At 20.9% G+C, this 72089-nt stretch overlaps 6 protein-coding genes across 9 annotated transcripts in view; 1 reads left to right on the top strand and 5 right to left on the bottom strand.

Moving 5' to 3' along the window:
* LOC105368020 (alpha-tocopherol transfer protein-like) overlaps nt 1-27874 on the top strand; it is a 58643-nt gene extending 30769 nt beyond the window's left edge. For all 3 annotated transcript variants that reach the window (XM_011506905.1, XM_011506907.1, XM_011506906.1), the window contains exons 2-6: nt 17885-18058; nt 18924-19216; nt 26464-26724; nt 26833-26983; nt 27216-27874. In XM_011506905.1, coding sequence (XP_011505207.1) covers nt 17890-18058; nt 18924-19216; nt 26464-26724; nt 26833-26983; nt 27216-27247 — 906 coding nt within the window. In that variant the 5' untranslated portion in view covers nt 17885-17889 and the 3' untranslated portion in view covers nt 27248-27874. The remainder of the gene's footprint in view (nt 1-17884; nt 18059-18923; nt 19217-26463; nt 26725-26832; nt 26984-27215) is intronic.
* Nucleotides 3289-6748, bottom strand: LOC105368417 (chymotrypsin-2-like). Its single transcript, XM_011507427.1, has 5 exons — nt 6745-6748; nt 6160-6500; nt 5434-5679; nt 5191-5277; nt 3289-3303 (listed from the first exon to the last, which is right to left on the bottom strand). The coding sequence occupies exons 1-5, from the start codon at nt 6746-6748 to the stop codon at nt 3289-3291; spliced, it is 693 nt and encodes a 230-aa protein (XP_011505729.1).
* A 678-nt stretch (nt 27875-28552) lies between the features above and the next one.
* Nucleotides 28553-33101, bottom strand: LOC105368017 (alpha-tocopherol transfer protein-like). Of its 2 annotated transcripts, none has more exons than XM_011506902.1 (6): nt 32903-33101; nt 31798-31889; nt 30223-30468; nt 29224-29418; nt 28811-28982; nt 28553-28729 (listed from the first exon to the last, which is right to left on the bottom strand). In XM_011506902.1, exons 1-6 carry the CDS (start codon nt 33090-33092, stop codon nt 28695-28697), a joined length of 930 nt encoding a protein of 309 aa, XP_011505204.1. In that variant the 5' UTR covers nt 33093-33101; the 3' UTR covers nt 28553-28694. The 2 variants fall into 2 exon arrangements, with proteins under 2 accessions (XP_011505204.1, XP_011505205.1); XM_011506903.1 differs by having other exon boundaries at nt 29254-29418.
* Nucleotides 33102-37652: 4551 nt separating this feature from the next.
* LOC105368016 (alpha-tocopherol transfer protein-like) lies at nt 37653-42662 on the bottom strand. The gene is made up of 6 exons (XM_011506901.1): nt 42406-42662; nt 41628-41719; nt 40385-40627; nt 39927-40121; nt 38353-38524; nt 37653-37728 (listed from the first exon to the last, which is right to left on the bottom strand). The coding sequence occupies exons 1-6, from the start codon at nt 42617-42619 to the stop codon at nt 37694-37696; spliced, it is 951 nt and encodes a 316-aa protein (XP_011505203.1). The 5' UTR covers nt 42620-42662; the 3' UTR covers nt 37653-37693.
* A 6039-nt stretch (nt 42663-48701) lies between these two features.
* LOC105368015 (clavesin-1) lies at nt 48702-63330 on the bottom strand. Its single transcript, XM_011506900.1, has 5 exons — nt 62988-63330; nt 54494-54834; nt 53022-53150; nt 52704-52938; nt 48702-48912 (listed from the first exon to the last, which is right to left on the bottom strand). The coding sequence occupies exons 1-5, from the start codon at nt 63112-63114 to the stop codon at nt 48878-48880; spliced, it is 867 nt and encodes a 288-aa protein (XP_011505202.1). The 5' UTR covers nt 63115-63330; the 3' UTR covers nt 48702-48877.
* A 5125-nt stretch (nt 63331-68455) lies between these two features.
* Nucleotides 68456-69370, bottom strand: LOC105368014 (chitotriosidase-1-like). The gene is made up of 2 exons (XM_011506899.1): nt 69086-69370; nt 68456-68643 (listed from the first exon to the last, which is right to left on the bottom strand). Exons 1-2 carry the CDS (start codon nt 69155-69157, stop codon nt 68479-68481), a joined length of 237 nt encoding a protein of 78 aa, XP_011505201.1. The 5' UTR covers nt 69158-69370; the 3' UTR covers nt 68456-68478.
* Nucleotides 69371-72089: the final 2719 nt, after the last annotated feature.

Here is a 72089-nt window from a genome sequence, read left to right as displayed (position 1 = left end):
TTAAATCAAATTCTTAAATGTATTTCTATTGCTACCCAAACATAATTGTGTTATGACATAAGATGCTATAAATTAACAAATTTGAACAGCCTTATTATTTTAAAAACTACGTTTACGTGATACAAGAGTTTCTATCATTTAAATCTAAGAAGATTAAATATTCAATTGTAAAGAATTACAAATAATTCAAACTTGAAAATTCGAACTCATATAAAAGAAACCGTCTTAATATACGTTAATATGAGAATAATTCCATTATGTATAATTATTAAATAATATTAAATTGTATTCACAAGATAGCTAAGCCATCATATTTTTGGTAATTCATAAAAATTTATTACTTTAATATTAATACATTAAAATGTATTCGAAAAATAAAATAACTTTAATAATGTAATTTCATAAAAATTTAAAATATTTAAACAGCTATTAAAATTCCATAGAAAATAATTAATCACTAACGTAATTAAATTTAATCTATACAATATTATGAAATATTAATAATATATTCATTATTTGATCATAATATGAAAAACGGTATTGTTATAATTCATCGTTCGATATGAAAATAAAAACTGCTCATGTATATTTTTGATATTTGCCATATTTTTTTAATTAATTTACTACTTTATCATTAATGGACTTTAAATTATATAAAAGTATAAAGCAACAAATTATTTTTAGAATTCCATATGTAAAATGTTTAATGTTAAAACTTATAAAATTTATTTTCAAAAAAATCGAATGAAATTTAATATTATATACAATAATTTCTTCTTCTTTTTTTTTTAATATTTTAATCCATTGTATTTTATAGTATTGTATGGAATGATTATCGAATTTTAGCAAAATTTTTGTTTAAATAAAATATTTATTTTTTATTTACATATATACAAATATGAGCAGTGAGTCTTTAATATAATTGAATATAAAAATCATTTGTCATTAAAATTGTTTCTTGAAAACAAATATAATATGTAAAATATAATAAGTATCGATAATGTCGTATTAATATATTTTAATTTTGAACCAGTGTAAATATATTTACAAAAATATTTTTTAAAAAGTACGACTTCTAATGACTTAAAGGATTAATACCGTAGAAATTATTTACGTTACTAACTTACCAATAGTATAATTACAAATGATCATAAAAATAAAGAATTTTCGTCTTATTTTTACATAGAATTTTTATTATACAAAATTTATACAAATATTTGAAGAAGAAATATATATTCGCAATTATTAGATGTTAAGAACATTCTTAGTAAATTTGAGGCAAGTTTGAAAATGGAAAATAATTTAATTAAATACTCACAGTTAAAATAATTATATGCCATAATGTAATTAAATTAACATAATGTATGAAATTAATATTAATATATTAAATTGTATGCTTAATAACAAGAATGTATTTTTCTACTAATCTGGAAAGCAGAAACTATAAAAATCCGAAATAATAAGGATTTACATAAAAAAAAATTGTGAAAGCACTTACGCATTATATCAACAATAACGCATTATTGCACAATAAAATGTTTCAATTTTTCCATATAAAATTATCAACGAAAGTCTTGATTTATATATATATATTAATAGAAACATTAATAAATATTTAAATTAAAATTAGATCTACTTCATTTACTTTAAAAGAATTATGATTATTAATATTTTATCTTTAATTTATAATACTAAGAGTAAACAAATATCCTATAGTGACATATTATTATCAACTTAATAATAATAATAATAAAATAATTGATATATGAATAATGATAGATACATGAAGTGTAAATATGTTTTATGTCATTCATTAAATAAAGTTGATTTATTGTAGGTAAGTCTCTTAATTTGTGAAAAATTTATGTACATTTTAATTGACTACTACAGATTTTAGTTTGTTTATATATTCTAGTACAATTATTAGTAAATTCAAATTCTTTAATTATTATTTGAAAATTATTATTTATTATTATTTTAATTTATTATAATTAATTATTATTAACCACTTTGCGAATAAATAAATACATTCATTACTTATTTACATATTTTATTTGATTTGAAAAAATTTCTTTTTTAAATATATTGAATCTGTAACTTTTCTCTGAACAAGGCTGGCTCAAAGCGATTCCGAATCATTAATCTTAAATATAACAATCAAAATTAAACAGTAATATATAAATATTTATCTTGATTTAAATTCAGAAAAATAACAACTTCTATTCATTCAAATAATAGTATTTACATACTCCATCAATATATAAATTATAGCATTTCGTATAATCCTTCAGACGTAACTCATAACATTTACATAATATGTAGTACGTCATAACGTCATTCAACGTTATTAAAATTATGCATAAATGGCTGACATATCGAATCATCTTCAATTTCTTATATAAAATAACTTGCAAATCTTTTAGCTTTATCTAGTTAATATAACCTACTTAGATAACATAGCCATGGAGTTTCTAACAAGATAAACTAATTCACCCTTTACAAGTTCAATTTCGTTAACGCAGTCAAAAAAATGATTTTGACGAAGAAAAATACATATTTTTCATGGACATCAGATGCTAGCGTAGGCTAGCTCGCAACTTTCTCGACTCGTTTACGTTATATATTATTGTACGATTAATAGAGCAAAATTTGTTTTTTGTAATGGATCATTGAAGTTATCTGAGTTGACTATATTTAAATTTTATAAATCTTGATTATATTATTGTAACCTTAACTATTTAATAATTCATGAAACTAAGTAGAGTTACGTCATCTTGAATGTAGATTTTATATATTTGTACTTTATATATTTATACAATGAATTAATTAATTATTTAATGATATCGTATTTCTTGTCAGTTACACCATCACTTTTCGAAATCCACTGAAATATAGTTCATTACAAAATGATGCTTCTGTTTACTTCGTAATTTTTAAATTGCTTCAATGCCTCCTTCTACGATAAAACTGGATCGAGTAAATAATATAATTTTTTATTCTGTTCCTAAAAGATTCTTATATTATAATTTTAAAGCCTCAAACGTAGCATACATTTAATTATAAACTTTTTAACCTATAAAATGTAATAGCTAAATAATGTATAAAAAATAAGTGTATAATATTTATAAATATATCATCTTGATGCACATAGGCTATATATATATTTATATATATGTTAAATAAAGAATTATACAATCAGTTATTTTCTCCTTTTAAGCTCCAATATTTATAGAAACTACGTTGATTTAAAATGTTTAAATATTTTAGACATTTGGTTACAAAATCAAACTAACACAAACAATTCTGAAAAATATTATATGAGGCATTAGTTGTTAATCATTGGTTAATCAAATATAACTCTCCTGTACAGAACTTATATTCAATTTTATTTGCATTATCCATAAAAAATTGTCAAAATATCATTGTATAATAATGTTTTTTTTTCTCTAATTTTACACTAAACCTAAATGACGTATTAGTTAAAACATTGATTTTCAGCCTTTTTCACTATTAAAAAATGAAAAAGTCATAAATCCTAGTCTAACATTTTATTTATTACTTAAAAAAATTCAAATAATAAAAATGAAAATCATGTGAAGATTATTTTAACCAACAAGCTATTATAATCTTAGAAATACTTGATAATGTAAACATTACTAAAAATTTTCTTTCAATATACGAAAACCTTTTATGGTAAATTAAAAATTATACGATTTTAGTCTAAGTATATTTAGTTAAGAATTACCGGTGAGAAAACAACTAATGTATGAATGCGAAGGAGTTCAATTGAACATTGCATTACGAATAAATATTTTGATGTGATTTGTATATTGAGCAACTTCTAGCTTCTGTTATTGAAGATTATAGCAATTCTGTTTCAATTAGTCATTCGTATCTTATCCAAGTTCAGCATAATTTATGCTGCTCTTTCGGCATCGTATTCCTTACAACCAGATTATTCGAATGTCTCCTTGAAATTACACATTGATGCAATCATTATTATGTCGCTCAAATTTATCGCAACTAATATAAACAATTTTGATGAACAGTCAACTATTCAACTAGATTTATTAAACACTTTACATGAAGCAGTTTATGATTTTTAGAACACCATTTATTATTACCAATAGCAGAGGTTAGTTGAAAAATATAATTGTAATCGTTTTTTAACAAATTAATATAACACTTAGACATTAATTAAATAGCAAATGTTAAATAATTACCGTATTCTAATATAATGGAATAAAAATTAAAAAATAATATATTTATAATTATAATTGATATAAATTCATGTAAGGTAGACATAAGAATCTTACAATGTTCATCTTTACCGTACTACAACAGTATCTAACATAGAAACTAGAATAAAATTATTATCATCTCAGAAACAATAAAAATTATATTTACAAGTGCTTGTAATTTTTTAATTTAATTTTTTGTTTAATATTCCGAGCTAATAATATCAGCAATATAAACTTATGTAGAAAAAAATAATTTAGAAAACTTATGATAAAAATTAAAAAACACTTTATTTACTTTTTTAAAATGTGACGTATAAAAATATGAGATAAAATTAAAATATAAAAATAACATAAATGTTAAATTATATCAAAAGTTCAATTTTCAAATCCATCTTTTCTTGTATTCATCAATATATATCTTAAAATAATATGAAATTCATATATACTCGTTAAAAGCATTTTCAAAATTATGTGAAATAAAAAACTCATTACAAATATATGAAAATAACCTATATTATTTATTTATATATATACTTTATTTATCTGTATTCTTATATTATATATCATTAAATTCTCGATATGGACGATAATTATCTGATTAAGATATAAGCTACTATATAGTCGTTACTATAATAAAAATAATATTAATAAAAACATGTATTATTCTAAATTTTATTGAATTATTTTTAAAAAAATATAAATAAAAAATTTTCATTTAATAATGATAGTTCCGCCTACTAAAATATATAATAAAATCTTTTCTAATTTTTTTTCTTTGTCATACTTATAAGAAGCTTATGTTAAAGTTTTATTTTTTGTCATATACTTGTTTTCTTTAATTAAAAAAAAAAAAAAATTGTTATTTCAGAACTCAATATAATAACAAATAAATTTATGTTTGTGTTATAAATTTAATAAAGTTTTTATAAGGATAAATTCTGATAAATACATCAGGTTGGCCTAAAGCACATGGTAGTACAAACGAAGAAATTCCAACAAGTTTTCCATTTATGACCAGTGGGCTACCACTATCACCCTGTAACATTTTTAACACATTAAAAATAAATTATATTTAAAGCACTTTAATTTTAATGAATGAATAGAGCTATTTTTTATATTAATATAAACTATATATTAATCGAAGAATTTATATTATAATGATCTTATGCTACATTATTTTGCAAAAACTTACAATACATGCGCCAATTCCTTTACGTTTGAATGCACATACTTGCTCATAGTGAACGACAAAGCCAACTCTCTGGGAACACTTATTATTGTCAAGAATTCTCATGGTTGTCTTTTGTAAAATGTCCGCAAAATCATTATTCGGATAAGAAATTGATCCCCAACCGCTTAGCAAGACAAGATCGTTTTCACGAATCTCTTGATTTTCAAGCTCAACTTTGTTTTGAGCTTCGTTAAAAATAATTGTTTCTTTAACCTAAAATAAAAAAACGTTTCTTTGTTTAAAATTCGTCGGCAGACATTTATAATAATTTCTCATAAATTGCATATAAAAATATCTTTTAAAATTTGCTATTTAAAATAAAGGCGTACAAGAATAATATCAGCTAATAATATAAAAATAGGGCCAATGCAAATTTACTTCAATGTTATAATTAATAATATACAAATTCAATAATATATTAAACAAGCTGATAACTAGAATTTTACAAAACATATGTTCTCAATTATCTGGTTATTTGAGTTACATGGCAATAATCATTTAATTAAATTTATTATGCTACGAATTTTTGTTAAAATAACATTCTATACATTTATTATAATATACCATATACAAACTTTCTTAAAATCATAAAATTGCGACTATTTTAAATACATATAGATGTGTTTTAAATAAATGAAGTACCAAAATATTATTATTTAAAGCATCTTAAAAAATAATTTTGATTACTTTAACAATAGAAAAGTCGTGCCGGTTCATTTGTTCAACATTAGTTATCGATGAGTATTCGGGATCAACGTGGATGTTACGAATTGTAAGCATCGTTCCAGAAGTATTTTTATTACTAACTCCCACATAAATTGCTACATCGCGCTTTTTTTTATGTAAGTCAGAAACACAGTGGGCCGCTGTAACAATATAACGTTGGCTCACAATAGCACCACCACAAAAATGAATATTAGATGAGATCCAACGAAATGATGCAAAGTATGGAAATTCATGGAGACCTGCGTTTTCACCTCCAATAATCCTAAAATGTCTTGCAAAAATCGCTGAAAAATATTGCAATCCTCAGATATAAAAATTCTTCGACAAGTTTTATATAAAATAGAAAATTTTTTCAATAAATGTACTAATAAATTTAAATCATGTAATGAAAAGAAGAATATTTTAAGATAGAAATAAATAATTTATAAAATTATTAGACATCTGTGCTTTCAAAATAGGCACTTCCAATATTAAGAATACGGCTATTGAAAATTATAAATATTTGTATAACATATAAATATTAAAACAACAAAATTTTAAATATACTCATAGCAACACCTACAAATGCTGTAAAACTTTAATATATCTCTATGATAAAATTCATATGTATATTATTAATATTATATTCCAAAAATTTTATAAATTACATTATTATTAAATATTTTTCACATGTTTTCAATATTAATGAATTACTATTTCACGTTTATATAGGATTTTTAAATGTCTTCATTGATTGCCAAATTTTTAATTTGTTATGCTAATATACATTATTCTAATATAAAAAAAAAAATAATTTTTACATTACAATTTTTTAACATTGCCCATATGAAGTTTACATTATTCTATTTACAAAAATTATAAAAGTAATAGTAAAAAAAAAAAAATGTCAATACCCGTTGTTGCGTAATAAGTTAAAAAAAAACTCAATATAGAAGAATATGTATCAGATATTAAGAATCATTAAGAATTGAAATGTGAATGATAAAATGGTAACTATGATAAATTTGACTTATCTATTAAAAATTAATATGACATTATAAAATTAAATAAATAAGAAAAAAACATAAAATTAATAATAACATCAATACAAAAATCTATTAAAAAAGAAAATGTGTTTTGCAATATGTAAACTATTATAATCTCTTACTGTAGAGCGATAAAAATTCAGGTCTTCGAAATAGAGATATTAAATAAAAACAGAAGAGTAACAAGTTTAAAAATTGATATCAAAGATAAGAAAATTTAGGGAAAATTTTTTAAAAATTTATCTAAATTTTAAGCAGTTACGAAACTGAAAATTATCGAAAACAATTTTTTTAAATTTAACAAAATATATTATTTTCAAACAATTTTTTTAAATTTAACAAAATATATTATTTTCTTATCAAAAAAAAAAAAAAAAAAAAAAAACAGAAAAACATAAAATTCAAAAGGATAAATAGGATAACAATTAAAAACTCATCAATGCAAATTAAAATTAAATGAAATATAAAATTGATAAATAGAAATAAAATTAAACGTAAGAAAAAGTAAAATTTCAATACGCAAAAAATGTAAAAATATATTTAAAAACTTTTAATATTTACAAAGATAATTAAAAAAAAAAAAAAAAAAATATATATATATATATATATAAGAATATTTAAAGCACAGAATAAATTAAATTTCACTAAATACTAAACTAAAAAAATCGTATAAATAAATTTTACAAAACGTTATAAATTCAACAACCTTAGAATAAGAAGAAATAAGTGACCAAACATATTCTTTTTTTGTTCATTTAATAAGGCAAAGAAAAATTAAAAGGTAATTTTAAACAAATTCTTTAACGTAAAAAAATAATATTAAAAAAGTATAGAAAAATTTCAAATACAATAAAAAAATATAAATTAAAATATAAATTAAACTTAAAACAAGAAAGAAGAAAATTAATAAACAAAATAGTAAAATAAAAATTTGTTAAATACGTGAAAGTTCATAATTAAACGCAATAATACAAATTGCAACAACTAAAAAACTGAGTTTCATTGTATAAGTTCGGCAATTGGTGGCACTAAAAAGAAAAACTAAAAATTTGAGAAGTTAATACGCTGAGTAATTGAATAACAAAATTATGTTTGAATTTAATAAATGGTGTTATCATCGACTAAGCTAATGTCATCCATTTATGTTATTACAAAATACACTATTTAAAGATAAATATTTCTGAATAATTCAGGTGTAAGTAAGAACACCGTATTCAAAAATATCCGATAAATAAATAAATTATTCTATAATAATGTGAGTTAATATTTAAGTACATTTGCATTTATATACATTTAAAAGCGATAAAAAGAATTAAAATTAAAATAATATAAAATTAAAAATTCTACTGCTCCTATTGAAATCTATAATAAAAATTGTATTATTTTAAGACTAGTTATTAGAACCCAATCAAGCTCTTGATGATAATGATTTTAAATAATTGTTATTTATTTTATGCTTAATTTATGTGTTAAATATTTTTAGCGATAACACAAAATAATGCTATGGGCAGTGAAATATAAAAATTATTATTTATAATTTCGTATTACTTAAACAAATTTTGAATCGTTCCTTTATAATTTATTCGTCAGTATATTTCAATATATTAGAGATATTGTACACATACAGTTTTTCTCTGATAAATCGCTAACATAATGAAATGAATTAATTACAAAAATAAGTATGGGTTTAATATTCACTAAATTTATACGTTATGAACTCTAATGATATTCAATATTTCTTTATATAAAAGAATCGTTCCATCTATCAAAAATATTATGTATTATTAAATTATATGCATAGATATATATTTATATGATCAATTACATTTTATTTTCGTATAGTTCTTCTCCTTTATTTGTTTCTCTTTTGCAAATTTAACTGTTCTTTTTATAAATTTGCTATTTGATTATGTTGATCTATGAATTTACATTATAATATATAATTTAAAGTAGTTATTTCCTGAATTTTCATATTATGTTAAAAAAAAAAAAACTTCTTATTATTAATTAAAGCTTGAAGGCCTCATTTTTTTCTATCACTTATTTTATTTATAGTTTTCTCCGTGACTTTTATATGTTTGTTTCATCGATTTTGCATTATTCATAATTCTTTTTTTTTTTTTTTTTTTTTTTTTTCAAAATCTGTACGTGTATTTTTTTATGTTTATCCGACAACTTTTTATAATGTATTTAATTTCGTCGAATTTTCAATATATCTTTATTTTTTAATTTTATATCCATATTTAATTTTTTTGAACATTAAATATTTCTATAAGATATTGTACTCTATTTAATTGAGTCTAAGTAGTTGATATTGATACATATAATTATTCAATTATTTTGTAATTTTATATTCGTTTTATCTTTTAACTACAATATTTAATATCATATTGAATTTAAAATTTTTATAACACTTTCTTTTGAACTGGTATAATAAACGTATATATGCAATAGATATAATAAAATCAATTATTTTTGAAATATTGAATTATTATTTACTCTTTTTTAACCCATTATAGTAAAACTTTTTCTTCGTTATCAATTATATACTAATATACAATAATTATTATATTTTTATGTTCGACTATAATAAATAACTTTTGTGAAATTTACAAAGGAATTTTAATTTCTCATTCTATGATAGATCCTAAATTATTTACACTATACGAAACTGTTAATTACAATCTACTTAAACAGTCATTTATCTACAGTATAATTAGTAGAATAAATGATAATGGATGAAATTCTTATCTTAGTATCTTTGCTCTATTCGTCTAAATACACAAAAACTTAATATTTTATTGAACACTTTAAAATTTAGTATTAATTTAAAATTCTAACTAATAAAATGTTTCAATATACCAAATAGAATTTGACTTAAAGTAATTAGATACATATCAACTTTTTTGTAAATACTTATAATAATATTTAAAATTAAAAAAAAAATTGATCAAAATTATTAATCTTAAATATTCAGTTTCTTCAAAAGAACTTATTTTATAGATTATATTTTTCAACGATATAGATTTAAAAATGTACAATAACTCGAATTGAAATCAAATATATGAAAAGCTCTCATGTTTACATCAACAGTACATCAACAGCGCATTGTAATATAAATGAAGTATTATCAAGGAGTTTTCCATTACTGACTAATGGATTACCGTTTCTCCCTAAAAAAAATTATAAAGAAAATATATTTAAAATGAATTTATTAATGTACAAAATACATGAAAAGCTATTATTTGCATTATATAATATAAGCTTGTATTTTTGAGTAATAAATATTTGGATTTTCATCGTGACGAGAATATTGCAATATCAATACATAATTGTAATTAACAAAATGACATTTCAGAAAATAAAACGTTTTATTCAAAATAAATTGATTGCAAAGTAAAATTTTTGTTTTACTACAATATAGTATTAAATTAATCATGAACATTTTTTTTTTGTACAATTGACTTAACTTTAATTTATTTATATACTCGCATAGTAAATGAAAATCAAAATAAAATCTTATGAATTTATACTTATAATTAAATTATTTGCCAAAAACTTACGTTATATGCAACAATTCCTTGTCTATTAAAGACGCGCATTTGCTCAGATTACATAATAAATGGAAACATATTTGACATAGAGTATTATCGAGAATATTCCTAGAAACTTTTTGCAATATATCAGATCTCGTGTTTGCTTGAAATGTAATTACTTCCCAACTGCTGTCAATACCAATTTCATTTTCATGTGCATCTTCATTTGGAACTCTATTTACTTTTGAAATTCATTACATTCGGCGATCTCATTAAACTGTCAAAATAATATTACCTTTATAAAAATTTTCTTAAAATTAGTTTATTTAAATGTACTTCAATTTTTCAGAAAAATAAATTCGAATTTTTTAATAAATTTAGTCATTATTTACGATTTCATGAATCAATATACACTTTTGTGATGATAAATGATAAATTAGTTTAGTTATTGAAATTAATATAGTATAAATAATTTTATTATTTTAATAACACGATAAAAAAAAAAAAAAAAGAAAAGAAGACTAACTCATAAAAGAAAGTAAAATCTAATAAATGTAATAAAAATTCATTTTATCCATTGATATTTATTAACATTGAAATTTCTTATCAATGTCTAAAAATTGTAATTCATATAAATTCTTATAAAATATAAATCTATAATTAAATGATCCAGTCCATTTTTCGATTTATAACCATGAAATATAAAAATAATAAACATTTTCTAATAAAATGAATTGTTTAAATTAAAAATAATTTTTAAGCAAAGCTTAAATACAATTTGTATTAGTCATATAATTACAATGCGTTATGAATTTACACTTAATATAATAATATTACAATAACTCTAAATATAAAATAGTAATTAATATTTAATCCAAGTGACAATACGTAATAGGAGAAAAAAATATATTATAAAATTTTTAATTAAGAAAAATATTTGTATTTAATACGCAAAATGTATGAATATAATTAAGTCTTTTGAAATTAAATTTTAAAATAAAAATATAAAAATATATTCTTAGAACAATATACATGATTTTTTAATTGCTTTTTAATTTTGCTTTATATTAAGCAGCATTGTAATTAATATATAACATACTTTAATAATACTAATATAGTGTTTCATACATTCCTTCTTTATCTAATTTTCCCATCTATCGGGATGAATATGACTAGAATTATTCATATGTATGGACGCTGTGCTGCTACGCATGCTGGAGGGTTCCAAACGAACACCTACTTAATGTTAACAATTTTACATACGTTTTAAACAATGAACGAACCGAAAAATGTCATACTCACTCAGAATTACACTAAAACACAAATAAATATTTATAATGCATCATCTTAACGATGAGCTTTATGAAAAATGATATACGTGAGCGTCTACTCCACCAATGATCTTTTATCTATAAAAATATCTAATTTAGAATTGAAATATACAACATATATTTGTATAATCTAATTATTCAAATAACATTTTTGTTTTGACTTTTGAATATATAATCAATTTATTTTGTGTAATATCTATGTATAAACAAAACTGTTATTTTTATCTTATATTTCCATAATTTACTTTATTATGTTATTAATAGTATAATCTGTATTATTAATAGATTATGTATAATTTTATGATACATATAATAAAATTATTTATAATGTAGTGTTAATTTCATTTCACACAAGTTAATTAAATTTAAAATTATTTAATTACCAAAATTACTTGATAAATTAGAATTTTTATTTTAAAGATATGATTTATTATAAAGTTTTTTTGTTTGTATTTAATTTTTCATTATTTTAAATTCAGCATTTTATAATTTTCTGGTAAACTATAATATTTGTATTAGATTATCTAAATTAAATAATGACATATTATTTTTAAAGTATGATAATCCGAAATTAATTAATAAACTTCTTTTATAAAAAATTCTATTCTTAATAAATAAGTCTCTTTAACTTACTAACGATTAAATTTTATTTATATTAATGATTTAATGTACATTTGAAAATTGTTAAATAAATGATAGAAAAATGATTAACATTTACATTAATTTATAGAGAAATCGAGTGATTAACTGATAGTGTACATGTTTCCTAATATCCGTTTCTATAAAATGTATTAATTAACAAATATAAATATTCATCTTCAACTACATAATTGTTTGGAATATTGCGTGACATTTATCATAAACCATATTGCTACTTTTATTTAACTAGTTTTATTGAATTTTTAATTATATTTGTGTAGGCTAATCAGTGGCTATCAAAATTAATTTTGAAAAGAATATTCAAAACAAAAAAATAAAATTGAAAAACAACGAAAAATATTTCAATAATAATAACCATAGAATATGGATTTATGTTTCATTAATTACATTTTTATAAAAAAATAATTGTACAATATAGTTAATAGAGTAACTTTTATTTTTGTGGTATTAAAAATTGGTTTATCAATGTAATACGATTTCAAATTATTTTTTGAGGAAATAGAAGTAATATTGCAACGGTTGTATAAGAAAATTTTTTATACATATTTTATTTTTAATGTATATTTAATATATATTTAATTATATATTTATATAACCTTAAATATAATAGGATAAATTATGAAAAATTAAAATAACTAAAAAATACAAATTCCTATGAAAAATAATAACGAATAAATAGTTACATAGAATACTAGAATAAATTTTTATTTCATCCATTAATTACTAATTTTTTATAGACATTGATTTCCTTAAAATTACTTGTATTATTATAAATTCACTTATTACAGGTTTGCAATGTATAAGTATATTTTCTTTTGTTAAATGAATATAAAAAATTAATTTTATATGAAATTAAGAAACTTACATAATGAAAATAGTAAATTACTATGCAAATACACATCATTAAACACAATTCTTAATGTAGAGAAGAAATTATACAATTGCTGATTTAATAATCTTATGAAGCCTTTACAAATAGCTAGACAATTTTTAATGCTTCATAATTAAACATGAATGATAAATCACAATCTTGTCAAATATTCAAATATCTTGAATTATAGTTTTATTAAAATAGAATGAACCGTTCCCTTTATGTAAATATAAGACGTTAACTTGTTACTTCGACCAATATTATTTTGGAATCTAAACCCGAATCTGAAACTTATAATTTTTTAAAAGTTTTAAAATTTGCTTTACATTGAACATCAAACATCAAATCTTCGATTCAGCAATTGAAGAGTAAATTACTTCTTACTCAAGAAAATCCTACCATTAAAACAATGAAGGTTAAAATTAAAATAGCTCAAATGAATTTTCCTGGATAACATTACATCACATCAACTATACTCAACGGGGTTATAAGAAAGTTTATCACCATTAAAATTACATTATTTAATTATTGCTAATTTACCGATACAAATGGAAAAGTGTTCATTTTAAAAATAAAGAATAATAAAGTGAGAGCCATTTTTTAGATAATACGTGTTACTAATTTAGTAAACAAATTCAGTTGATTGATTTTTATAAATCCTTTTTACTATTGCAGATAAAACTTAATCATAAATAAAAATCTTATAACATATATATATATATATATATATATATATATATATATATCTTTTTTTTAAATATTTTGTTTAACGTACGTATAATTTTATTTAAACAATTATTATCGACTTTTAGGACTTTAATTCTTTGACTATAAATTATTACAATAAATTATTTCTTAATCTTTTAAGGGCTACGAAATCACGATTATTAAATTATTATATTAATTAAAATGAATTATATTAAGCATATTTCTTAATGTTATACAAAAAGACGTAAATGAAATTTGTCATATTATATCAAAATTAAATTAATTTAAGAAAATCGCTAAAATGCATGTAATTTATATTAAAATTTATTATAATACATTGAAATTTTTATGAATATATCTATTTAGAATAAGTCTTATTTATATAATTCAATAAAATTTTATTTTCATTCAAATTTATAGATTAATGTTAATTAATAATTTTTAAATGCGTACAAATTATTTCGTTTTACTATTGTGAACATTCAACGCTTTTGTATCTCAATATATATAAATTATAAAAATGTAGAAGTATATATATAACTAAAATTTTATATAAAATATTTCACAATTAACATATAAATATCATTCTAGTTATATATAGTTAATATAATTTGTAATATATTTTGTGCAATCAGTGTTGTGCGTGTGTGTGTGTGTGTGCGCGCGCGCTCGAGCGTGCGTGTTTGTGAAAATATATTTGAAAATTTAATTACTATATATATTACTATATAGTTATTATTATTATAAAATATAGTTATTATAAAATCATATTAAAACGTATAGTTATTATAAAGAAATTAATTTCATATATTTCACATAAATTGAATACTTTGTAGAAAGAAATATGTGGTAATATTAATTAAAGTAATTCATATGATAGCAAAGTGATGTTGTAGAAACTATTCTTGACATTGTCAATTTTTTACCAAAGATAATAAATGCATTATCAAGTAGTTAATAATAACTACTTATACACACACAAGCAAATAGATATAGTTTTCTTTCGCCTAAATACATATTAAGTATAATTTATATATATAATATTACTGTTTTACTCAATTCATTCATTTTGCCATATTTCATGATGTCCTTTTAATCTAGAAGTTTATTAAGTATGTCCTGAACTTAAAAAATAAAAAGAAAAAATAAAGACACATTAATTTATAAAATAATAAAATATAAATGTTTAATGAATTATTTATGATTTATATCTATTATTTAATAGTAAAACATAATACTAAAACATAATATTAAATTTCTTATTACTAAAAACAACGGTAAATATATTTGAATTATAAATTTATTGAACAATTGAATCTGTACATATTACTGTATGAACTTTTTAATATTAATTATAATATTGAACTTCAACATTATAATTAATTTTAATATTCAAAAATAATGAAATTTCAAAGTGACCAAAATAAGCTGGCAGGATTTTTATCTTCTTTGAAGCTAAATGTTCTATATCAAACATAATAAAATTCGATTTCCCTTATCTATCGGAAAATTTATTTATTGCAGCCGTATTATATGAGTGGAAGATAATATTTAGTAATTGAACAGTGTTGGTATTTAAAAGATTCGATAAGTTGAAAACTTAAATGTCACTCTGTTGTAAACTGCAGACGAGTTACTACTTTGGTTTATTATTGTGGATACGTTGTCTTTCATATATATCAGCAAGGAAGAAATAATTTAGAAAAGCATTCCCTTACATTTTCATAGAAAATTTTGCCACTCAGTTATGGAATTCAAATAGAAACAATAAAATCCATAAATAATTAGAATAATTGGAATAATTTTAAATTTTAAGAAGAATATTATGAATTTCATATTGTTGGATGGTTTTATTTTTATCACGAGAAAGGTAAAATCTATACTATTCAAATTAAAAGTATTGAATTTCAGTGTACAATATTATGTTATATATTATAATATTATATGATTAAAATAATGCAATTTAAAAATATGAATATGAAGATGGTACAATATAAGTAGAACATATATCTATTTTTTTTTATTGTTTCTTTATATTCGATAATTTATTTGTATGTACATCACTTTAATTTGGTATTTAAAAAGCAACACAAACTTTTAAACTATTAAATTTAATATTGCTATTATCTTTTTAATAAAATGCTGTCAATTCCTAATGATGTCGGAATAAACGGAATCAATTAAATTAATTTTAATGTCACACTTTAAAAAAACAATGAAACATAGTTTTCATTACTTATAAAGATAGAAAATAAATTTATAAGTACTTTGTAAGATCCTTAGCTGTATAGTTAAACAATTGTATAGTCATCCTTTTATAGTCATCCATATATACCTTATTATATTATTTATATATTATTGATTAATCTTTATTTATAAAATATTGATAATATTCCAAATAGGTTACTAATAAGATAATTTTGAATTATTTATTTATATTATTTAGTTTATATATTATTTAGTTTTTTTTATTATTGAAATTATGTATATAAAAGATAAATAGTAGAAAAAATCTATCCAATAAGTATACTAATTTTTAATAAAAAAAAATAAGACTAATTTATGTAAAAGAAATTACAACAAAATTTACTTTTTCCATAAATACAATTTTATAAATCCTTTATTAACCCAGAATTTAGATTACTTTTAATATTACTCTTACAGACATAATTTTACTAATAGCTATGAAAATCCTTCCGAAACTAGTCTGACGTAATTGCTTCACGTTGTTCATTCTTGCATAATATACGCCTTGTCAATTTTATCAATTTTTTCTTATATAAAATCTACTTTGCATCTTTATACAATATTAAGTATTACTAAGGGTTACATCATTTTTATATTTATTTAAATTAGATGTCTTTTTACTGTTTTTTTGATTTTTGAATTTTTAACATACTATAACAAACAATATTTATTACCTTTTTATTTCATACTTTACTGACTTTGTTTAAACATAATTGTTTCTTTTAAATACGAATCGAATAATTTAAGTATTTACTGAAAAAAACCACTAGACAAAAAAAAATGGCAGATAAATATTATAGTAAATTTCTATTATTATTCTGGGATTCGGGAAATATGATCAAATTATATAGAAATAAATAATGATAAATTACTGTAAATTTGTCTTAATCACGGGATCATCCTTAATTTTAGCAATTCTAATTTTTCCAACGAATATTCAAAATTATCATAACTTTGGAAACAATAGACAAATTATAAATAAAAATTTTCATATATAAAACGGATTGTGAGTAATAACTGTAAAAATCGATATTGTACGAAACAATTCACGTGAAAAAATTTATAAAAAGAATATAATTAAATCTGTGAATTATGAATTAGATATTATTCATATCTTATTAAATTATTATTGATTGTACGATGTAATTATTATTTTAACACTATTACGATAAAAAATATTAACAAATTTTATATGCTTAGGTATATTTTTATAAATTTATTCAATTGATTTTAGAGTAAATCATATTTATGCCATATATTGTATAATTTAAAGTGAGGAAAATATAATCTATAGGTAAATTATTTCAGACACAATGTTAAGCGTAATGAATCAATTACCTTCCATCAAACTGGGTGATTTAACCCTGGAAATCGAACTTGGAGCACCAAGTACCGAAATCCAGGAAGTTGCCATAAAAGAACTTCGTGAATCATCGGAACTTCAAAAACAAGCTGTAGAACATCTCAAAGAACTTCTGAAAAGTACGTATTAAAATAATATTTTAAAATGTAATTTTATAATTAATAAATGTTAATATAGATTTAATTTATTTACAAAAATAGCTAGAAAATGTATATAGTAAATTAGTTCGTAAATATATTTTTTTACACGTATACATTTACTCATAAGTCAATAGTAAATAGCAAATTCTAAAGTTTAACTTATATTTTTCCTTAAAACTGAAATATTATATATTTCCTATATATAAAAAACAACAATGAGTATTATAAAAAATTCTAAACATATTATATTCAGTAATTATTGTATATTTTAAAAGCACTTTGTGTTAGAAAGTAAAAAAAGCAGATAAAACAATAATGATAAGCTGAATATAAAAGATAAAAGAAATGGCATTTTTAAACGCAAATTAAATATAAAAGTATACGGAACTTTCCGTGACATTTTCTATATCTAACCTAACCTAGATCTAAAATATCGATTGAATTGAAAAATTATAAGTTATAAATTATATGAATAAGTTATATTTCTTAAGTTTAATATATATTCATAAAAATATCGGAATTTGAAGATAAGTAATGAGATTAAATTAGTATTTCGATATATTGAAAATAAAACTATATATATATATATATATATATATTGTACATGACGAATTTCAAAACAGATAAATTAAAAATTTAATTGAAATTGAAAATTTAATTATAACTGAAAAATTGAAAAACAATTCGCTGTGTACTAAAATAAATATTTACATAATTGCACTTCAATTAATTTGTAATATTTATTAATTCGATGTGGCATTCGATTAAATTACGAATTCTAAGAATATAATATAAAATTATTCGCAGAAAAAGGATATAAAATTAAAAAAAAATTATGTTTCAGATGAACCTGACCTGAAATGCCCCCTAGATAATGAAGCTTGGATAATTCGATTCCTTCGACCGTGCAAATATTATCCTGAATCATCTCAAAAACTTGTTAAAAATTATTATAATTTCAAAGTAAAACACTCAAATGTGTATGATGGTCTTAAACCAAGTAATGAACGAAATATTTTTGAACAAAATATTCTCACAGTCTTACCAAATCGTGATCAATACGGACGACGAATTCTCATAATTGAACTTGGAAAAAAATGGAAACATAATGAAGTCACTCTTGATGAAGTATTTAAGGTATTTGAAAAATATAATTCATATAACGTACGCAATAATTATTTACTTAAATTAATGATAATATATATTTACAATTTCCACCTGTTACACTTATATCCAATTTTATAACATTTTAAATTAATAATGTTTAAATCCTTATTATTGTAAATCCTTGCGTCCAAACATACATTAATATAATATATATATATATATATATATATATATATATATATTCGAATGTTTCAATTCCAAATATATTTAGTATTGTATTACATTTCTTTTGAATAGTTAATATTTATTCAGTTTATATTATACATACAATTTATATAAAATTGTTTTCGATATACTTCAATTCATTGAAACCGTTAACATTTTGACTTCTATTTTATAACGGCTATTTACTCAAAATTTTTAAATATTAGTAAGTATTAAACTAAAATCAAGCAGTGCAAATATGATATATACCATATAATCTTTTCAATTTTTTATTAAGTCTTGTTTAATACTTAAAAAAATAGGAAATTATTAGATTTATTTTTCATTAATTCATATATAACTAACGTTATTAATTTATCATGTAATACAATTTCAATTTTTACATTAAATTTCAAAATGAAGATGTTTTGAAATGAAGAATAAATTTAAAAATAAAAATAAAAAAAAATATATATATATATATATATATTTTAATTGTTTTTCTACTTCTGATAATTTTATATTCTTTTATATTTTTATTTTTATTTTGAAAATAACTTATGTATTTCCATATATAAAAATATTTCTATCTCAAATTCCAATAAATTATTACCTTAAATATTTTAATTATGAATAATAATAATGACCAAGCATAAATAATTATCAAAGTGCATATTTTGTTCAAATAGAAGATAATCATTATTACTTTAGAGATTTTCTATTAATTATTATTATATGAAAATTAAACAATTCAAAATTTTTTTACATTAAACTTATAAAAAATCTATCCAAATTTATCTATCTAAACTTATATAAAATTATCCAAACCTATTTATTCTGAAATTTTCGAAAAAATTAAAAATTTATTATAAAATCGTATTGATGATTGTTAAACTATTTTATGTCCTCCTATCCTAATATATTAAAACCGACAAACATTATATATCTCCCATATATACGAGAACATTAATAAATTAGATTTTCATGAAATATTCATAGCTTGAAAGAGCGTAGTTTAAATATTATTTAAACCATTATATTTTTGTAATTAAGACGCTATCGGTGAGCTAACACTATGGATATTAGAAAACTCATACATCAATCAATTTTAATAGCAAATACGAATTTGTATCTATATATTTTATAAAAAATTTACTTTTGAAAACACTAATTTCTCTTTTTAACTAAAAAAATCTTTTTCCTTTATATTATATAAAATTATTATTAATCACATATAATGTTAATTGCAATTCCATACTCAATATATGCATATGAAAAATTCATGAATAAAATAAAATATTACATAAAATTAAATTTTGTAAATTGATATAGTAAATGAATAAAAAAAAAATGATTAATTAGAATTTATTTTAACTGTGAGTTCTGATACTATACACTGATAGATTAAGAATGTAAATACCGCGTGTATAAATACATTAACATCCATAATGAGTATTTTCGAATTCAAATTATTTCCACGAATCATGCTCGTAATGTAGGGTCTACTATTGCCTTTTCATCGCTAATCTAATGAATTTGTGTGCCGTGTGTGCGCGCGCGCGCGCACACGCTAGTTCACATAAGCGTGTGCGTATTTATTATGTTTTATTATCTCGTTATATATTATTACAATAATCATTAACTTTAATTTATTACATTTTTATTGAAAATTTATGCGATGAAATATAATAGTATAATATAATGTTAACACATATTAAACGATAAAAAATCTATTCTCTTCTCTTGCCCTTAATGAATACTACACTAGAAGAGGCTCTTTTTAAATATGTGTTAAATAATTATGGATTAAGAATGTCTAACAATAATGATATGTTTTTTTAAAAATATGATTCTTCTTAATAATTAACAATAAGTAACAAGTACATCATTATATTTTTAATTAAAGGAAGTTTTCTCCTGATTGAATTTGATTTAAAATCACATATAACTAACATTGAAACTTTCATTTATAATAAAAATCATATTATAAGTACATGAAATCAATAAATAAGTATAAAATGTTATTGGCCATTATCATTTTACCTTATACGCAATCCTTTTAATACAGAAATGTACTATTGAAAAAAATCCACATTAAATAGTAGTTGGTGATAATATTCTTTATTATATTACGATATGTAATATAAACTGTAGTTATCAGTAAGTTTAACTAATTTTAAAATGCTTATTTTTATTTTTATTTTTATAAAATAATTATCAATTATTTTAAGTTTAATTTTATTGTTTCATATTCATTAAAATGAATGTAAAATCGCGCGGTACTTTTTATATATTAATATAATATAATAATTTCTTAATAGATTTATTCAATAAAAGTATTGCAATACCTAAGAAAAACTACGAATATAATCATGTTCTTATATTTATTACTTAAATATATGCAAATGATATCATAATATTTAATTTTTAAATTTCTAATTAGTCTATCACAAATGACTGGGTACATGCAAATGAATCTTCTTAGTGTTCTTGAATGAAAAATACTTAAATAAAAAGCCAAATATATCAGCTTTTGAAGAATTATTTGAAATTAGTTTCAAAATTTTATTTCTAATAGCGAAGTAATTATGAAATCTTAACAATTGGTATTTAAAAATATATATTTTTTTTAATTGACCAAATAAATTTAGAAAAAAATTAAAAATGAATATTTAATTATCTACATTGCCCCAATCGATGACCTCTAGAAGGACAGATGTCTCGTGTCGATTTATCTTTTCCAATGAATGTCTAAAAATCCTGTAATATCTTATAACTCGTTCTTACAGTTGGCCTGAAAAACAAAAAAAAAAAACAAAAAAAAAACAAAAAAAAACAAAAAAAACATAGATTCTTAAAGAAATATTCTGCCTGACAATAATGATTTTTAATAGTGAAATTGTTGTTTATAATTAAAAATAGAGCTATTAATATTCTTTGACTGTTAGGATAATGCGATGTTCATAACGAAAGCATAGCGGGGGATCTGATGTGGCTCAATCAAACTTATCAAACAAAGCAAGAACATGTTCGTGAAGCGCGGTATCCCTGTCTTCTCTGGGTTTTTCCACATATCTGGCCGTTTCAAAAAGTAAAGTGCTTTGATTTTCTTGTGACATTTCTACGTTGGCTCAAAATATAGTCATTATCTTATTTCTCTCTCTCGCTCTCTCACTCTCTCTCTCTCTCATTTACTCTTACGTCCTTGTTTTCTTATTCTCTTTCTCTTTGGCGCGTCGCTGCGCCTCTTATTCGCCACATGATCAAACTCAAGACGTCTCACTCTCGCAGTATCTGCTTCTCTATGTCGTCGTTACGTCATTGCGCCTTTAACACACTTCGCAAATAAATACCTCATTGATTGCATAAAATCATATGTTACAGTATTATGCGATATCTCGAAAGAAATCTACCATAGGCAATGCTTAGTCATCATGACGTATATGATTAAATTTTTCTTTAATATTACCACGATTCGTTAGATACTTATTGAATATTTATTACATTGTATAAATTAATACAATATATATTTAATTTATTTACTAATTTTTTAATATAATAGTAATTGTTTATAAACTATACAATAGATCCGCCGTGTATTTTAATGTCACATGAAAAGTATTCTGTACGATAAGAAAATTACGGAATTAATTATTATTAAATAACATAATTTCTAATAATTTAATAATATTATAATCAAATAGATAGTATCTGATAAGAAAATTCAATGATAAGTTTCTTAAAACATTAGTTCTTTGACTGATTAACTCATTCAATGGATGATTAAACCACTAATTGGGAAACATACTGAATCAATTATTTGATGAACTAAAATAAATTTATTAGATCGCAAATAATATCAAGTTATGCCTAATTTCCAAAACAAAAAATGAATGTTTCATTATTTTATGAATAATTATTAAGAGTTCATAATAATATCATTGTCTTTCATAATAATATCATTTCATATCAGTTCATAATAATATCATTGTCTTATATAAGAATTATTAGTTTATTAACGAAGAAGAATTTTAATTTATCCAACGTTATTATTAATTCTAAACATTTTTTATATAAGCAATATTTGTTTTTCTTATTACTTAAAACTTTTAATTCGTTAAGTTTTTCAATTTTGTCATTGCGTTTAATTACATTATAATAGGCTGCGAATGTATGAGTTACGTATGCAATCGTAATAACTATATGTTTTTTGTAATATTTAGGATTTTGTTTTTCAAAATTCCACATTTAATTTCGGTAATGTGAGGTTGATTTTCTTATTCCGTTTTGAGCAATTTATTTAATATTGGAATATTATCTATTTAATAATTTATATTTAATAATTTTAACTATATATAATTATTTAATACTATTTATAAATATTTTAAACAATTTTTGTTACTTGTACCCAGTGTTTTCAAATAAATTTTGGCATTTTTTATCATAAATTATTATGATATTAATACTATTTTTATACAGTTGATCAATAATGACGTTTAATTGAACTATCAAAACTTTTGAGCTTATAAAATAAATTAGATATGTATTTTTATTGAATACTAATTGAATAATTTAAATAATTTAGTTTATTATAAATTATTTTCTTATCCTCATATTTATGTACATTCAATAGTTTTTAGAATTTTTTTCTACTTAAAATTGTTAACCCACGTACATTCTTTTTAATCATTTTATTCCAGTACATTTTTCTATTAGATTTATTATTATTTTTGCTTTAATATACTATGAACATAATTCATATTCATTGTCGAGACTATTTTTTTTTTTTGTTTTTTTAGAAAATTTAAATATCATTTAATATAATTACTTGTCTTAAATTCTGAAATCTTAAAATCAATTTTGACCTAAATTCTAAAATATTTCCCCTCTACGCAATCAGTATACTCGCCCTTCGAAACTCGATTGAAACATTTTAATTCTAGTGACTATTCTTAATATATAGTATTTATATTATATTTTATAAATATATCATAGTTAATATAATGATTTGTGATATAATTCAAAATAACGTATATTTCATACAAAATTTTGATCTACTTAGTGATCCTCATATTCGAAACATTAGAAACTTCAATTATCTAAAAAAATGTTTTTTCTAAGAACTGTTTATAGTGTTTAATATTTATAGCTAATATTATTTATGACTTTATAATTAATGATATAATTGATTATTGTGCCAGCAATAATTATCATATATATGTATGAATATTTATTATATATTTGTTTCTTTCAAAATTCACGAAATTATTTATCTACTACCTTATTTATTAACCAATATGCAGCAATGCGATATGCAGCAATTTTTAAACGAACGTTTCTCCCTACATTATTTATAGAATATTATAAATACAGTATCAGTCATCGATAACAGTAATTCATTAATAACAAAAATATAAGAAAAATCATTCTTATTTTACATAGATAGCTGTGTGTCAACGATCTAAAGTCCATTTTTTAATTTATACTATATTATTACACGTGAACACTGGAGCATTTGAGAGGGCTAAATGGTCTTTAATTACATTTAAACTTTGTTATTTTTTAATTCAATTTATTAATGCTCTACATTTATTTATTCGCTTTTTAACATATATAATATTTCATACATATTTTATAAATAAGAAGGCTTAACTTGTTATTCAAAATCAAGACTTTTTTTGTATTTTTTTTATACTTTTTTTTATATTATTGTTTTTTCTAAGTTAAAATTTGTATTATGTTTGAATAAAAAAACTAGTACTTATATAATTATATACTAATATACTTACATTATAGACAATAAGATTATTAACATTAATCTTGATATATTCGAAATTAATCATATAATAATTTATTGATCTAATAGTTTTTAGTTTTATTTATATTACTTTTTAAATAAGGTAGCTACTTCAGGTAAAATAAAATGTAAATAAATTATATAATTTGCTATACATATAAAATACAAAAATAAGACTTTAATAGGGTGTCATACTTTTGAAAATAAAACTTTAAAATCTTATGTCCATCAAAAACAGTATCGATGCAATGAAAAATAACCTTAACATATTTAATTTTTTATAAATAAAATTTCTTTTACATAACGTTTTTTAGTTCTCTAATTTTAAATTTTTGAATTGTAGTATACATTTTGAAATATTTATATTAAAATATTATTATATTAAGATATATATATATATATATATATATATATAACTCTTCTTAATTATTATCTATATTATTCTCCTTTAACTTTTTATTATTTTATTGATATAACAATGTGTACTATTTTAATATTTACATAGCTTAATGTTAACATTATAATTTGAAAATATTTCTTTCATAGCCTAATATTAATAATATCCAAATTAAAGTTAAATTAATTAAATTAATAAAAAATAGCGACTGCCTTCAGAAACAAGAATGTATCGAATATATTGTATATTAAGAGATATTTTTAGAATATAAATCTTAAAAATATGTATCGATTGAAAATTTCAAATGTAATTTAGGAACTACATTAATTGCATTAGTTTTAGTTCACTTTGAGCAACAATGTAGAATATTTCAGCATTTAATTTCGTTAAAAATAAAAATTTCCGTCATTTATGATCTTAAAACTTAAATTGAATTTGGTTAAATGTATAAAAAAATCAATGGATTGAAAAATTAATTGAATTAAATATATTAAATAGCCAATGTCGTAGTATTTTTAAAACTATCTTCCCCAAGTTCTTATTTATAAAACTAAAATATATAATTGCTTTTTCCAATCACACTCATTTATTCCTTAAAATATGTTATTCAAACAATAATTTCTTATTGATCTAAATTTTATAAATTGAAATTTGGAAATATTTTTTTATGTATAATGTTTAATTTGACTTTGAATAAGTGTCTTTTCAGCTTAAATATTTAAATAAATAAAACTTAAAGATTATAATATACAGTTTGTTACACGTTGCTTTACTAACACGAATTATCATACTTTTAATAATTTATTCGAAATAATGTTTTAAAATCATTTAAAAGCATACAAATAATGAATAATTGTATTATGATGAATTTTATTGAAGGGCTGTGTATTATACCTTGAAGCAGCGATGCTAGAACCCACAACTCAAATTGCCGGAGCAGTAGTTATTTTCGATATGGATGGTTTGTCCCTTCAACAAACAATGCAGTTTACGCCACCTTTTGCCAAGAGGATCGTTGATTGGCTACAGGATGCTATGCCACTTAGAATTAAAAATATACATATTGTTAACCAGCCTTATATATTTAATATGGTTTTCGCGCTATTCAAACCTTTCCTTAGAGAAAAATTAAAGAGCAGAGTAAGTGTAACGACATTGACATCAATTTTTTAATAACTAATCTAATTTTCTTTCATATTTACATTAATTTATATTTATGAAGCATAAAAAATTAAATATATTTTTAAGATAATTTTTCACGGAAAAGATCGCAAATCACTTCATAAATACATCTCAACAAAATGCTTACCAGACTGCTATGGTGGAAATCTAAAAATTCCAAGAGTTAGTGGTAACCAGTGGCTAGATCTTCTGATAATGTGCGACAACGAATATGTTGGTAAATAACTTTTTATTTATCGAATACTGTTTATTTCATTTACTTGTTTTATTTTTGTTTTTTCTTTTGTTTTGTTTTGTTTGTTGTTTTTTTTTTTTTTTTTGTTTTTTGATGATGCTTATTTTTGTTTGATAAAAAGAGTATGTTAAGTAATTAATAATTATCAGTAACTAAAAAATAATGAATATATTATATTAAGGCCTATTATTATATTATTTACTTTATATTTTAGCTATTAATTCGTATGGATATAATAAGAAGTAGAAGTGATGAAACTGCTATATCCAAAATTCATCAAATTTTCAATGCTTTAGGAAATATTCTTAACATGTACATGATATTATTCAAGAATATCTTCCAGACTTCAATATCAAATATTTTAAATATTTTAAATACATAAAAGGAAAAAGTAGATGGTAGTCTAGTGCTTATAATATAGAAAATATTTAATTGTTATTGTTGATACCATAACGGTTTAAATGTAGTGAGATTAATAATTTGCATACGCTATTGAAATTTACATATTGACTGCAACATAATACTTGCAAGATATAATAAATCAAACGAAAATTTAACTTCGCATACGAAATTTAACGATTCAAAATACAATTAATAAAATATATTCATTGGACATAGAATTAAATTGAACAACGTGTGAACCAAGAACAAAATATTATTGTAACTACTGTTATTATGAATTACAGTAGGTTTTTAATTAGTGCAAATATTCTTGTATTATAAATACTTATAAATTATAACTAATTATATGCGCTTATGTGAATTAATTAAGATCAGAATGATAAAGCTGTCCATAAAATGATAAGTAAAAGTATTTTTCTATTATATTTATTAGCTTGTACGATAAAATATGAAGAAGTAATTATATTAAAAATAAGAAATTACTCTTAAGATTTGATACGTTGGTTATTATTACATAGAATTATAATAAAATGTTAAAAAGAAATTGTATTCACTGGTAAAGTGAATTTACATTACGTTTTTACGTAAAGAATTAGAACTGCCACTGATGTTAATTAACATTATGATACTATTGTCAACATTTATAAATCATATATTGTTACTTATCAAAATGATGATATTATGATAAATATAGAAAATCATTGACAACAATTATTTCTTATAATATTTTTTATTATATTTAACCTTGCCTCTTCAAACATATGCACATGAGTACATAATACATTTCAAGTTAATATTCTATTAAATTATTACATGCATAATCGTAATATAAAAAGTGAGATAATAACAAGCTTATGTCAATGATAATAAATTTAAATTAAAGTATTTTTTAAAAATTAAGATAAATTTTTGTATGGATAAATGAAAGAAGTGCCCTTATGCGATGAAAAGACTAATTTCCTGAAAAAACAGTTTAAAATGATTTTTAAAATTTCAATATTTATAAATTACATGATATACTTCTTTTATAAATATATATTTCTATAATTTTAATGCAATTTTATAATTATAAAATGTCTATAATTATTATATAATTATGTATATATTATAAAAATATATTATTATATAACTGGTGTAAAGTATTATAAATCTTATAACTTATAAAGTAATTGAAACAAGTGAATACAATTTTTCTTAAATTATTGTATTCGAAAATATAGTTAGAAAGGTTGAAAGAAAATGCATTATGTCGTCGCTTGTCAGACCTTATACTTCACTTGTAAATTTTTTACTAAATTTCCGAAACATAACCATATCTATTGTAATCTGTAACATATTCGCGTATACATATATATTTATAGTTTCATAAATAATTGTTAACTGCTCTATGTATTTAAATACACCTACCAATAAAATAATCTTCGAAATGGGCTGCATGTTGATAAAATAGTTCACCGAACGATTCTTCTGGTAAATCAAAATCTCCACCGAATTTTTTGGGTAGGACTTTCGAATCAATATAGCTTAATAATGACGCTTTATTATCACCATGAAAATATATTCTGTCTCGAAGTTTTCCCTTGTGAAAATGAAAAATTATTTATTAAATTCATATTAAATTATTAATATTCTATTTGCAAATTGATTATAATATTAGCAACTTTAATGTTTCCATATATCCTTTTACCTTTTAAATATTTACATTTAGTCTTGTCTCAATTTGTTAAAAAAAAAAACTATGAATATTGCAGTTTATTTAAATAAAAGATTAGCGTTTTATTGTATTTTTTTTTTTTTTTTTTTTTTTTAATACTACTTACATGTAAAAATGGTTTAAAAAATGCAAATACCATATCAAAAATAAATGACTGATTGATAATATGAACACCCTTTAAACGACACGGTAAACATTTTTGTACAAATTCGATAATTGCAGAGGCAAAACTTGGCGTGAAGTAAGTTACGTGCGTTAATGTTAAGCCTTCCATATCCAAGATTACTCGAACTCCGGAAACCTTTAAAATAACATTTTCCGTAACTGTTATCATATCATATTGTAAAATGTAAACATCTTCTAAAAAAATATAAATATTAGTTTAAATATCTTTCATAATTTTATTTGTTTGCTATATTTTCATATCTATAATAATGAAGAAAAAAATTGTTTGTTAACTAAATCTTGATACATTAATAGACGAAACTTTTATATCTTTGCTTAAAAAAGATATTTTAGTAAATAATTATTAATTAATATTTATAGTAATAGCTCAATTTATACTTTCGTTAAAAGATTTTTTTTAATCTACATTTAAATAAGTTGAAAAAATTTTTAGCCAAGTTGATTTACTTTCTTATATTTAATATTTTTCCTAATATCAAATAAATGATATATATAATATATGCGTTATAATATTACATTTTTAACCAACTTTTTTTTAAACTATAAATACAAATTAAATATCAATAAAATAAAATAAGGTACGCATTTTACAGTCCACACCATAGCCAAGAATTTGAAAATAAAAATATCCAAAATACTTTTCTTATGTATCTAGTTTTGTTAATATAATCATGAATAAAATTAATATGACAGGGATATAATTAATTTTCTATTCTTTCTTGTCTTTATACTCAATGCTTACATTATTTTTTAAACCTTGTAAACTTATATGTAAAAAATTATATCAACTTATTTTAAGAAAATAAAAATAAATACTTGTCGTTTCAAATTTTAATTAAATGAGATCATTTAAAAATCCTAAAACCTAGTAGTTCTCACAATTAATGATAAATCGATCGATTTGATTAAAGATTATTACTTGCGTTTTTGGTTCGGAAATAGCAACTATAAGATTGAGTATGACTCCACGAAAAATTTGATTGAGTGAAACCTCCTTAGGATTCCACTTTCGTCCAGCCTGGATTACGAAGATTCTCAAGCCATCTGAAGTACGTAGTGGTAGAGGTGTCAAAATTTCCGATGTGAAAATCGCTCGTTCATTGCTCGGTAATAAATTATCGAAGAATTCTGGATGATTTTTCTGGTACTCATAGAACCGTTGTATCTAATGTAACAATACAGACTAAAATTATCAATTAAATATTCAAGAAATTTTTCTGTAAAATAACACTTGTATTGCATATAAACATACAGTTACTGAATTATTCCTTTATTGTGGAGATGTAAAGTAATTTCTAGAATCTCTATTAAATTCAAAATTCATATATTATTTATTTGAAAATTTATTATTAAATGTTTAAAATACAAATATTTGTTTAAAAATACAAATAAAATTTTCAATATGTTTAATTACAAAAAGAATTTTTATAAAAAAATTAAATAAATATAATAGAAAATTTACAAACAAAATAAAAAGATGTAGACTTAAATTCAAATCTAGTAGTACTCTTAACGGCTATTCGAATTTACTATAATAATTATTATCCTTTATTTAACTATGATATAAAAAAAAAAAATGAAAAACCCAGACGTGTAGATAAAACTTTCTAATATAACAATTGTTATCCAAACTTCATATTTATAAAGACCAACATAGATTGTAATTTCTATAATAGTAAAACAATTTTTCAAAAATATTCTAGTCAAATAGAAATGTTAAAAAAAGATATAAGTAAAATAAACTCAGATATTAAATTTGTAAAGAATTATATGAAAATATAGGTATCTCAAATATTTTTACAATGAATCTTATATGTTAATTACATTTAAATTGTAATTTAAACATAATTGGAATCATAAATATTGATAAAGTAAAATAACTTTAATATTTATAATTTGAATTTATTCGATTATAAAATATAAAAATATTATCGCACTTTTACTAATAAAGTTATATAATAAATATAATAAAGTGTTCTTCGATATAATAAACTTAACTCTTCGATCAAAGCATAATGAACTCAACAATCATATAAACTACAATAATTAGCACAAGATAAATTTATCTATTATTTCTATTAAAACCTTTGCTAATTTAATAAATATATATAATTCACAAAGTATAAGAAACAAATATACAAATAATAATTTAAATCTGTCTATTGCAACAGTAATGTAAGATTTAGTAGTCCAAGAAAATTAAATATTATTTTTAATTAATATTAATATTCTTGTTATAATATGAAAGAACTATTACTGAAAGGTATCTTTTTCTACGTCAATTGATTTATAAAAATTTTAATAAGGAATGATGAAGATTTCTTTAAAACTTATAGTCTCAAAAATTTCTTAAAAACAAAATATTTTACATTACCAATAAAATAATTCCCAATAAACATATTTATATTTATTCATTTTTGTCTATATAACATCACTGCAATTATATACGTAAATAACAACAAATTATAAAAATTCTATCATTAACTTTACATACCAATTTAAAAGTACTTCTTGGATACCATTTACATCGTCGAAGAAATCTCTGTAAAAACTTTTGATCCAATGGTATGAATAAATTTTCTTCATCTATAAAAAAAATAGCTAACATTATAATTTATAACTGTAGTTGTGTTTTTACAAAGTATACATCTTTAGTAAATTTAATTAATTCATTTATTAAGTTTTCAAATAAAAATTTTAAACCAATTTAACTCTTATAAAAAATGTGTTTTCTAAAAACCTTGTATCCAAAATTAATAATAATGTAAATTATATAATATATTAAATAATACAATAACTAAGAAAAATCAATCTTTTAAACGTGGGTAAAAACGATAAAGTCAAAGTTCAGAAGACAATGTAAATAATATATTTATATATGGACTTAAACTTCATTTCAAATCTTTGCCTATATGGCAATAATCTATTTCCAAGAATTTGTTTAATTCTAAAAACACCTTAGTACAATAAAACACATTTCAAATTGTATAAGCTTTCTTAAATTGAACCAAAATTCTTTAAATATATTATAAAGACTAATTTAAGTAGCGATTTCACAAAATTATGTCACGATATTCAAAAATAATATTTCATTAAAAATTAAATTTTTATACATAATTAAATATCAAATAATCAATACATTCAAAATATTTATAAATATGAAATTGAATTATAATAAGATAATAATTAACAATTCAGTAACAAGTAGAAGCTATAAACAAAATATTTCTTTTTAAATTAAGTTTATTTATTAACCTTCATTATTTAAAATTTTAAAAGTATTTCAATTTATTAATTAAATTACAAAATTTACTTTAAAGAATCATTTATAATAAATTCCAATATCATCCAAATATAATTTATTACTATTATTAGTAAAACATTAAGGTATTATAATACTTACTTAATGCTTTTTTATTAAAATGGATACAATAATTTTGTAAAAATATATGAGTAATCAAAATTTAAATGTATATTGTAGTAAACAACATATTTTTCCACATTACTGAAGAAATTTTGCATTTAATACGTTGAAAAAAATGTTTATTAATTAAAAAAAAGAAAAAAAGAAAAGAAAAAACAGAATAAAAACATCTGACCTCCAAGCAAATCGCCGAGAATTTTAAATGATTCCTGAACCAATTCAGGTGTTTCGCGCAATTCACGCTGAGCTTTTTCAATATGATAGTCATCTAAATCATTACAATCTAATGTAATTTCGGTACCACCGATTGCTAACGACGCAGATTTAAGTTTGTTTAGTAATTCTTCAATTACTTGCTCTGACATTTTGATTTGCTGTTTGTATTTGATATTCTGTAAAATAATTTTAAAAAAAATGATAATTGTAATGATACAAAAATATCGTGTAAAAAATCAGTGATTACAAAATATAGACATATTGAATTGAATCATAATTTATATATTATAATATTACATATTTTCAATCATTAGAGGTTTTAAATTTTATTTATCAAATTTTAAAAATATATTATTACAGTTATATTAGCTTAAAAAAAATGTTTAAACAAATGTTTTTTTTTTTATCAGGCTTAATTCGAAATTGAATTTAGTTAATTTTAAATATGATATTACACTTATTAAATTTAAATTAAATTTAATGATAACCATAATTCATAGTCATAAAAATATTAAATAATTTTCAAAATAACAATATATTAATGTATTTCGTTAGAATATTTTATATGTAGATTAACAAAATTATTAGTGAACTTTTCTCAATTTAGAAATTAATATTTCAGATTAATATAGAGATATGTAACTGAAATAAATTTCTTCTTTTTTTTTTTTGTTATAGAGATTAAATACCAAGAATTAGTTATATACATATATATATAGCAACTAATATAATTCATTTATATTTTTAATCTAATAGATTTTTTTTTAATAAAATTTTTAGTCTAATTATTTAATTTAGTACATCTTTTATTTTTGTAATTTTAAGATATATATTATTAAAAATTAAATTCTTAATCATATTATTATTTTTATCCTTTTTGATAACTTTATATATACATACGTATTTTTTTATTTATTTATTTTTATTTTTTTGTCACTGCACAAACTAAAAAATTAATAATAATACTAGTTATTATTAGGAGCAATATTACTAAATTTAAATAAATGATATGAAAAAATTTTTTATATTTATATATAAAAAATTTATTTTAATTATAAATAATATTATAAAGAGTTGCCATAAAAATAAGTAAACTGTTTATTTAATAATAATATTTAAGGATAAATTTTACAGTTCCTTCGAAGAATTATACATTCTTTGTATTTAAACGTAATTTAAATCGTGCAAATTCGTAATTATTTCGTTTTCTCTGATTTCTCATTTGTTTTGTACATTTTTATATAGATTGTCTTGAATTTAATAAAAAAACAATTTATCGCTGTTGATAAAATACTCATACATGAGAGTAAATATAAATAAACACTTGTCTTGGCGTTAGTATTCAATAATGTTCAATAATGTTTCAAATCAAAGATTTGTTCTGAATACGTAAAGAACCAATTTAAAAATATTTGAAAGTAATATTTATCTACATTTCATCGAAAATAAAAAATAAGTATTTATATATATATATATATATATATATATATATATATATATATATATATAAGATAGCCATATTATATCGAAAGCCCTGTCATGAAGTCATTAATCTTATCAATAACAAAGTGAGTAGATTGTACGTATACACCGATACATGCAAGCGAGCTCTTTTTCTTTCCACCAGTTAACATTATTCGCAAATACGATATAGTACCTTAACACCAGAAGATTGAAGGGTCGATTGATCGTAGAATCTCCACTTAGAAAACAAAGTCGAAAACGTATTAACGTCGTTTACAAGACTCGACGATATACAAGAAACGTTAAGGCAGCTTGTAAGAGCTTATTGCGCATTTCCCACTTTTTGTGCCGTCGTGAGTCTCCGTATATCTCATGCCTTCGTAACGAAGCCCCGCACAATCTACAATTACAATGCAGCGACGATCATGTTTGCCGGCGATTTAAATGACGCGCCTTGGAGAACTTGCCGCGTTACCTTGAACTAATAGTAATGTAGAAAAAGATGAATGACGCTAATAACACAATTGAGCTTACACTGCAAGCAGGTAGTGCTCCATTTACATACACTTGCTTGCATTATTGTAGGTGATTGTTGATGGCTCCGAAGGACTACGAAACATCTTTTCCAAACAAAATCGAATCTCCAAGTCACTATTGAGATAAATAGCAGTAATCGTAAAAAGGCATTCCTCTAAACTCAATAAAGTTTTTATTTACAAGAGCAATTGGAAAGAGCTGTCCGATTCATTCTAATTGAAAATTGTAGTATTATAACTATTGTCATAAATAAATTATTACCATGTAAAAATATTTTATTCAAAATTGAATAATCGAGCGACGATAAGTTTATCATAATAAGTTTATAAAAACTATGATAAAATAATATAATGATAAAATACATAAACTCACATACATGTTCGACTAAATTTTCATTATAGATATTTTTATAATATATAATATAATATTATATATAACATAATATAACGCCAAATATAATTACAATGTTTACCGTATTTTCAAAAATTTTAATACAAAGTGATCACTATCTTAATATACAGTTATAAAATATTAAATGTTCTTTATTAATACCTCTTTTACAAAGAAAAATGTTAAACAAATTCTTTTTCATTGCTTGTATATATATACAGATACTACAGATACTTTAACATTCGTGTTATTTCGATTTTTCGACAATTTTTTACATTATTGGATTCCAATTTTTTCACTATTCTATATTATATTAATTTCTATATGATTTATTATAGTCTCGCTATATATAGATATATATATATATATATTTTTTTTTTTTTAATATAATTGGAAATTAAAAAGAATTATAAGCGGTATTATAAACTATTCTTTCAGTTATTTAGACAGTTCTTTAATAATGATTAGCAAAGTATACATAAATTTTTCAAGCACTGAATATCATTGATGTGCTTTAACAACGGAAATTATCATAAAGTCTAAGTCTTCAAAACATTAAAAGTCAAGTACCTTTTATATTTATATTGTTTTGAATTTCCCATTGTATAGAATATTCAACGATTCCTACAAAATTCATAAATTTAAGCAATTTTTATCAGTATTTCTATTATTTCTAAACTTCAATAATTTCAAAAAATAATAAATTAAATTATTATTATAAGGTTAATTACAATTATTGTTTCTATTTTACAATTAAACTAAATAATTGAAATAATCTTGAGGATTTAGTTAGTATCTGAAATATTAACGACGATTCATTTTATAAATATTGAAATTTTTAATTAACGATTAAAATTATTAATGTCCTATATTCTTTAATTTTTCTAAGTTTATACAATAGTTATCTTTGCTAAATTGCGGTGAACTTATGTATTATTAATTCTTTTTGATATATTTTTTAAACAAATTCAAATTAATTGATATTATTAATATTTTACTCATACAGATTATATAATTTTGTTTTGCATATGTAAAGGACAATTTTTAATAATTTTGATATATTTATAATTAAATCTCATTAGATAACATATACACGTACATACATATACAGACAGTATAGAAAGAATTTAATTTTTTTAGTATACCATAAACATAAAAGATAGAAAGTAATTTTTATTAATATGTATATTAATTTAGTCTACAAATTTCAACAAATAATAACAATATTAATAATCAATACAAATTGTTTGACATTATATTTTTTTGAAAAAAAATGTAATATGAATTAGTCTACATATAATAAAAAATTATTGATCATATTTATATGATTGTGGACAAATTTGATTTTGTTTCGACTAAATTTCAACTTATATAAGTATACTTAAATAATTTTATAAAAAGTATCACATTAAAAACATATAAAATAGATAAAATAATGTAGGTAGAAATAAAAGATTTATATATGTATTGATATATATATATATATATATATATACTCTTAATCACACAATTTACAAACAATACTCACAATAAAAAAATTATAAAATACTTAATTTATATCGATGAGTAAATAGAAATTTTATATATTGTATAAATACAATTGTAAAATAAACTTTTTTTTTGTTTATAAAAATCGTTTTATTATTATAAAGACAGATATTAATAAATTTTTTTAATCGTTTACTGAATATTAGAAAATTGCATATTAACAATTTTATACCGAAATATAGTTTTATTTGGAAATGCTGATTTCAAAGATTTCCTTCTTGCACGTGTGTATTCTTTATATTATCAAAAATTATTAATTTTTTACATAAGTATTTCCACATTCTTATATAAATATTTTCATAAATTGTAATATATACTAACATTTCTTTACATACTTTCATATTTTATACAAAACACCATTTATATTACATTATCGTGTAAAAACATTACATATGTAACATATAATACATTTTATAACACATAATTTTATTCATATTCATATTTTCTAAAAAAAATTATTAGTAAGTAACGGACAGCTAGTATATTTATATCTTAAAATTTTAAGTTAAAAATTATAATTATGCAAACACTACTTTCTCTTTTTATAACATAATTTGATTTTTATTGAATTACTGAATGAAAAAATCTTAAGAATAAATGTCACCAAATAAACCTCAACTATTATTTATAAAAGTAAATAGAAAAGATATGGACTTTTTCTTCATTTCTAAATATCATTTTTCATTCATTCACAGTATTGTATTTTATATATTTAATTACTTGTTCTACTTATGTTATAAAAATAATGATGTAAAATTTGTAGTTGGGTATACTTTATGATTATTCCAGTGCAAAATATTTAGATTCTTCTTTAAGTTTTCGAAACGTATCCATATTTACTAGATTCTAAAAATTAAAATGATTATTTAAAATTGATTTAATATTTTAGTATCAATATGATAATATAATTATATTTTTAAATGATTATTATCATTAAAATATTTTTACATATTATATATATATATATATATATATATATATATATATATATATATATATATATATATTTTACATGTATTCTTTAATTTATCTAGATAACCTTACATCCATATTTTTGATAAAATTTTACTTTTCGGGTGTACATTAATCAGTGTCAATAGAATCATATTTATAATACGTAAAAATACTTATTAAAAATTAATTATATCATATGAATGTCAATGATGTATGGTGACTATTATTTAATTTAAACAATTGTAAATAATATATCAAATAGATTTAAAAACACTGGATACATAAGAATAAAAACTATTTTATATGTAATTTTCAGAGTATATTCATTATATATATTCATATTATATACTTCATACCAGAGTATTTTTAAATATAGATGATTATATTTTTATGATGAAAACGTTATTATATATAATATTGTAAGAATTAATGAATGCTTCTTGCACATTTAAAAAAATTGTTTTCAACAAATTTTCCGCGCCTTTAATCAATTTTTAATAAATAATATTAAATTACCTTTAAATTCATCCTCGAATGCACTTAAATATTGTACTAATTGCTCTCCTATCGGCTCATCAGAATAATCTAATTCACCACCCAATCGTTTAGGTAACGCTTTAGGATCGATAAAATTTCGTAGTGTAGTTCTGTCTCTACCATGAAAATGAATCCTTTTACGTAATTTTTCCTATAAAAAATATTTACAATGGTTGATTATGAAAATTTTTTGGATTATTTAATAAATTATTGTTAAATAATAATTTTTTAATAAATAATAAATTATTTAATAAAAATGATTACCCTAATGTTTATTAACGTTGCTCTCTAATAACATAATTTAATTCAACACTTGATATTCTATTAGAAATAGTAAAGATTTATTAATATTTATATATTCAATATATAACTTTTTTACTATTTTTATAAAGTAAATAAATTATAAATTATTTTATATATCTGAAATTTATGACATGTCAAACTCCAGTAGGTACATATAGAGATTATTATTAATCTCTTATGAAAGAATGCGTAATTCTTTATAATGATTAAACATCAGGTATTAAGCGATGTAATATGTGTATATTTTCCAATCAAGTGCTCTATATTAATTTAACTACATTGGATACCAATTTTAAAATAGAATTTTATATAACTCATTATTCACATAATTTTACATAACTAATTTATTACAAATGTAGCGAAAGAAAATTACAATGTTTAAATTATTAAAAAAATTACACGGCTCTACGTATTGAAATTGCTAAGTTTTGAGATACAGGACAAAACACAAAAAGAAGATACAAATATATATTTCTCATTGATTTAATTCCAAAAACACTAGAATAATTTGAATTACGAATTTTTTCTTTTAAATCTATTGCAAAAAATTTTTTTTGCTAAACAGCATTTCAAGATTTCTACTATATCGACATTTATCATAAACTTATGTAAACCTAACACAAAAAAACCTAGCATATATGTTTATATAGAGTGAACTTAGTATAGATATTGTATTTAGATTGTCTAAAGAATTTTATTTAATAAAACAAATACTTTAACTAGAACTTATTTAGTTATAAATTATCGAATATTTAGTTTATAATAATGATTATATAATATATGATAATTGCATTGTATAAAAATATATTAATATGTTTTATTTCATTTCACATAAATAATTCAATTTTGCAAAAAGGAAAAAATTGAAATAATTGTTCTTGTCTAAATAAAAAGTAAAAATAATTTACTGTTATTATAAATTAAAAAAATATCCTATTCGCTTGTTAAAAAATCATCCTAAAAATTGAATTCTACTCATTAGCTAATTAGATAATGAAAAAGCAATATAGACAATTATTATAATAAAAAGGTATTAACGTTTTTGTATAATTTATGATAATAGATACCTCGTCTATGACTTTAATTAATTATCAATATGTATAAAGAGTAAGTAAAATTATTTTTTAAAACTTAAAAGTATTTTGATAACAAATTATTAATAATTTCATGCTTTGAATATACTTTTATTCCTAAATTTATATTTCGTTCTATTGAATTAATTATAGAATTACATATTATTACGTATATACCTGTAAGAATGGTTTAAATATAGCAAACACCATATTAAAAATAAAAGGTTGATTGACTACGTGAATTCCCTTCAAACGACAAGGCAAACATCTTTGAACAAATTCAACGACTGCTGCGGCGAAACTTGGAGTAAAATATGTCACGTGTGACAACGTCAGGCCATCCATATCAAGGATGACTCGAACACCAGCAATCTAAAATATTATATCTTCATTTTATTAATATTGTATATATTATTTGATATAACTAATTAAGTTATATCCATTGTAGCTTTGAATCTATGAATTGCGTAATGTTCAATTTAAATAGCTCCAGATAAAAATTAATGTATGAAATTAATTATACATACCATAATAATAATAATAATAATAATAATAATAATAATAATAATAATAATAATAATAATAATAATAAATAAATAAATAAATAAATAAAAGGAGCCTTATTTTTTGATTACCTGAGAAATAGGCTCAACTAAAACAGCATCAAGGAAAAGAATAAGTCCTCGAAATATTTGATCGAGTGATATCTCTTTTGGTATCCATTTCTTACCGCCTTCTAAAAGAAATACTCGAACGTTTTCTGTGCGTCTTGGTAGAGGAGTAAGTATTCCTGACATGAGTATCGCATACTCATTACTGGGATACAAATTGTCGCAGTAACGAGGATGAGTTTGACGAAATTTGTAAAAACGTTTCATCTATTGAAAAATGATTTAATTATTATCTTACATTACCAATATTAACCTTCCAAAAATAAAATGTTATATATTAAGAAAGAAAAAATAATTTTTATGCCCAACAAATAATAGTAACTCAGAGATGAAATATTCGACTTATTGCCTATTAAGTGTATGTACACATATACACACGCATTTCTACGTATAATTAAATATTAATAATTAATTATATATATATAATAAAAATATTATTCAATTTCAGCATTTATTTCATTTTTATTATCGAGAAAGGGATCCTGGATAAAAAAAAAAATAATTCTTCGTTATTTTACAAACGAGCAGATAAAGGTTGAATAATATGTTTCTTTTACGATTAATTTAATTATTTATTAACACGGTATCAATATTCTATTCTTAAATATTATTCTACAAATACATTATATTTTAAGTGTCTTTGAAATAAGAAACATCTGGAAAAATTGAGTATCACATCATAATAAGATAAAATTGGAATACATTACTCACCGAGATAAAATTTTTATAAGCTTATTTGTAAAAAAAAAAAATAATAAATAAAATAATCAACAGTACTTGAACTGAAACAAAGCGCAATGGACAACGAACTAATTGTAACTCTGTCTATATAACAATTATCTCAGTTGTATCAGCGAAAAATTATTTGTACCATTGGCTGCGGAAACATTAGTAAACAATGAAGTGATATTTATTAGCAAGATTCAGTTGATTTTACATGTAATTTGATCAGTTAATATTTGTTTTTCAACTTGACTCACAATTCAAATTTCTATTTTGAGTACATTACAGTTCATTACATATTAATATATTAATAATATATTTACACACTGCTTTTTAGCATCAGTGATAATCTCATTTCGAAAACAACATTAAATATAAATTAATAATATTAATAATAGTAATCAAATACCATAAAAATATTTATATTTAGGAAAATATTTTCAAAAACAGTAAGAAGATGATAATATTGACGATAATTAGTTACCATTTCAAAACTACTGTCCGGATACCATTTACAGGGTCGTAAAAATTTTTGAAGGTGTTCTTTATTCAAAGGAACCTGTAATTCCGATTGATCTGTAATTAATAAAAAATAGTGCCAAATCAATTACAAAATTTATTTAATTATTATGACTTAATGAGCTTCATGGAAAATAATAAATATTGAGTGACTGTAATGTTTGACGATAACGCTTTAAAATGTTTGCTTTTTCATTATAATGATAAATTAATAAGATACCCAAATTTTTCGGAAAATATAAATATTTTTAATTTCTAACTATTTCCGTAGTCTATCATTTTTTAAAATAGTGTTTCAATTTTTACAATAAAAAGTTATTAATAACTCATATATATATATATATATATGATATATATATATATATATATATATATATATATATATATATATATATATATATATATATATATATTAATAAGGAGTTATTCCTATAGTTTCCGTTTGATTGCATAAGACAAAACTTTCATTTATTTGTTAGTGTAGAAGCCCCATTATTTTTCGTAATATTTACGTTAGAAAAAGACACTCATTAAGCGCTTACTAAAAAAGATATTTACGACATCATGAAGGCTGTGTGTACCAATGGAGAAATCATACTAAAATTTTAAAACATGAAAATATAATACTATAAATAGAATTAAATATATGTTATTCAACATAAATAAACATTACAAAGCTTATATGCATTAAAAATTTCAATTTAAAGAAAATATTAAAAATAAATACTTGGGCTGTTTCTGACCTTTCAGTAATTTTTGAAGAACTTTGAGTCCCTCTTCAACATTTTCTGGCGTCTCTCGTAATTCTATTCGTGCTTTCTCTCGCAGTTCCTCGTTGGGTTCATTTGGATTAAAATCAAGTTCTATATTGCCTATCATTAATTTAGGCAACGATTTCATCTTCTCCTGAAGCTTCAGGGAAACCGACTGCACTAACGTGGTCTGATCTGCTGACATGGCGCGTTTAGGTTTATATCTTCTTACTTGAATTTAATTACAAATTCCTAAATTAAAAATAAATTTGGTTGCAAAATTAAAGGAATAAATTTAATTATTATTATTGTTTTTTGCATTGTATAATTTTATTTTCGGCATAAAATGACAATTTTATTGTACCCTAAGCCAAAATTAATGTAATTCAATAAATTAATATTAAAAAAAAAGAAAATTTGTAAAACGATTAATTTGTTCGTGTAATGACAATATAAATTATGTATTACATTATTTATTCATGATTGTATTAATTTCTCTTAATAACACTGGCAACTTTCACGTTATTTAAGATGTGTTTCTTACAAACTTATATGAAACTTTTAAAATTTTTAAAATGAGCACGTAAAATTTTTTTTTTTATTTTTCGAATAATGAGCTCTATAAAATATGAGTAACTAATTCGATAGATTAGGAAATTAAAGTTACAACATGACTTTACAATAAACGCACGAATTTTAACTCGAAAATTTAAAAATGTAATTGTTAATTTGTTTGAAGACCTCACTTATAAATAATTAATTGTTTTAATCTTTTCTAACGAAATCATTTTTATATTCTCTACATTACTGTACCGCACTGTAATTAATATGATAATTTAATGTATTCATGAGAAACTTTCAATGTAGAATCTAGATTATTAATCAATCAATTTTGTTCACAATTCTTTTCAATACATGAAAACTATGTAATTAGAATTCATAACATATTTTCTAATATACTGATTTAAACTTTTTTATTATAAAAATTTTTTTTTAATCGTTTTTTAAATATTTTCAATATAAGATAAAAAATAATTGAATTTACTATATTATAAATAATTGTTAATTATAGATATAACTTATAAATAATTAGCATATATAATAATAGCTACGCATTTTAATTAACTAATAAAAAATATTCTTCATATACATTGAATTGATCAGTATGATTTATTGGAAAAGTATGTACGTTTTATGGACTTATAAAATTTATGAAATGTAAAATTAAATATTGATATTGATATTAAATATTGATAATTGGAGTATTGATTTGTCGGCAAAAATAATATTTTGTAATTTTCGTATTATTAATTAATATCCTTGATAATTATTGAAATTAATAATAAAAGTATTGCAATGCATAGTGCATATAATTACATATACTTGTTACATGTTCTCAACAATATTCAAAATACTTTTTTGTGTTGCGAATATAATATGATCTAGAAAAATAAGGACAGGTTGTATGATAGCCAAAATAAGGAAAATTCACGCTTAAGATCATTAGATATTTTAACGATTAGCCAAATTGAAAAGATATTTGAAAAGTATGGGTTCTTATATTATAAACTAAATTTTTTACTCATAGAATGATCTTGTTAATAAAATATATTTATCTAAATAAGTTATAACATAATTTGTAATAAAATTAATATAAATTAATATGAAATACGTAGTATACTTACTAAAACGACCATTTTACAAGCATTTTAAAAGCTACTTATTTACAATTATATTTTAGTAATAATGGATTATTAAAATATTGAAAATTATATTAAATGAATTAATACTACAGATATAATCTTACATAATTCTTTACGTGATTGTAAATATAATTATTATTGATTAGTACTGTATGTATACTACATATAAAAAAAAAATATATATATATATATATATATATATATGAATAATTATGATATTTTCATATCAACAATAATAAAATTGTAAGAAATATATTTTTCAAGTTAATAAGTACAACTGCAGAAAAATCTATGGCAATGCTTTTATTAAAATATATTATTTACACTACAAACTATAAAGAAAACAACAAGTTTTCATAGTTTTATTATGTGCGTAAGTTATTATATTCTTATGTATTTCTTATTTCATAATTCGATTTCATTATTTAGATAAATTAAAAACAACTGGTTAAAATATCATAAAATTTCACAAATATATATATATATATATATATATATATCCCAATATATATAATATATTCATCTTGAATAATCCTGTTAAAAAACTATTTATTAAGAAATTTGTCTACCTTTTTAAACTTTAAGTTAATAACCATATACTATCGAATACTATTCACCAACACAAATGTAAGAATCAAACACATTACTATATATGACTGAATAACAGTTCAACCATACATTCCAAACATATTCTTATACTTCAAGGTCCAATTCAACAATTTAACCAATTATAATACAACGCAGTAAAAATCCCAACAATTTGAATAATTCTCGGTAATAAAACAAGAATATGCGTAACACGTAAAATTTATACAAGCATGAGAAAGTTTGTGCCGTGCCGTACCCGAGAAAAGTATGCAGACCGAGACTGTCGAGAAGTCGAATGGGCATAAACCGGTGCTACGGACCCCACATCAGTGACTGCCATGGCGTTGCGCTGGATATTCCAGGCGAGCGGTCGTCGACGCTATTGACTCCGCTTCCCCACCTTTTTTCTCATCACCATCGCCGCAGTGTCTGAACGTCATGGCCTTCGCATAATTGCAATCGCATAGTAAGACTCCATCGTAGACGAGACATTTCGTTAAGTCCGCAATTGATAAGCAAGGAGTTTACTTATTGAAATTTTCATTCCTTTATTATTTGCCGATTTTTATAATGGAGGAAGGAATGCGCATGACCATGTCATAAATTAACTGTATTTATGGTATAGAAGATACTCGTGCGATTAAAAATTATCTCCGAACATACTATTGTCATATTTAATAATAAGGAAGTTTTAATTATTATGAAAAAACTATTTATAAGATAATATAACTTAATATTTTAATGTAATTTTTGCTTAATGTAGCATAGCAATTTTACTTAAGTTCACATAAAAATGATCTTACACCATATTTATAAATATTAAATTACAACATGATTTTGCACCAATAACTTCATTTTTTAAACTTCAATTTGAACGTCAAACTACAGACGTGTTAAATTGAAAATGTAGAAAAACATTTTATTTCGCTTAATCAAATCAAATTTTTAGATAAAAGTATTAATGTCTGTAGTAAAATAATCATTTTTTAATATAATTTTCATATACAACATTTTTTAATGTTATCTACCAATCATGATATATTTAAAAGTTATATATTAATAAGAAAAGAGAGATAAATTATGATAAATTCTATTAATATCGCTTGGTAACATAATAATATTTACAATTCATTATTATTAATAATAAATTTGGTTATAATAATAATAGTGCCGTATGAAGCATGTTAACATAAACATTTACATAACACGTTTTACTCATATATATATATATATATATATATATATATATATATATATATATATATATAATATATACTTGAATAAAAAATATTTTTAAAAGATCAAATATTAAAAACGAAGATTTTGTAAAAAGTAATGCAACAAATTCTTAACGAGATATTTGACAGTAGAAACTGAAGCAAAAATAAAGCAGATGAAGAAGAATGAATCTATATCAATGAATTATTACATATTTTATAGGCAAAAAATAATGATTTGCACCAAAATAAAATCGATTCGAAATAAATCGCGGTTGAATTGAATACTGAATTTTTTTTTTAATTTTTCGAAAGAATATATAAAATTTTCAATCGACAGTTGTATAATTTTTTTACAGATAATTAGCATCTACTTTATAAACATAGTTTTGAAAATAATTGTCTTTAAAATTTTAAGTACCCTATGTACATATGTAAAATACATATTTTAAAATCTTACTTAGCACCATGTATTTTAGGTCCATTGCCACTACGCATTTTTCTCCAATAAAAAATACCTCTCGTGGAGGTTTACTTTGCATGAATTTGTGCGCATCCAAATCACACATTTCATCTATCAATTTTTAATATATTTACCTTATAGTTTATTGTGTTATAAAATATAAAACCGACAATAACGATATACGAGCAAAATCGATAATAACGTATAAATGGCTAAACTGTATTTCGAAAATAAGTAAATATTACATTAAATGGAATTGGATTCATATTATAAATAACCAATAGGATCAAATGATAAAATTGAATTCATTGTAAATTATAATAGTAATAATAAATATTGTAATAAGCAACAATATTGATACTAAACATAATATATATTTATTAAAATATTATTAACATTTTAAAAAATACAAAAATCTAAAATACAGTTTTAATTCTACTCATTAGATAATATATTTTCTCGAATGAATTCAAATTTTAGATAATATCCATAATAAAATACGTATTAAATTATTAGAATTTCTAAAAAAAAATTTCAATATCACTTTTTTGATAAAAACATCTAAAAAACATTTTCGTTACGTACATTTACATATAAAAACATAAATTTAGAAAGGAAGAAATACAAATAGATAATAATAAATTCACAAACATGAGTATTATTTAATAATAATTCAACAGAAATAATAATTTTATATTCTAATAATTACAGACTATATATATGTTTCTATTATATTTCTAATTATTCTACAAAAATATTGTTAAGGTTTATTATACATAATTCACAATATTTAGAAAATCATCGATATAAAATTTTACATATAACTAAATTTTAGTTTATTTTTTCATTATTAACATAGATATTATATATATATATATATATATATATAAATATATTATTCATAATTTTTTGTAGTTGTTGGTTATAAATAAATATAATAAACGAAAAATATATATCTTCCTATAAAAGATTTAAATTCTAAATTATACTACACGTGATTTTCAACGTAAGACGTGGTTGTTTTATATTCTATACATAGAAAAATTAACAGAATTAATATAAACAATGTACAACAGTTTAATTCAACATTTGCATGTTATAAAATTAGTATATTATATTTATATTAAATAACTCAAGTAATGAATTAGTTAAAAAATTATATTTAAAAATACTTTTTTATATTTAAAATATGCTTTCTGTTTAAAACAAATATATTCTTATAAACAAATAAGATGCAAAAATCTTATTAAATACTATAATATGACTTTTTAATATCATTTATATATAAAGATATATACGAATAATTATACTTGTTATATATTAATGAATATAAAATAAAATTTCATTTGACATTTAACATAAAATCATAGCCTCCTTATAAGTAACATTAACTTCTTATACCCTGAATATTCATTTGTTAAGAACATAAAAATTATATTAAATATTTTACTAAACAATACTATTATTTTTTTTATTAAAGAAGTTTTATTGAAATGAATATGTAAAACATTCTATACCATTTCCAGTTTCTCTTCACTTAAACAAATTGTCTCTAATTTTCCGATGACTTGTAAATTATTTAAAGCAAATTTATATTTATATTAAAATCACAAATTTTAATAACATATAATGAAGCGAAATAAATTGATTTATCGAGTAACACTGTGAATAAAGAATAAGAAGTAGCGATGAAATACAAAGAATTTTAAAATACCCCTTGAGATAATTATTGTATTAAACACTAAAATTAATTATCATTAAATAAATAATAATGAGATATTGTAATTTATAATTATTAATGAACATGAATTATTTATATTTGAGTGGATATTATTATATTATTTTATATATATTACATATTTTTTTAGATAATATTTATATTAAAATCGTTTGATATTCTATTATATTATTGCAAACTTCAAATCTCTGTCAATTTCATTAAATTAAATTACAAAATATTTAACTGGGTAAGTATACGCACACATTAAAATAATGAAAAATAAACAATAATCAATTTAAAATATCTATTTAATAAAAAAAAAACAAATTATAAATTTTTTACAAAAAAACATTTTCATTACATTAAAATTGTATACACACTCACGCACGCACACACACACGCACGCACATTTTGTTGGGTGCGTGCGTGCGTGCGTGCGTGTGTGTATTTATTTATGCATATTTTTTTAAATATACATATTTACACACACACACACACACACACACACACACACACACATATATATATATATATATATCATGAGACGCTGCGGTTAACATATAATACATATATCCATTATTTTATTAATTAGAAACTAAGGATCTCTTTTTGTATAAGAATTTTAAATTTTCCTGAATACATTAAAAAGAAAAAACAGATATTACGTCATTAAGACGTTTGATAAATTTAGTTAGAGCAATAACATTATAAAAACAAATGTGAACAACAATATGCATTAACTCTATAAAATTATGATTATAGTTGAATCAGTCTATTCATTGTTCCTGAATCCATAACTATTCATGTCTGCAACAAAAAAAAAACAAATTTAGATAATATAGCTCAGTATAATTTTAAACCGTAATTATAATTTCAAATCAACTAATCATTATAATACAAACTATTAACATTTATAAAACTATCAGAAGGAATTTGTATTCAATATAATTAAAAAAAAAAAAAACTTTATTATAAATCAAAAAATTATTAATTTATCTGAAATTCTTAAACAGCGTATAAAAGTGTTTACAAAAATTATGACCTCATCATTAGTAAGCATTTATCCGACTCACGTAAATTTGTATGCTACTGCTTAAAATATGTTGTTTACGAAATCAAGTAAGACTAAAAACAACATCCAGAAAATATGGAATCACAATGACGAAATACCAATCACGTTCATCGTTGTCATTCGTATTAACGTTACCCAATCTGTTTATATATCCATTTTCATCTGCATATGTATATAGTATATATGTACTTTTCAATTTATCAAAAGATACATGTTTACAATCTATTTAACTAAAAAATTGAATATACACTGTGACATATACTGCTAATTACAACATAATAAACGATGTCATATTATTAATTGAATAATAATTATATATTCTAAATATAATTAATATAGTTATATAAAATTAACATAATATACAGACAACTATAAAAAAAATTTCTAAGCATATTATGTTGGATTAAAATCAAGTTCTTATAAAACGCTTTATAAAACACGAAAATTTATAATATGAAAATATGAGTTTAAGTAACTTTTTATTTACTTACATATAACTTAACGTATGTAAGTATATATTAAATTCATAATGCATTCAAGAATGGAGCAAAATAACTATTATACCGTATTTCAAAAATACATAAAAATGTTAAACTTTAACAAATGCATTTTGTGCTACATTTAACATAAATGTGTTTTTGTAAATAGTAGCCCCATAAAAGGCTTCATTAAAAATATCAGATATTTATTTCTCTATCTGCATTCTAATTACGTCGTCAACTTAAAATATTTATAAAATCGCTTTAATATTAATATTTTTTATTCAAAATCCAAACCTATGAATTTTGTAGATTTTGACTAATAAGAGTATTACAATCATTGAAAAAATAAGCACGAATAATAAATAATAATAGTTTTAATTGAATTTTTTAATAATTCAATAAAAAAATAAAATTGAATAAAATATTTAATGAACCTTATATTTAATTTTTATCGTTACAAACAATTTCCATAAGAACTTTTTATTCGTACAATTTGCTTAAAATTCTACTATTTTTTACTTTTTTCTCTAATAAAGATTCAATCATAATAAAAATAAATCTGTTAATCTAATATATAAAGTTTTATGAATAGAATTTTTAACAAATGATTGTAGTATTATTTCAATTAGTTCTTTCCAATTAGTAATATAAAAAATTGAAAAATATTCTGTGAAAGTAAAAATACACAATTTTTTTAAAACAAGAAATTTAGAATTTATTAGCGTAATACTTCTCAATTATCATATTCTTAATATTTTCAAATGTACTATAAGGGTAATAACATTTAAAGCTATTGATTTTTGTTAATATATTATTATTATGTAAAAATTAATTTTTGCTTACTTATTGTTATTCTTATATAAGAATTGAATAATTGAGAATAGCAGAATAAAAATATTTCACATATGTTATAATTCAACGTAAAATCGTTTTTTTTTTACTTTACATATCGTAAATGTCTAAAGCATTATATATTTTTTTTATTTACATTTATAGAGTAAATTTTTCTTTGTTCGTTGTGTGTAGTCACGTAATATCGTAACATTTACGTGACATCAATAATCAATAAAGTACCTATTATCTTTTATTTTATTTAAATATTATTTCAATAATATTAATATTTAGTGTATAAATATTTAATTTTTGATCCTTTTAACATTAAAACTATATATTATTGATGTAAACATTTTATAATTTATTGTATGTTGAATAACTATCGCGTAAGATAGACTCATTTCCATTAAAAGAAACCATTTAATTTGAATTCCAATGAAGAAACTTGTTTGATACATATATATATATATATATATATATATATATATATATATATATATATATACACACATATATATATATATATATGCGAGCAAGCACATTATTTCAATTGGAATACTTATGTGCATGCGTATGTGCATACATAAAATAGCATTTGTAAATGCTTACGTACTTAATTCTTTAATAGATACTATACAGAATATTACGTCTTTCGATATATTTTTATTATTAAATTGAAAGAAAACTAATCGTTTAAAAATAAAAATCGAATACACGATGCCTAAGTAGTGAAAATAAAGAAAATAAACAGATAAGAATATCCGTATGAACTATTTTCTCCTTAAATAATTGTAATTATTTCCACATATGTTTGAAATTATATTTTTATTACATTAAAGCAAATTTATTGTTAAAATTACGTAAACATTAAATTCACTTAAAAATTTTTTTATGTTTAAACATTATTTAACGTAGTCCCATTTACATGACTTTCATTCATGAATTTTATCATTTATATTACTTATTTTTCCTCAATAATAATAATAATTAAGATGCTATATATTTCTTACTGAAGTATTTCATTGGAACAAATATTATAATGCGCGTTACAATGTTGTCTTAATCCCTACTTTTCGTAATAAATTGTCTCAATCGTTTCTACGATTGTAGGTCGACTGGTTAGCTATAGTTTATTATAATATATTATAATGTTAAGGAATAACAATCCTTACTTTTTGGTTCTAGTAATTCTTTCATTCTTCTATTGAATTTTTAGAATTCAAAACTTTACGTTAGAAAGGAAAAAACATTGTCTAACATATTTGAGTTATTACTGTACGTGCTCAAGCAGATTGTATAATTTCTTACGAAAAATGTAAAGATATAAATTAAATGCTTTTTAACACTTCAATTATCGGTATTGTATTTATCAATATTATATACAAGATTTTATAAAAATATTTTCATTCATTATTATATGTAGTCTTTCATTAAATATATATTATTATGAATACGTCTTTCCCCATTACCATAGATTGTACAATAATGTTTGTCAATAAAAATCTTAATTATTGCTATTATTCTTTTTCTCGATTAAATTAGGGAACTCAAGTAACTATTTAAGTTACATAAGATTGAAAACAAAAATCATTGTTTATGATAGATAAAAATGGACAAAAAATTCCCTTCCTGTAAGCTTAAAATACCATGCTATTTACCATGTAGTTTACATTAAAAATAACTCATAATTATATTTTCAAAAGAAATTTTGAAAGAGACCTAAACTAATATTTATGAATTTACAGCTACACGTACTAAAGTTTTGAATCAAAATAGCTTAAAAATAGAATAACAGAAGAAAATGTATAGAGAAAGTAAATATGCAATGTAACCAATTGGCAGAAATGACGAAAGCGTTACTGTTACCGGTAGTTTTTCACTTAGAGTTTTCTTATTTTACAAATCGGATAAACTTTTCTTTCGATTTCTGAAGAAAGTTAAAACGTGCTAATCACATCTTCTCTCTAATTAATCTTCTATCCCATTGATGTACACAATACATATTGTATGTATATATATATATATATATATGTATACTATACATATACATAAATATGTACCATACATACATACACATAATACATACGCATAGATTGCAATTACAATGAGGCTTTTGATTCTCTTAAGAAAATACTTAATTATATTGAATAAATTATAAATTATGTTAGAATATATTATTATGTTAACTAATATTTTTATTTATTTCTCACCTTTAATGTGATCTTCATACGCAGTAATAGTGGGATACCAATCTGCACCTGTGTAATTGATTTCAGGTAATTCACCACCATAATTTTTAGGCAAATGGGAAGGGGCCAAATGTTTATGCAACGATGACATCTTTGACCCGTGAAAGAACATACGCTTCTTTAGTTTTTCTCTTACAAAAGGTTTGAACATTTGCCAAACCATATTAAAAAGGAACGGCTCTTTTACAATGTGAACCTAAGATAGAAATATTTTATTATAATTTTTAATTTTTACTTTAATAATTTTTTATAAAATTAATATAATTAAAAAATAAATGCCTCTTTCAGACGAAGTGGCATTGCATCTTGTATGAAGCTAAGAAGTCTCATACTGAAAGATGGGGTTAATCCCAAAACTTGTTTCATAGAGAGACCATCAAAGTCCATGATTACAACAACTCCATGAACCTGAAAATAATTAATTTTAAATTTATAATAAAAGAAAGAAAATAAATAAAATAATGAGAATAGTATAAAAATGAAATTAAAAGAATTTCATTATCTATTATTAATCATTGTCAAATATAAAAAGTATTTAATTATTTGTTAATAAAATCACCTTTACATTGTAAAATTCTGATAAAGTTATTAAAAATTCATAATACAATTTATAATCTGAAAAGATAATAAAACTATTATATAATTTTTTCCTTCTATTTAAATGATTTAATCTTAATACAAAAAAGTTAAAAACGATTTAACGATAAGACGTGAATTTGATCGATTAAAAATTATCTCTCGATTAATCACTCAGAAAATTTATTTTCATTGTTTTTTTATCAATCATACAAATGTAAAATAATGATAAGGCAAAGTAGAAGTGATTGTGTCAATTCATATGTTTCTTCGTTGTTTCAAAGCTAATAAAGTAACAAACAATTATTATTACAATTTTTTCACATCTGCAATTAAAAATTTGGTATCCAAATTCATTTGTTATAATTACTTATTATATCAAAAAGTGATTAGATAAATTAAAATTAAAATTGTATTAAATAATAACAATTGAAATAAAAATGCATTTGCAAGTAAAGAATATAATTTATTTTTTATTCGATAATTGTAAGTAAAATTTATCGATAAAATTATATTAAAAAAAAATTACTCAAATATAAATTCAATAATTTTAATATTAACTTAATATAAACATTAATGTATGAATATAATGAGCTTATTAAAAATATTATTCTTATTCAATTTTAAATAAATTTAAAACAATCATTTTTAAATCACTTAACGCTATTCCTGAATAAACTTGAATAAAATATTTCCATGTAATAATACAAATATTTATTCCAAAATTCCATATGAATCAATGTCACAATTCTTGGCTTTCTTAATATTTTTTTAGCTTAATAAAACTGTTTACAAATGAAATTATTTTAAAATAATTTTTCGCTTTTATAAAATATAGAAAGGAATCAAAACAAAATAATATTTATGGAACATGAAGTCCAATCTTTAATTGCATATGTATAAATAATACACATATTTTTCATTATAAAATAAACAAATAAAATATTTTATTACTACATAGGAAGGTTATACAATGACCAAATTTCTCGCTATTTCTTTTGAATTGACTTAACGGCGACTATTTTAATAATAATAATATTCATTGAATAAAAAAAAAACATATTCGAATGTTAAAAAAATTATTTAAAAATAAAAAAATTAAATAATTCAAATGAGCAGAATTATTGTTCATTTATTTTAAATAAAAATCCAATAGTGTAAGCTATGTGGCGCACCTGCGTTTCAGGTTCTAAGATTGCAGCTTCATGTATCAGGTAGAAGATGCGAAACATCTGATCGGCACTAACGCGTGATGGGTCCCACGATTTCCCTGAATTTACCAGGAGCACGCGTCGTCTCTTATGATCGCGATTTTTCATAACATTAACAACATTATTTTCAAGGAAGGCAGCCTTCTCATCACCTGGCATCAAGTTGTCCAAAAGAGAAGCATTCTTTTGCTTAAAATCGGCAACTCGCCTCATAAGATCATGAGCACTCTCGGCGTAGTATTTACATGGCCTTAAGAAGATAATAAGGAAGTCGTCATCAGTTCTGTAGTATAGTGTTTTATCATCTGCAATAAATACGTTCCACTTTTATTAATTAATTAAAATTAAATTAAAAAATGCAAATTCAAATATTATATTTTTATAATTATTATGTTATATTTAATTTTATAACAATATTAAATATACAGGGAATTTACGAACAACTTCGCTATATACTGACAATTTTCAGACTCATTCGACAATATTTATTTGTTTAAAATAAAAAAACAAAATAATTGTATACTCATTTTAATGTAATCGTAGATTAAAATTGATTGAAATTGCATAAAATAAATATAGTATCTTATAGAGTAAATTAAAAATTTCAATATATTATTATACATGAAAATTAGTATACATTTATTGTTTTTTACACAGCAGTGAAATTTAAATTAGTCTAAATAAACATTCATAGCGTAAAACTTCTTTAATAAAAACATACATTAATAATTGTATAATTTATATACTTTTATTAATATTATTTGTATATAAAATAAAATAAAATTATTTACAGTAAATATGTATCATGTTTTTATGAATTATAAATGTCTTGAGTCTTAATGATTGCTCGATATATTAAAAAATAATAAATTTTAATGGATTTATGTAGAAGAAATGTATTAACTAATATTTAAAATTTTCTTATATGAAGTGTTTTGTATTATTTTATTGAAATATTTTACAATATTTTAAAAATATTTTTCAATAATTAATTCCCATTCTTGACAAAATCGAATTTTTTTATATTTATTTGGAAAACATTTATAAAATTTTCCTCTGTATTTACCAAACAAATATTGCGATAGTAAAAATAAGATAATGGTATTGAAACTATAACTTTACTTAAAAATAATATAATTTGAATTCAAACAAGATTTTTTTATTTTATACGTATATGTAAAGATTTTTTATAATTTTATGAATGCACCTTTAAGAATTGAATTAACATTAATTTTTTTTTTTTTCATTTGAATATGCAGGTGAAAAAAACTTTTTAAAAAATAGGAACTTTAATGAAATTCAAACAAATGTTTATAAAATAATCAATTGTATACTGAAATTATAATCAATCACGACTCAAAGAGATCGAAGCTGGAAGTTTTTATCAATGTAATTTAATCAAAATTTTATAAAATTTTATTACATTTCAAATATTAATATTGAAATTCAGAATTTTATTGAGATGTTATTTTGTCTTAAATCAAAATAGATTTTAAAAACAAAGCCAATTTCATAAAAGAATAAACTTTCATATACTTTAAATGAAAAAAATGTTCGTTTCAACATTAGAATATTCCATAAAATAATTATTTACCGACAATTTACAAATATTAATTTAATATATGTTCCACATTCCATAAGCAAATAATTTGGAATTATCTTTTATAAAGAAAGAAAATCTCAATTTATTATTTCATCGAGTTCAAAGTTATAATATAGAAGATAATTTGATGCATATCAAATTAAAAAGATATAATGATATTTAATCATTGTTTCAAATTATGGAAATCGACCGAATAAGTTGACCAAATACACGCAAACCAATTAAGTTTACTCTTATTTCATAAAACTATTCATAATTTGGTTATTTGTCGTATTTTTGTTTCTTCTCATTATTTAAAATAACTTGCATGTTATAACTTTACATGTCATAACATTATTTTTTAAATTTATATCTTCGGCAAATTATTAATTGAAACGTTATGTTGCAAAAACTGAAGTACATATAGAAAATATGGTATAGTAAATCATACATTAATCATACATAAGGATTTAAATATATATATATATATATATATATTATTATAAATATAAATTATTAACAAATAGTAATTCATTTCCAATGTAATATTATCACTGAATGCTGGTTTGATTTCTAACTATTTAAAATTCAATTTTCAAATTTTAAATTTAAATAACAATGTAATTACACATAATAAAAACAATAAGAAAAATATTAGTATTAGACGTTGGAATAATCAGAGTCTATAAACTAAGCAATTAAACACACTTTGGTTTAAATTTTTATGACCGTGTACAAATTATATTTAAATACAAATTATATGATAAAATAAAACATAAAAGTAATTTAAATATTGAATATAAAAAACAAAAATAATACTTATAAATTAATTATATTACGATAAAGGAGAAGATAATTGATAATTGGCAACTCCTTTACATAAGAACAAAAAAGATTAATGTAATTATTACGGAGATGATTCTTGAATAATAAACTAATCAATCTTTGTAGTAAATTAAGCTAAAATACATAGAATATCTAACAAACTGTTACAAAAAAATGATCCTATTCACTTAAAATAAAGATATATCTAATTATATAACTAAATTAATAAAAAATCTCATATAAATAAGAGAATATTTATAATTTACCTTTTTATTAACAACAAATTTGGAACTATAATTTACATGTATCAATGTATAATAACTGCAGTAACTTATAATTGTAATATGTAAAGAACTAATTACGTTACAAAACAATACTATGAAAGTGTGTCTTAAATTATAAGACAAAGATTTATATAAAACAGTAAATATAATAAAGAATTACAATATAATCGATTGAATAGCAAAAATAATTGTTAAAGCTTCATTAATTACTTAATATTAAAATCTCAAACTGATTCTAGTTCAAAATGATATTTTGAAGAAAAAAAAACATATTTGCCCTTTTTTAATTTTTTCATTCTTCATTTACAATTTCATTTATAAAAATAAATATAAAAGTATATGTTTAATTGAATAGGATTTTATAACAGAAGAAAATCCATCTACGTTATACCACGTGATTGGATGCACACATTTACATAGCAAAAAAGAAATGTCATTACAATTAAACTTGGATATATTAAGTAATTAACCTTGCTTTTTACTACCCTCAATATTGTAAAAACTAATAGCCGTCAATTATAATTTTTAATAATCATAAATTTGAAATAAAGAAATTATTTTATAATTAAAATTATATATAATAAGAAAGTATATTTTTATTGCAAATATATCTTTTAATTATTTTAATTATTGATGATGTTTTTATTATGTTCTTTAAACACATTAAATATACTCAATAATTATAATTTGATAAAATTTACGAAACAATTATTCATAATAATTATGTTTTATAAAATATGCATTACTCGTCAACATGATACAAATTACAATGTCTAGAAATAATTTCTTGAGAATTTCAATCGTTATACTAAAAGGATCACTAATGAAAAAAATCATAACAAAAATAACTATCAAAATAAAATGTGTGCCAATTAAAATTCAATTTTGAAAATAATTATTTTTAATTTATTATAAATAAATAATAGAAAATTGTATATAAATATTATATCTACATTCTGTTATTCTTATCTACTTACATTTATATTCATAAAATGAAAATTTTAATTTATGCATTTTTAAACGCAGTATAAGTAAGAAGTACAAATTTGTAAAAAAAATTTTTTAATAAAAGAAATTTTTTAATTTAAATTATAATGTAAAAATACATTAATCAATAAATGATGCACTGGTACAATAATAGAAATGATATAAGTAAATCTATAATAATATAAATGTTAATAGTATTATAATATATATATATATATATAACATTTGTGATGTTAAATAAATTATTATGTTACCCGGCGATAATAAAATTATAGATCATAAAATTTAATCTATTTAATATCTATTAAATATTATAATAATAATATTACTTATAATAAGATATCAAAAATTAATATCATTCATTATAATCGTTTTGAATTGAATAATATTGAATTGAATAACGTTGAATATGTCAACCTATGGGAAATACATATTTTATAAGATTTTTGCAATTCTATATTCTTTATCATTTTTCTGCAAATATATAAAATAAATAAAATCTATTGAGAGTGAATCACTATCAGCAAAATTCTTATATAGAAAACTACATGAACACACGAAAAAACTGGTATACACGTTTGAAATAAAAGTGTTTGAGCTGACCCCGATAACGAACTCCCGAAAGATTCATGCTTATCGGTTCTGACCCTACGCTCTCAGTCTACTCATGTATTCGTACACAACTATCTCTAATTCTGATTTCGAAATATTTCAGAAGATTATATAATTGTCGAATGAAGTGATTGATCTAAACTAGCAAATGTATAATTTCGCTTAATAGAAGCAAACAAATCAAAATAAAAATCTCCACTACTAAAGTTTTCAGTTTTCTACATTAATTCAATTGTTAATGTCAGAAGATTACAATTAACGATATTATATTTATAATAAAATTTATAATAGGTATTTTTATATTATAAGAAAAAAATACAAATTAATATATACGTGCGTACATATATATATATATATATATAACACATAATTGATATAAATATTTTAAATGAATCATGTAAAAAATAATAAATGATCAAGAATTATGAATAAAAAATTTCACTTCTAAAGAGATTTTAGATTTATTGTTATCAAAATCAAATCGATAAAAACATTCTTCAATTCTGATAAGTGCTAAACATTTAAAACACGTAAGATCTTGAAATTAAATTTCAAATTATACAAGATTTCAAGAATTTGTATTTCATACATAATTAAGTAATTTTAATGATGTAGAAAAATTTAAATTATAGATAATGAATTAAACAAGTAAATTAAAAAACTTAGCATTACATTAATCGTTGAAATCTTTTCGTAAACATAAGCTTCCTGTAATTAAATAAAAATTGCAATTATATATAATATCAGTTATTAAATAAAATATTATAAAATTATCAATATTTTGTAAAAATTATAACATGAATATTTTTAAATGATTTTAAAAACTTATGTTCGTAATAAATTTATATTATATTACATGGACAACATTCACATAGATAATTGAATATCATATTTTTCAACTCTTAAATTTTATATGCATGTAAATAATTCCGTGAATTATAAAAAAATATATTAGAACAGTAATAAAAATATAATTTGTATAAAAAATTATTTTATAAATTAAAATATTATTTTCATAAAAAGAAGTTCTTCATTAAGTACAATAAAAGCACTTACGTATAATGAAAATTTTCATAAATTGAAACAAACTTCTATTTTAGATTCTTCTCGTATATATATATATATATATATATATATATATATATATATATATAAATATAATAATTATTTCACTACGAAAAACAATTTGATAAGCGAATGAAAAAAAAATTTTTTAACATATTTTAAATATAATTTCATAGTTCACATGTATTATTATTCAAATGAATTATTAAATTGAAGAATAAATCGTTATTTTATTTGTTTTAAATTTTCTCTTTTATATTTCTAAGAAAATAATGTTACATTAATTTGATATAGTAATCACCAGAATTGACGTTATTGTGAACAAAAAAATATTGATCAAACTTTTCGTGTAATCATAAATACAAAGTCAGAAATTTATCGGCCAATTTAACCTTTCCTGAATTAAAATTGTTCATTAAATTTTTTATTCTGAATAGGAACAAGATTAAAAAAATCATGTTATAAAAATCACTTTATCTCATGAAATGGATATCTTATAGAACTCAATAATTTTCTATTATAGGATTATAATTTCAAATAATATTACTTGTCAAATTTTTATATATAAAATACAAATGCTAATAAATTATTATCGCAGTTAACTTATGATAATTAAATAGTTATTATAGTGTATGAATGATTCCATTTTTAAAGATATAATTAAATCATAAATCATAAATGATTCATACAACGAAATATAACAATCTATATTTATTTTTATTATTTTTAATAATAACAATGCAATATACAATGTAACATGCCTATTTTACACAGAATTCACAACTTTCCATTATCTACTTAAAGCTTTGTCATAAATTAAACTGGAATCAGTTTTGATTTATTTAAAACAAATTTATAATTTAAATTGTGCACTTGTATTTTATATATAAAAATTTAACAAGTAATATTATTTGAAATTATTAAATAAATTATTATTATATTTCTTACTCGGCTGAAATTAATTCGAAAAATTAATTATTTTAAATTTACACAAAATTAAAAATATCCCCTTTATGTGTAGGCATTCTCTCTATATCTCTTCTAACGATAACACAAGTGTAATACAAAATAACGGAAGAATAATCGATAAATAAGCTAGTCAATTTTAAATAAAAAATTAAATGTGTATCAATTATATGCACAAATAAAATAAAATGTATTATTACAAAAAGATTATAGATGTAATGTAGTTAATCTTCAAAATAAGTATATGTATAATATAGTATATTTAAAACTTTCGAAAATTGATAATTTATTTTTAAATAAATTATCTAATCTTATAGAAACATTTTACTATATTTAAATTAATTACGAGATATTAATAATTATCTTTGTAATAAATACGAAATTTTTTAAATCATATGAGAATATGTTCGTATTAGCTTTAGTGATTTTCTCTTTAAAAAAATTTAATTGGAAAGAAATCTTTTCATATCTTGTCAGTTAGACAGACCAAGGTAAAAAAACTTTTAAATTGTTAAGTTTAAAATTATGAAAGTGTATTGTTAATGTAAACAATGTAATTAACTCTCATTGCATAAAAACAATTAATTTTTTAATGAAATACATTGACTGTTTATTTAATGTATTGCAATAAAAGATTTATTTAAAATAATATATCTAGAAAATATGTATAATTATTTATTTGATATACATAAATTCTTATGAATCCTATTTCAAAAATTCAAAATTAATATTAGCTTATATGCATTTTATTTAATATTTTAAGTAATATTTTATAATTATAAACGATAAAATAAACTGTTATTATTACTGTCCGATTAAATAAAAATAAAATACTTTATTTAATACATCGTATTATTTTTAGTAAAACTAAAATTTAGAAATGATAATTGAAAATAATTTTATTTAAAAAAAATTGTCCAGTAAAATGATATATAGTAAACACTTAAATAAATCAAAATATTCATTAAAGCTATTTTGATAATACTTAAATTATAAATAACTATGTATTCAATAATGAGAAACCTTTTTTTGTATTTTATATTTAAAAAACTTCATACGTTTATATTATTACAAACTCTTGAAGGTAGAACATTTAATTATCATAATAATGTTCAAATTATGTAATAATTTACGTTTAAATCAGTACAAGATTAATGATTAATTTATAACAAATATATAATAATAATATTTAAAAAATATTTTAAATGATACTCTCTTATTTATCATAATTCATTTTTCTATTACTTTATTTATAAAATAATTTATATATTTATGTATTATTAATAATCAACTTTAAATAAACAAATTTACACAATAGCAATACAAAGAAATATTTATTTATGACCACCAAATATTGTGATAAAGCCATTCAATTTTAAAGTTTAGCTATAAATGAAAAACAATGAAAATTATAAATATTTTAATACTTTGTTATCTATGAATTTTTATTAATTATTGAAGTTAAATAAAGTTTTAAACTAGAATAAACCACACTAAGTAAACCACAATAGTTATTTAAAATATTAAAATTAAAATAATATGCCAAATAAACACATATTTATGTGATTATAAATTTGATAAAAAGTTTAAATAACTTTATAACGATTTGGTACTGCAGAGATTAATTACTAGAAAAACAGCCATTAAAGGGTTTCATTAAAGGTGTAAGCTATTATTACAAATTATTATAATGTATGCAAAATAAATTATGCAAAATTTACGAAATTAGATGAACTCAAAATTTATTGCTTTTATTTTGGGTATTTATAATATTAAATTATTAAACTTTTAACATTTTCTGTATGCTCATCGCTTTTCTAATAAATAATAATTCATTGTTTAAATAATTTATGCTGACATAATCATAGTAGAGTACGACATCATTTAAAACATTTCATATTTTATTTACATAAAAATAAATTGGTCAAATTTCAAAATTTTAAACATTAAGCACATTAATTAGATTAAATTAAAAGATTTTTATTAAAGTCTCGTAAATTTTAATGATCCTGAATGTCTTGTACACTATTTCTTTATAAGTCGAAGTATCAAAATAAAATTCGTATAACAAATAAACCCTTCGTTAAACTTGAAAATTTCATTAATAAGAAAATAATTATATCAAACAAATACTCACCTTCCAATAGCTTTCTGAGCTTTTCAATACCATTCCTGACGTTCTCATCGTTCTCTCTCAGCTCTTTAATAGCGAGGGCCTTTGTTTCAGAATCTATTGGCCCTCTGTGCAACTGAAAATCAACCATCTTCGTAAAGTCACTCAAAATAAAGTACTAATAAATCTCAGGCAGTTTCGGTTTTCGATGCTTGGCAATCCTTGCTGCTTGAGCGTCGTCGATGCTTCTGATGTCTTTAGGCCTACTCCTCGACTCTTCCTTCATGCTCCTTCTCTCCGATTTTCGTCATCATCAACGACCTACCGATCAGTCAATCTTTCTCGCTCGCTCTTGTCCTCGACCAATTCCAAAGTCCAATCGGACTGTGAGGCTCGTAGAGAGCGCAAAGGGGAAAGAAAATGTATGTCTAAATGTGTGTGCGAGAACACTTGAACGCGTCACTTTTTTTTATCCGTCTAACAGATAAAGGCCGCTTGTGCTTCATGTTCCTGTGCGATAACAAGTTACTACAACAAACTATATTATGATGGAAAAAGGGGCGGGATCAGATGTTTATAATTTGGATGATTTCTAATGTCTACAGCTTAATCCAACTTAATTTTTTTAACGACACTTTATTTATTTATGGTAATTTCATGTCGGATTCATGTATTTTATTTTAATTATAGATAACGACAATGCTGATAATGACATTGCTTCAATATTGCTATCCCTGATTTCAAATAAAGATTTGATGAGATGAATAATTAGAAAAGTGATAATTTATTTGCATATTTAATGTTTGACCAATGCGCCACAAGATAATTTGAATTCGTAAATACTGCCAAGAATTTTTATTGCTTTACGCATAAACGTTAGAAAAAAAAATAAACATGGGATTCTGGAATACGTTTAGATTGATATTTTAGAATAATGAGATCATATTCAAATTGGACATTCTCGTTTTATACAAATACGTAATTTTTTTAATACTGACAATTGCGTCATTACGAATATTTATTAATATTTTGAATTATTCGAAAAATACGAAAAACTCATACAGATGTATGATTGAAAATTTTAATCTATATATCAACTTTTTGCTATAACTTTCTGCTTTATAAGCTAACAAATATTTAAAATAAAATAAATTATTGTAGCATTATACTTTATTTTAATTGCACTTAAATATAATAGATGCATTCGTTAACAAAAATATCTTACAAAATTTCAATTTATAATTACGATCCTTCCTTAAAGTTATTTTTGTTAGTTTACATTGTAGTTTTAAGAAATTAACATTAAAGAATAAAAATATATTATAAATTATTAAGTATATATATGTTTAATAAAAAATAGCTTTAAATACTTTAATCACTGTTTATTCTAAAAGCTTTGATTTAATTTTGATTTATTTTTTAAAAGTATTATATATAAAATTATTTAGTACTTATATAGTTAAAAGAGAAATTTTTCTAATATTAACATTGCAATGCTCGAATATAAATGTAATTATATACTACAAAAATTGAAATTGATGTTTAAAAATGTTCTATTTATATTACCGACAATTATATTTAATTATATATATATATTTACTTATTTATTTTTGCTGAATTTATTAAATTGTAAAATAAAAAATATGATAATTATATTACCTGTAATACAATAATTTGTTTAAAATATTAACATTGCAATTCAAGAAAAGCTTTATAATATTTTACAACCTCGTGTATAATCTGAATACAATTTAATTAATTGTGTTTAACGATTTCACGTAAAGATTTAGACTGACTATTCCTTTTGAGTGTCAGTTCATAAATATTGTAATATAGCTTGTGTTTTTCACCAGACCTTGTGATGCAGGGCAGAGTGCGTAATCATTAAATGCTGGATCAAGGTTGAAAAAAGCACATAGTATATTTAGTAATAAAAAAAAAACTTAATACTTGTTATTAATCATAAAGAATAAGTAAAATGGTATAATTGAATGAGTATGAATCAAAAGCGAATATTCAGTGGTCATTTTAAATTATTCAATACATGTCCAAAATATTTGGATTTTTTGTGTTAATTAAAAATACCGATAGCTTAAGTATTCGATATATACAAAATGATTACTCGCTATTATTCGATAAATAGTATTGTAATACTGCAAGATTATAATATTATTATTACAAATTTAAATTAATGTGACAAGACTATAATATTAATGTTACAATTCCACATGATATTTCACAAGTATATATTTTTTAAATAAGATAAAAGCTTTACTTTAGTAATATTTGCCATCAATTAGTCTCTAAATATTAAGTTTTGTCTTTGTTTTCGCATTCATTTTTTTATAATAATGATATCTTCAAAAACTGATTCTCCTTGCAGATATTAAAACATTGATAAAATATCTAATCATAAGAATTATATAAATTAATTAAATAAAAATTCATTAACTTACATTATGATTTAATTTAAAAAGAAATTTTTATTCCACTTTAAATTTGATGGGTTTGTCCAATTATAAAAACAAAATGATTTTATAAAATTTACCTTAAGTCGAATATAACTTTATCGGCATATAAACTTTTTTTAACAAATGGTTTTATATTAAATAAATTTATAAATAAGAAAAATCTTGTATAAAAAAGAAAAGATCTCGTGATGTTAATAAATTATTAATAATAGACAATATGGTTAAAAAACGTTAATAATATAATTATTGTATAATATTACGAGATAAAAAGGTAATGAAAATTAATAAAACAAAAAACTCTTATCTTATATTTACGATAAATTAATATACGAATAATATTTCGTTATATAAAATTATTGAGGATATTATTCCATATAGTAAGTTATAATGATATAATTACAACATTTTAAAAACTTTTAAACAATTAATATTAAATTTAAAAAAATAGTAAGTCTTAAAATTAATCACATATACTTAACATAAAAATTAATTCAATGTTTTCAAATTGTTTACAAAAAAAATAATTATAATCATTTTAATGTTCCATTTAAATGCATTTTACAGTTAGCAAATAATTTATAATAAACTATAATCTTAACAATCAGTAAATAAATGATGTAGTTTATTCATAAACATTTTTATTTGAATATTCTTTTCATATATATATATATATATTATTATAAATAGTGTTTTACTAAAAACTCCTAGAGCAAAAATTAAAAATAACTTACATAAATACTTACAGCCATTGTATTCATTAATCTTACTATTTGTTCAATTGTAATTTGTATATTATAATGTTATGATTAAATTATCTACCAATTTAAGGGTCTTTCTGAAGGCTCAAATTATATTATATATTAAAAAGGAAAATTAACGTTTAAAATTTGTTTGTTCCCCACCTAAAAAAATTCATTTGTAAACTTTAAAATTATATTTACTTAATTTATATTTAATCATTTGTTATTTTCTTTTCAATAAAATAAAAATTAGTTTAATTTAAAGTGAACCAAATATCATTATGAATTATAAACGATTCAAACACATAATTATAATAATTAGAATTACTACTAATTAGAGTATTAATTAGAATATTTTGTATTGTGAAATGTATTGTCGAACAAATATATAACCTTATATAGTTTAAAACTTTAATGTATAACTTTATTTTTACATTTTCCGTTTTAATAAACAATTCTTATATTTTTATAATATTGATTATATAATGTTACTATAAATGTAAACAGTTGAATAGTTCAAATAAATTAAAACGGTATCATTTATAACAAATTTAAGAACAATAGAAAAATTTGAAATATATAGAACACTATGTTAGTTGTACAACTTTAATAGACTTGTAATCCTTCAAAATTTAATTAAAATTTTAATTTTTAGATTAATTGGATTTTGAAAAAAATATAAAAATATAAAAATATTAATAATTTCTTTATATAAATAAATAAAAGAAATAGTACATAAAGCGCTGCGCGCGCGCGCGTATGCGTTTATGTGTGTGTGTGTAAAACTTAAAAAAGAGAAAGAAATATGGGTAAATATGTAAGTAAAGCTTTTTATTTACAGAATTGATTGTTTTTTTATATGTAAAGAATTAAAACGATCCATTAAAGAAATTTTAAATAAAAATTATTTATTTAATGATCAACTATAAATTATTTTACTTATATTATAGATATTATTTTTTATCTTTCACTACTATCTTTACTTATTATAAACCTTATCCTCTTTTTATCGTGATTCATTTATATGCAGATATAAATTATAATCATTTTTTTATTAGTCATACTTTATGCCAACTTTTATAATGAATTCACTTTTGTTGTATTTTACTTAATGTTCATTCTCACTTTATTAGTCAATTAAATACTGTCATAAAAAATAGCTACTATGAAATTAAATTATTGTTAAAACTCAAATTGCATTAGATAATTTTTTTATGACATTGATTATGTGTAATATACTAAACGTATAATAATTTATTAAGTAATTCCGTGTAAAAAAATTCACTTAACATAAAGGAATTAGTTTATTTCTATATTAAAAAATTATTTTTATACCTGCTTTTTAAGAAAAAACCCAAAAGATGTTCGATTAACAATCATTAATTAATACCCATTGATTTATTATCAGGATTCAACAAAATTTTATAGTAATATAATTATGATTTTTCGAGCAATTTATAAGATCTATTTATTTTAAATTAAAAACATTGAAAGAAAATGACCATCTCTAAACATTAAAATTTCAATTATAAATCAGCTATGTAACTATTTGTACTTAAACGATTAATATTATCTCTGATGAGAAACAACAAAAATTTAATTAGGTATGTCATTGTTTCATGATGAGGCATTTTCTTTCTCTACCTTTTCAATTAAACAATAAAATTTTTTACGAATAAACGAATAATAAAATATATTAAGTTTCCATTGTATAAACAATTTCATTGTAATGAAAAAATTGATATTAAAATGTTATTCATTGTATATTAATATATTATATATTTACATATATTACATTAATATATACATATAATAATACATATTAATATAAACGTATATTAATTTTTTTATTAATAATCATAAGAAAATATTAAATTAAGCTTCGTTTCACACTATATTATAAATCATAACTTTTGATTGAAAAAACAAATTTGATGTAAAATTTTTAAATTAATGAAATATAAATGTACAAATAATTATCCATGTATCCAAGTTCTATTACTTATTGTTATTTTAAAATATTTTATATTAAAAAAAGCCAGTAATAGTTAATTTTATTATTGACAATCCTTGTAAAATAATAACATTGGAATTAAATTATTTTTATTTACTTATATTATCAGTGCTGTTTTTACAGACGTTTAAATAAAATATAATTTATAAATAAATACTTGTTCTTACTTAATGTACGAATATATATTATTATTTAAAATTGACAAATAGTAATGACATACATATGTAATATCTAAAATATGTAAGCAAATTTGTATTAGTATGATTCTACAATCGTATTTATTTCTTTTGTTAGTGTTTTGGATTAACGATGTAGAATACGTCATATAAAATAACACTTTTCATTGTATTGAGAAGAGGATATTTTCTTCCACAAATGCCCTTGAAATCATCACTTTCTATACTCCATAACATTGCACCACCGAGGCCAAATTTCTTAACATTTAAAACCTTTTCCTTTAAAGAATTAATGATATATGTTTAGTCGGAATTAAAAAAAAATTAAAAAAAAGAATAAATTAAAAATCTAAAGTAAGATATTAGAGATACGAAACCGTAATGAATAAAAATTTTTTTTTTAACAGTGAAGGCAAGAAATTCAGACATAAACTCAGAATTTATTTTTAATATAAAAATTGATAATTTTATTAAATAAAAACTAAACATTACTCTTTGAATATGTATCAGTTTAGTTTCTCATAAGAAATTTTGTCGAAATAAATTATGTTTAAAAGTTGATTATTTTAATCTTCACTGATTGCAATGCAACGTAAATTTAATATATCATTAATTATTGTCGAAAGTAAAGAATAATAATAAAATTAAAAATTTATATATATTGATCATTAGATCCTTCATTATAGCTAATCCACTGGCTCACGCTACACGCGTAAGATACCTGCTGTTCCTCATTGTAAATAATCTTCCAAGTTTCATTTCTAAATTTCTCGGTAATTTCACGAAAGCTCATAATGTCAACCTCGTGAATGTATGATCGAGCAACGGATGAATGCTGAGCTGGAGCACCAATTCCATTATTATGTTATTCTTTTCATTATTATATGCTTCCATTATTATATTATTCCATTATCTAGATGATCTACGGTTAATCTTCCGCCATACAATGCCATGTCTAATACAAGTTTTTTGACTGGAGCACCTTGATTTCACCAGTCATGAACTGCAGAATCCAATAGAACAAGTAAAAAAGAATAATCCAATATACATTGCATGATTATACGATAAAATATATTATTTAATTAATATTCATTGCCAGTTTGAAAAAGTCGAATTTAAATAGTCTATGTTTAATTACTTACAATTAGGTGATGATAAGGATCTTATCTATACCTTATCAAAATTTTCAAATTTAATATAGTATAAAAATATAAGATTAAAACAAATAAATACAGCTTCTTTTTTCTCTAAATTTATCTTCATTCTAGCATACATAATCATTATTCAAAGAAACTTGAACTTTACTATGCTATGCATACATGATGTTATAGTAGTATTTAATTTATTTAAATTTATAAAATCTATAAAATGTTAAGAAACTTAAAATTACAATACAATAATTTATTTTTATTGTAAAATGAAAATTTTTTACATTTTATGCTTTTCCAATATTGAAAATGTGAAGTAAAAAAATTAAAATTTTAAGCCATATTTACACACTTGCATTAAGATCTTTCTCTTCGCGGTATTTCAATGATCCAAATTATAAAGGTCCATTCATATCAGTATTTTTATAAATAGTGTTATACTACTATAAAAGTTGATGCGGCTATACTAAATAGCAAATTTTCACCTCAAATTCTCAGTTAATAAAATGAAGTTATCCCTACCAAACTCAGTACTATTTGTCTAATTAGGTTATTTCTAGTAAATATCCAATCTATACTTTTTTTTACAAATATAGTTTTCATTTCTTAACTAATATTGCGCAGTTTATTGATCCAATACTTTTATTTCATCTTCTTCGCTAATGCCCAAAAATGCATATATTAAATACATACAGAGTGTGGGGTTAATATTATAAATATTAAATTTATCCATTCATGGTTGACAAAAAGACCAAACCACCGAAGTAACACATAACTTTATTTAAGTTAAAAGAGTATTTATAATAATCTCATTATTCATAGTATTCATAATATCCAAATTATTATATAAAAAAATATTTCAGCCTAATCGTTATAAAAAAAATTGTTTCTTCCATAGTAGAATCTTCCTTTTAATTCTATGAACTATATTTATACAGTCATATATATTTTCTTGAGTTTCGGTAATTAAAATTAAATACTAAATATTTATATAACAAATTTTATTTAATTATTTTATAATTAAGACTATAATATTTTTTATTGTAGTGTAATTATATAACTATATTAGTTTAAAATAGTTTAGTTACTATATTTTAGTAATTGTTTGGAAAAAGTTTACAATATTCATAAATATAATAATAAATACGTTTACAATTAGTTTCAAAAATGAATTTTATATTTTTTCTATAATTTTTATATAAGTCTTTTATAACTTTTAATTTTGTTCAAATATAAAAGATAAAAATTATCTTAAAATTAAAAATTATAACATGATAAAAATTAAAACACACACACACACACACATATATATATATATATATATAGATAGATAGATAGATAGAGAGAGAGAGAGAGAGAGAGAGAGAGAGAGAGAGAGAGAGAGAGGGGGGGAGGGAGAGGAGGCAGAGGCATCTAAAATTTTAATAAGATAATATAATTATATAAGAAAATAAAAATATAAAAATTATATATACATATACATATTAATATAAAAATTCATTATTAAGGAAAAGCTTTTACATTAATAACTTACTTGCTTGTGTAACTACGTTTAAGGTCAAGAGGCCAATAAATAATAAAGTGATTGCATACATCAACAAATAATCAATCCTTTAATTTTTTTTAATATGTTAATTAATCTTGATATAGTTGCTAAATCAAAATACATTTTCATTAATTATAAAATATGACACTAGTTTTCTTAGAAAATTTCGATTGTATTTTTAGAGAATCTTCAATACTCACATAAATAATCTTTAAATTATATTTAATGAACATAGTCCATTAGTAAATATTCATCAATGGCCATATATTTAATAAATACATTGATCCTTTTTTATGTAATTCTACAATATAATAACTTAGCATTAAATTTTTAAATATAGGAAATATTCTAATAAAAAGCGCTTCAATTACATTATACATTTCTCTAAAGTATGATTTTAACTTCTCGAATAGTCCAAAAGGAATTAACTTATATAATAAATATGTAAAAATGTATTATATATTCTATAATTGCGATACAATACTTCAGTTTATTAAAATATTTTTAACAAAATAATTTGCATTAATTCTTTGATTTACATAAAGAAATTAAAAATTTTATTTTATTTTAAATTACTTCATATATAATTTTATACATTTCTCTAGATACTTAAAATCTATTCAAAAATATTTAATTATTACTTTTTTTACTTTCTTAATAAAATTTTTTTAAAAAAATTCTAATAAAATTTATCATTGAAAAATCAAATCTATGAAGCTAAATAATAAATATTTAAATTAATATTCAGAAACATACATATGTATATTTCCCTTTGATATTATTTAATATTCTACTTACAAACTAATTTTGCATTTTGTTGATGATGCACAAGTTATGCGAATTTATCAATATAATTTATGTAAAATAATTTGCTCCATAAAATAATGGCACTTATTAATTTTTATATATAAATTCTGATATTAGCATATATAATATGTAATAGTTAAAAAAACAATTATATAACTTGTTTATTAATAAAAATTCTTTTAAGTGGACCTTTTTCTTAATACACTTAAAATTGATTAACTTCT

This window comes from Ceratosolen solmsi, unplaced genomic scaffold, assembly GCF_000503995.2.
Source record: "Ceratosolen solmsi marchali unplaced genomic scaffold, CerSol_1.0 scaffold6, whole genome shotgun sequence".
Taxonomy (NCBI): Eukaryota; Metazoa; Arthropoda; class Insecta; order Hymenoptera; family Agaonidae; genus Ceratosolen; species Ceratosolen solmsi.
Note: the sequence above shows the minus strand (reverse complement) of the source record. Positions and strands in the feature narration are given on the sequence as shown.

Excerpts from the sequence above, each read along its gene's own strand:
- LOC105368417 (XM_011507427.1), bottom strand. Across the intron at positions 5,680-6,159 it reads ACGACTTTTCTATTGTTAAA|GAAACAATTATTTTTAACGA; the intron begins GTAATCAAAATT and ends TTTTAGGTTAAA. Across the intron at positions 5,278-5,433 it reads AAGGAATTGGCGCATGTATT|GGTGATAGTGGTAGCCCACT; the intron begins GTAAGTTTTTGC and ends AAAATGTTACAG.
- LOC105368017 (XM_011506902.1), bottom strand. The coding sequence starts at position 33,092 with ATGTCAGAGCAAGTAATTGAAGAATTACTAAACAAACTTAAATCTGCG. Across the intron at positions 31,890-32,902 it reads TCTCGGCGATTTGCTTGGAG|ATGAAGAAAATTTATTCATA; the intron begins GTCAGATGTTTT and ends TTTTTTTTATAG. Across the intron at positions 29,419-30,222 it reads TTTCCGAACCAAAAACGCAA|GTTTCCGGAGTTCGAGTAAT; the intron begins GTAATAATCTTT and ends GTTATTTTAAAG.
- LOC105368016 (XM_011506901.1), bottom strand. The coding sequence starts at position 42,619 with ATGTCAGCAGATCAGACCACGTTAGTGCAGTCGGTTTCCCTGAAGCTT. Across the intron at positions 40,628-41,627 it reads CGGACAGTAGTTTTGAAATG|ATGAAACGTTTTTACAAATT; the intron begins GTAACTAATTAT and ends ATTTTTCAATAG. Across the intron at positions 38,525-39,926 it reads TATTTAAACCATTCTTACAG|GAAAAATTACGTAAAAGGAT; the intron begins GTATATACGTAA and ends TATTTTTTATAG.
- LOC105368015 (XM_011506900.1), bottom strand. The coding sequence starts at position 63,114 with ATGGTTGATTTTCAGTTGCACAGAGGGCCAATAGATTCTGAAACAAAG. Across the intron at positions 53,151-54,493 it reads TCTTAGAACCTGAAACGCAG|GTTCATGGAGTTGTTGTAAT; the intron begins GTGCGCCACATA and ends AATTATTTTCAG. Across the intron at positions 52,939-53,021 it reads TGCCACTTCGTCTGAAAGAG|GTTCACATTGTAAAAGAGCC; the intron begins GCATTTATTTTT and ends TTTCTATCTTAG.
- LOC105368014 (XM_011506899.1), bottom strand. The coding sequence starts at position 69,157 with ATGAGCTTTCGTGAAATTACCGAGAAATTTAGAAATGAAACTTGGAAG. Across the intron at positions 68,644-69,085 it reads TTTACAATGAGGAACAGCAG|GAAAAGGTTTTAAATGTTAA; the intron begins GTATCTTACGCG and ends AATTCTTTAAAG.